At 43.2% G+C, this 70922-nt stretch overlaps 1 long non-coding RNA gene across 1 annotated transcript; it reads right to left on the reverse strand.

The window, feature by feature from the left end:
- Window positions 1-34617: 34617 nt before the first annotated feature.
- On the reverse strand, window positions 34618-49850 carry LOC109318729. Its single transcript, XR_002103307.1, has 3 exons — window positions 49768-49850; window positions 44072-44081; window positions 34618-34629 (listed from the first exon to the last, which is right to left on the reverse strand). It is a non-coding gene; the product is annotated as an uncharacterized LOC109318729 (long non-coding RNA).
- Between the last annotated feature and the right edge of the window lie 21072 nt (window positions 49851-70922).

Below are 70922 nucleotides of genomic sequence, written 5' to 3' on the forward strand. Positions count from 1 at the left end.
GGACAGTAAAGAAATTCTTCCTTATGTCCAGCCTAAAACGGTCTTGCAGGAGTTTGTGACCGTTCGACCTCGCCATCCCTTGGGATTTTTATTTATTTAATAAAATTTAGTAATTCACAATGAATCTCTAGGTCCTTCATCCAGATCACTGAGGGTTTACTGTGCTTACAATGACTTATTTTACCTAATACACTTGCAAAAAATCCTTTTTACAGTGGGGTTAAAAAAACTGAAAAGAGCAGTTTTAAAAAGCAGGATGTGCCTTTCTTGAGATCCATTCCACAGAAAGCAAACATGTTGCTTGGGTGCAAATAATTCTGTAATAATTATTTCAGTTTCAAGTTGGACATCTGATCTTTCACATACAATGCATCCAATGTCCTCTGTAAGCTGATGCTGGTATGGTCTTACTGCAGTCAAATTTCTTTGGGGATATTCTGAGCATGATTTTTTTCTCCACAAACCAAAGCAATTTAAAAATTGCTTTTTACACAGGTGTTTGAAAATTATCACAACCATGTGTGACAGATTCTCTAAGCTTTTATTGTATAGCCTACTACTAGTAGTAATAATACATTTCATTCATATGGCTTCTTTCATCCCAGGAGATCACTAAGGATTTTAAAAACTTAACAAAGTTACATACTCCTTTTATTTAGCAGGATTGTTTCTGCCACCATTCAAATGCAGATATGTCTGGGTGGAGATGGCAGCTGTTGCACGGGACACAAGATTCAGATGAGAAGAATACCATATCCAATTAAAACTGTATGAAGGATTTAGGTAGGCAGAATATAGTTCTTCAAGTTGGAAGATTGCCAGGGTTTTAGGCTTAACTTCCCTACTCTAGTAAAAAAATTCTGGGTAATCTTTAATTACCGCAGATGGTCAGGACTTAAGTTTCATTCCTTATCAGAATAACATAGAAGTAGCTATTTTTTTTGATCATCAAATAACCGCAGGGGATCTATTTGCTACTGTCCTGAGCCAAGTACTTGTAAAGGAACCAGTCAGCACAAATACATCACGGTTCCAACAAAATGGCAGGCCAGATTGTCACCCCAGTTTCCCCCCCTGCAAACTGAGTGCAACTTGTTCCCCTTCTAATTAAGTGGCATTTTATCCACTTTGCTGGGGTCCATGCCAACACAAGGCTCAGGCCCAGGAGTCAGCCCCAGAGCACTGAGTGTTAGTCATGGACCACTGTTGTCTTGTGCCTTATACTGCTGTTTACATCCGGGCAAGCCGGGTGATGCTGCAGCATTTTCACTGGTGTAAATGATGGCATAAGGTGTAGGAGAGTGGAAAGTCTGGTTCATGAAGCACAAATGCACACTCCACAGCAAGGCAGGTGGAGGGGTCAACAGAGGAAGGCCAGGGATCTGGATACTGCTCACCTGAAAGGAGGCTCTCTCTCTACACCCTTTACAATCAGAGGACTGGAAAGGACCTCAAGACCCCTCTGATCCACCCGCCTGCATGAATGCTACTGCAAAGTCATCCCTGTCCAAAAGCTCCTCTTGAAAACCCCTTCTTTAAAGCCCTAGCTAGTCATGGCAATGAGCAGCAGCAACTTTGTTACTGAAGTTCATTCCCCAGGCGAATAATAATAACAGATAATCACCCTGATGTTTGCCTGGTTGGAAATCTGAAGTGATATATAATTTCATTGAACAACTTTAGGTCCATTTCAGTTTTGCAGGGTGTATCCTTTTACCTAGTGCACTGTAAATGCCCTGCAGGACAATCTCTAAATGTATGCATGCACTGTAAATGATTGCACAAATGTTCTTGAAGGTGTATGGGTAAAAGCAGAAAAACCCTTGGCCCTAGAACTTCCTTTATATTCAGGTAATGCCAATTGCTGTGGCTGGGTCACTTGTGAAACATCATTCATGTATTGAGAGAGACCTTAAAGAGAAATGCAGTCATCTTCCTTGAGGTCTGTAAAACAGCCTCTCCCTGATCTGAGTTTCAGCCAGAAATAAATGCAGACGAATGACAGATCCTTGGTAGCTAGGTCCTGCAGAAGAAATGCCAGGAATCCCTCATAACTGGAACTGCAGTGAATCTCACTGGGAAACTCTGGAGGGAGCTATATACATTCAACAGTGGTTGGCTCCTCATCAGATTCACCATGATGCTGGAACCAGGAGGTGGGGACAATAAAGGGAATGAAAAAATAAACATAAACCTGCGGAGAGATTCTTGGGTCTCAGCAATTTCCTAGCAAGGAAAATAAATAGAAGATGCAGGTTCTTTTTCTTTCCCCTATGGTAAAAATGCTTAGCCCAAAGAAAGCACTTTTCATCTCTGAGCAGTCTAGAAAACACTGACTCCTTAATTCTCAGAAGACCCCTGCAGGCAAGCTTTATCTTCTAAACTAGGGCAAAATTACACAATGTGCCCAAGGACAGAGATAGCATCAGTGTCAGACACAGTATCTCTCCCAGCTATAACAGGATTAGGAGCGCTTCTTTTCCCTCATTTCACACTCCAGCATAACACCCCTTTCTCCTGACCCACTGCTATATACTGTGCTTAGGTGACAGACTCCTTCTATCTACCAGTGCCAACGTAACAGTCTCCGTGGTGGCTCTAAGCTGTCCTGACGCCCTGTCACCCAGCCGGGGAGTTTCTCATGGTTTCCTCCTGAGTGGAGACAGACTATTTTGAGCCTGCAGTTTGAAGCTGCAGAGCTCCCTAACTTCTGGTCTTCCTTCATTAACCACCAGAATGATTTTTGAGGATAGATCCATTAAAATACGCATTGCATTGTTAGTGTGCTTAGATCTACTCAGTGAGAGGTAGCCTTGAAAAATACTAACCCGCCGCCATTGCAACACACATAACCAATGCACTTTATAAGATAACAATAGGGAAATGTGAATAGGCCTTTTAGGGTCCTGGCTCAACGTATGTGTTTATATGATAAAAAGCACTAGAGTATTATTTACATGCTTAGCTGGGGTTTATCCTTTTTAGACAAGTCTGGACTGCTACCTGTTATACTTGGCTCGTGATGGTTTAAATAAGAATTTATAGACCCTAAGCCATCTGCAAAATGTCCCAGTTCTTCAAGGCCAATGTAAATGCAATGGGGGGGAACCACACAAAGAAAAGGTTAACACTTCTCTTTTTCCTCTTGGCACATTTTATAATTGACTTTATAGTGTCTGAGAGCAAAGGCTTGAAGCAGATGAAGCTCATAGGCTCTCAGAGATAATTGTTGCAGTTTGCATACACCAGGAGGGACTTTATTTGGTTTCCTTCCATTCTGACGTGTTGAGAATACATGCACTCCAGGGTGCTCCAGAGAGCCAGGCTTCATATCTGCACATGAAAGCAGCTGCCTGTGATTTCTATCGCCATGTTTATCAGGAATGCTCATTAATTCAAGGCTCTTTTTTGGGAGAGGAAGAAAGACTAAGCAATGAGCCAGCTTTGCCTTTCATGCAAGGTGCCTCTACTTTCTAAACTGCAAGGGAATTAGGAACCATGTCATTAGCTTTAACAGCTACTTTGCAAACAACTGGAAGAGCTGTCCCACCATGCGCTGCTAGCAGACACTAGAGTCTGAACCTTCTCCTGCCTCTCGAGCTCTATCAGTGTTAGAGAGAGAAATTTAAAATTAAAATAGATGTTGAAACTCTACCTCATGTTTTCTTATGAATGACAGATTCTTCCTGCCCTCAACTCACCACATTTCTCCAAGTTTGAAAATTGAAGCTTCCTTCTTAGCAGCAAAGAGTGGGAAAGACATTTGTGGTCTGGTGTTTACAGCAGAGGGCTGGTGCTTCAAATCTGGGCCAGGTTTGTCGTGGCCCCTGGGCTCCGCTCTGTCACGCTGGGCACCCTCAGCTCCCACTGACTCTGCTAGACTGAGCCCTTAGGATCACAATCCCTGTGGAGCTCAGTTTCTTTTCCCCTCAATAAACCTGCAGAGATCAAGGCCCTTCCTTGAAAAATAAGGGCTGATTCAGAACTTGAAATAGCTGGCAACTCCAAAGGGATTCTGCCGTGCCAGCTGAATTTCCTTCCTCCAGATGCCCTGAGTTTATTTCCATTCTCATGATGACCCCTGCTGGTGATGGAGGAGCTGAGACATTCATATCCCCTCACCTCTGACACCTCCAAGATCTCTGATTCCTAAAATTTGGAAAGCAGCTCTCATTTTACATCCCTCCAGAGCCTGGATTTTTGAGGTCAGAGACAAACTCCCATTGTCTCCAGTTTCTGTCCACACCCAGCACAGGAAGGAGAATAACAATCTGGAAAGAGGTTGTTTTATTCCAAGGGATAGCCACACCACTAGCTCCCACGGCAGGAGCACACACCAGCTCCAAGTAATATGTTTATCATATAAAGCAGTGTAAATGGAGCTTGCACAACTTTCTAGGACGTTAAACCGGCATCTGGCCTACAGTGTGCAAATATACCTACCATACAGCCAGGCTTGAATATTAATGTTCATCCTCTTCAGAGCTCAGGAACCTGGAGACAGCCGGGTGCCTTAAATACCTTGGACAGATGAATGGATGTAATCAGCTTTCACCCCTTTCCAGTTTACAGTATAAGATTAAGCATCTCCAGTTGCAACACTGTACATAAACATATGTAAGAGGGTACAGCGGGCTGTGGAGGTCCGAGCACAGCTACTGCCCGCCTGCCCAGGGAGAGGAAATAAGAGGGAGCCTGGACCATCAGTAAAAAAAGGTAAAATAACCTTCATGTTTGCTCAATGGTTGTAGTAACCAGAAAACAGCTGTTAAAACAGAGCTGATCATGTGAAAAATCCAAACCTCCCCATGGTCCTGAGTCCACAGCCTTTCTAATCAAGGTTGTTTTCTGCTCATTGGAATGATAGCTTATTTTTTAGATTCAGAAAGAAAAACAACTCAGGGCACATAATATTGTTAAATGAAAAGGCCACCAGCCAAATCTGTGGTACGGTGAGGAAACCACCCTAAATCGCCCAGCAGCCCCCACTCTGTTCTAAAAGCTGTGTTAATATGCACCTGTTTGCCACTCAAGACAGACTCCTTACGTGTTATGGTCCCGTTAAGGATAAGAAGGCCCGTGAGGAGGTCCGGATATATCCATCATTACATATCCATGCGCCAGTTCAGCAATGTGTGCCATCATATGTTTATTTCCATTTTCCTCCAGAAAAGCATTTAAGCATATGCCTACCTTTGATTTAAGACTTATGCATGCAGAGGCCTTAATGCCCAGAACTTTGCTCCATGGGGTCAGTCCATGGTGCTAATAAGTTACCAACAGCGTGGTCTCTCCTCTGCGTCTCAGAGGCAGCAGACCTGGAGGTGACCGAGTCACTGTCTAGTTCTCCTGCTTCCACCAGCTTTTCAGTGCCTGTGAATGCACACTGCCTTCCACTATTCAACCTATCATCATCTTTTCGAAGTTTATGCCAAAAGTGATGAGATGGGGATTATTTCTGAGCATACACAGGGTGATACACTATTTAGATGTACACGCTTCTCAATATACATGAGCAGTTATAATCTTTCTATACATCTGCATAGTTTGTTTTCTTTGTCAGCATTTCTTACGGCCTAATAACAATCTGCAACTGTCCCAAACAGCTGACTTATTACATAAATAAAGGTAAGCGGTCCACAATTTTTTCTAATTGCTAAAAACATGTTCTTCCTGTTCTCAGGGGTTTCTATTAGAGATTGTTAACATCTGGGTTATTGGCACAATAGAGTCTTTGGACTGAAAGGAGCATTGCCCATGTTAACCACTGAATCTAGCCTTGTGTATTGAAAAAAAAAGCTTTATCTGCACTGTATTTACAACCTTAAATTAATAAATCTAATGAAAGCTGAAGTCAGAAGACTCTAATTCATGAGAGAAGGTGCAGAACTAAAAATTAGGAGCTGAAGATCCTTCTGTATATTTGGTGTATCACTCTGGATGAATGGTTCAGCCCCACTGCATATCAGTTTTGCCATGTGTAAAATAGGGATAGTTATATTTATTAGGCTTTGTGAACTTCTGTGAACTCCAATAGGACTCGTGGGGACAACATCTCTAAAATCCTTTTTTTTTCTTGCACTTCATTCGGCTTGGATGATGAAAACCAAATTGTCAGTTTTACTTTTGTTCCTTGTATCACTTTCTCCAAGAGCTTTCATGAGCTAGTTCATTGCCACAGTGTTTGGCTTGTAAGCGCTGAAAGGGAATGTTTAAAACCAACGTGGGGGAAACTGTTTTCACTGGAATTTAAAACACAAATGTGGACACATTTCTACTGATCTTAGATTTTGTAAAAACTTGTTTTTACAAAAACCTAAATTTCACTCCTAAATCAAGCTGAATTTCCCATTAATACTACCGGTACTTTGGAGCCAATACAGTCCATCATATCAATGACAGTTTAGGTATTTCAAAATAAGATTGTGCTATAAATCTCTGCACCATACTGTGCATTTTTAGAAATTTTGCATTCCCAAAACGCCTAGAAAAAAACAGATTCTGCACACAGAAGCCAGTTTTTCACCCTCAGTGTCTCAGCCAGTTTAATTTTATACTGAAAGCAAAAAAGGAACTGTCAACCACAAAAATCAGACTCATAGACAGACAAGAGCGGGTCCTTTCTCTGTGACTGGCCCTCAGATCTGGAGATCATTCTCTGGAGAGATCAAGATGACCACAGACCACAGCTCCTTCAGACTTAAATGCAAAAGCCACGGCTTTGCCCGAGGCTGCCCATAATAACACCACCATCACCCTCAACAGCAGCAAAATCAGAGGCCTGTCCCAGCTTAAAAGTGAAAGAGCAAGAGTCATGTTCCCATTCCTGCCACCGGATCTGCATGGGTGGGCATCTGCACAACCTCCCCTCGGCCAGCAAACAATACTACGGGGGCCTGTTTCAGATGCATTGCTGAGGTGTGCAGATGCATCGGTGCTGGGTGATCTTATGTGTATCTTTTACCTCCTCGTTCGCGTGCCACACCCTGTGCCTATAATATACTGGGAAATAGCTCCCTCTCCCCATTTATCAGTCAATCTCCCTTTTTCCTTCATGTTCTTTTTCCATAAAGATTATCAGCGATGTCCTCGCCTGTTATTGCATCACCAGTGAAGGTGAGTGATTGCATTGGCATCAGCGGGCGCTTAGCTCCACAAAGAAGATACTTACACAGCCTGATACAAGCATCTATGCCAACTGATAGCAGAAGGGTTGGGACCCTGGTGCCGTGCAGAGGTGAATGAGGAATTGCACCAAGACATCAGTTTTCTGAGTAAATGCCAGCCTGAAATTTAGAGCTGCCGGGGGAACCTCTGATCTGCTGAAGACAGAATATGGAATTGATTCTTTGCACTTGGAGGCGTGACTGGTGTTATATTTCCTAAGCCAGACAGGGGTGGTCCAGATGTCCATGACAGATTTTTGGGTTGCCACTTTAAATTCTCTTTTTTTTCTTTGTGTAGGAAAATGCTCTACAAACAGTTGCTGGTATTTGAATCGCTGTCAAGGGAAAAAATATTGAATAAATAGCATCAAACTTCAGAATTCCCTCTTCCTTAGCTGAAAGGATCTCCACTTTCTGGTCAGTCGCATGCTTTAGTCCAACAGAAATTAACTAACAGCTGGGGAGCTACAAATAGTGATAGTTAGAAACTTTTAATGTGCCTTTTAATTCAACTCCTGAATATTACATGAATGTTTTGCTGGGACAGAGTACAAGGCTTAAACAGAACAAGCTTTTGTGTTACCAAAAAAAACACAACAGGTTGGGTCCAATCTTCTCAATTCAGTGCTAGTTTTCCCTGAAGAAGTGATTTAGGAGGCTGAGCCATTTTCCAGTGACTTAGGCACTGGTTGGGAATGCAATTTTTTCAAATTATCTTAAGTGAGCCAGGCACTGAACTCCCCTTGAAAGATAATTGGAGGTAAGCAGCAAACTAATCTCTGTGCTTTTGAAAATCCAGCTATAGGAATTTCAGTGAAAGTCGATGGGACTTATTTTAAGAGGCACCCAAATTACTTGACAAAATAGGACTGGGGCTCCATTGACAACTTGAGTAAGGATTTACAGATTGGGTCCAATATGCGTATTTCAATATTCTGGTACTATTCAATGTTCAGTGGAGCTGTAAGTATTTTCAACTCTTACTACCTCCCACTTGGTAAGGATTCTTCAAAAAGATCCTTTACTGTGAATGGTGGGATGTTCCAGATTTGAGTGCAGATGGGTGTTGCTGAAGGACTGTTTGTTGTAGTTGGATGTTAGCAGTAGATCCCAGTATAGCTGAAGAAAAGCTCTTCCTCTCCCTGTCTTTGATAGTCTTCTGAATCAGTGGCTACAGCATGCTGGGTGAACAAAGAGCATTCAAAATACTCAGCACAAAAGTAGTCTCTGATGTCATTTATCTCTGTTTAGTGGCAGCTTCAATGAGGTTTATAGTTGGCGTGCCACTTGCTGGGGTGATTGCTTTAATACAGCGGGGCCAACCTTTTTCGGCAGGTGTGGTCCAAATTAGCCCCATGCTTTTCCCAAGTGTCACTCCAATCCTCTTCCCCTGCCCGATCTACTGCTTTGCTTTCTTCTCCTTGTCCTATCTGTAGCTGTGCTGCATGCCCCCTTCCCAGTCTGCCGCGTGCCACATACACAGGCTGCTTGTGCTACAGCTTGGCCAGTGGCCACCCCCACTGGAACATTTGTAGCCTTCTCTGGGGAAGAAACAGCTGCCATATCACCCAAACACACAAAACTAGGTTTGAACTGACTACATTAGCAGAAAGGGAAGGACACTACATAAGAACTTTCTGGGACTTATTCTACATCTGTAAGCCCCATTTGGAAGAGCTCTGTTATTTACCTGAATCCCTAGTCTTAGGTGTTTGTGTAGCTCTCACCTGTACACATATGGTGTAGGAAAGAGACACAAGAATTAGGGAATGCCTAATATCAGGGGACAATAACACGGTGTACTCAAAGTAGTGTGCTATACTTTTAAACAAGGCAGAAGTACAACTGCCTGCCTCAAGTCTGTGTGCAAATTTTTATGCATGCCTATGTCAAGTGCACTGTCAAATCTGGTAACGGGGTATTCAAGCCAGGGAGTCAGCTGTGTGCGCATTTTGGACAAGACAGTTTGAAACACTGTTTGGAATCCTGGGATCGAGGAGATGAGAGCTGAAGGGGCCTTGCCCATGTTCAATCTGTCCCCATTCAGACAGATTTGAATGAAATATGAACACAAAACTCAGGATCCAGCCGTGCAACTTTATTGTCCTGATTGTTTCCATGTACAAGCCAGTAATCACGGTGTAGGCAGAACTCCCAGTTCCACATGCAAAGTACTGAAGCATCAGCCTAACAGATGGCATTGATGGGGCCTCACTTGCAGCACAGCTCTCCATTTGTGTAGCAGCAGCCAGCTCTTCAGGGTAGGATAGGACTGCTCTCTCAAGCAGGAGCATCCCTGTCTAAACCACCTCATTCCATTCTCTTAACCTGAGAAGTGAATTAGTTGGACCTAATCATGCCTGAGAAGAGTGTATTTCTTCCTTGCATCTTTACGGGTTGTTTTTTATTAGTCTTCTTTATGAGTGCTCTAAATAAAGGACAATATAATATAATATAATGAGTTTCATACATCCCTTTCTGTCTGCAATAATGAGCTTCATAACATAATGGAAAAAATATGGAAAAGTTTAGCTCTTCTAAGAAACTTCCATCCATGAATTCCCAAGGTCACGCCCACCTGTCAATAATAATGATAATCATTACAATTAATAATGAATGAAGGAAGGCTGTCATATTACTACAAGTGAAACTGAGCTTTACAGTTTTCTTTGTCTCTTATAATTGAATCCAACTCTGTAAGAAGGGGGTGTCAAACATCTGGCCTACAGGCTGGACTGTCCCACAGAGCCATATCATGCAGCCCCCAATGCTGCCCATGGGTCTCAAAGTGATCCACAAGCAACACATGGGGCACACCAGATGTCTCAGGGTGCTGCACAGGGAACCCATTCCAGGTTGTGTCCTGGAGGTTCAAGGCAGCCACTGTAGCTTCAGAGCAACCATGTGCTACTCTAGTCCATGCCCGGATGAGTTTAGGTGCAGACAGAAATTACATTTGTTGTGTGATCGGCCCTTTGAAAGTGCTCTACAGCCATGCCCTAACAGAAGAGCACGCTGCCGAACGCCCCAACCATGAGATAAGTAAGCCCTCATTGTATGAGGGTTCAAATTAAGGCGCTCCAAACCAGAGCACCTTCATTAACTTATGTCTGTTCCAGTGGCTGGGCCGCTGCAGCCCAGTCCTGTTCCCAGAGCTGTCTCAGGATGGAAGGGGAGCAAGCTTAGACTGGGGTTTGCCCAGACTGCACTGGAGTGGGGGCAGATGGACTGGAGTCTCCCCACTTCAGGGAGCTCCAATCCACCCAACCCCACTCCAGCACAGGCTGGGCAAACACAAATCTGGGCTCCTTCTCCCCCGCTCCCTTCCTGAGACAGTACCAGAGATGGGACTAGGGGAAGAGGCTGCTGACATGCAGCCTCTCTTGCTGGATCAGCTCCAAATTGGAGCTTGATCCTCCACCCTCCCAAACCAACAGCAAACATCTGTTGGATTGCGAGGACTGGTCTAACTCATGGCACTTTCTGTGAAGTGCCATAAGTTAGACGAGGGAGCTGCACTTCTGTTCGCACCTTTTGACACCTCTGGTGTAAGAAATGCAGTGAATCCTGGGTCCAAGGAAGGTTCGCCTTTTTGGGATGCTTCCTCTTATTCAGACCTGATCAGAAGCCCACTGAAAGCAGGGTAGAGAACTCCCTTGCTTTACTTAGTCTCATTTGGTCTTGATATTGCTATTGGAATAAAGCACTCATGCGTTTGGTTAATAGCAAAAATTAAGTTGAAACAGCTGTTGAACCACATGTGCATTTCTGAAACATCAAACACCACTTTTCATTCTCTTGTTTCTTGATTAGTCTGTTGAACATCAGTTTTCTGGTCATTCCTCCACTTTAATCAAGGCAAAATTACCTATGAACTGAGTATTTTAACTTTTCTCTGTATTGTTCCAGGAAAGTAAAGGTAATTGCTACTAGGTGAATTAGTCTAAAACAATGAATTTCAATTCATCTCACAGCCAGTGAGAAAATAAAGATAATTGTGTGGCATTTCCTGCTGAATTAGGGAGAAAGGGGGATTTTTTTTCTTCAAATGATATCTTTTCAAAAAAATGTTTTTCACAATTATTAATAGTGTATATTTTTAAATGTCTGTTACCTTCAAACATGCAGCTAAGCTGACTACAGTAATTGTTAGGAAAATATTGCTCTCCCTGTCCCAGTGGTGGCTCAGTGAAAACCATGACTTTGTTTAAGAGGAGATTAAAAAGTAACAAGAAATTGCCATTGGTACAAAGACCAGTGCAGCTTTCTGAAAGCATGAAGCCTAGTAAAAATGTATATTTTCATATTTTCTGTGTGATGTTCATCATGTTATAGTGAATAGATCTATCTGGCGCTCATTGAAGGCAAACAATTAATGCGGGACCAGGATTGGGCATGAATGTAGACTCCAAAATTCCCTTAACAATATGAAGCCAACTACTGAAATGGTACTACCGACTTAGGATGTCTCCATTTTTACATGCCCTTTGGTGCTAATCTTCAGAAATCTTAAGCACCCACTTTGTAAAGTCAAGTCTCAAAGAAATGTCACAAACTGGCATCCAGAAATTGAGAAATCCTGTACAAAAGCAAGTAGATGGGGAAGGATCTCCTGTTTTGCTAATGGTTTAAATACATATGCTTTGGAAACCAGCTCTGCAGTGAAACTGTTTATGTCATCGCTCAGCTTAAATAAATTGTAATACTATAATGTACTTTTAAAAAAGAGGTTTAAACTTTGTAAGTTGTAAGCAAAATGTTTATGGTTTCAAACATGACTTTTCAAGCATTTGACGTATAAATACGTTTTTTCTGCAAGGCATGGATGCAGCTGTGAAGACCATAACACGTCAGGTGACTTTCTCACATCAGGGCAGTCATAGCAGTAACATATTTTTGGAATAAGCAGCACGAATATAAAAGCAAAATGTCTCTATTATATAGTCTTTACATCAACAGGTGAAAAAATGGCAGCCTAATTTAGTTTTCAACAGAAAAAAGTCTTCCTCAGAGCCAAAGAAATTCATTTTTGTTGTTTAATCTGAAATGTTGCCAACATTCAATCTGTAATGGGAATCCAGTGGAAAATATGGGGAAGAAGAATTAAAGATAAATGTCACTTTTAGTTCAGCAACTTTGCCTAAGTAGAGTTTAATAGAAGTTTGAAGAGGTTTTGCCTGAGAAAGGAGGGAAGACCACATCCTTTGTGGTTTGTCTCTAGGATTCACTATAATTAGGTCTCACAACATCTGCTAGAGAAGCAAAGATGATTTTCACAGAATTTTGCTTAGAGCTACCTGATCAGTAAAATGCAGATCGGGTCTAATTAGACCCTCTGTCCAGTTGGTCAAGGGGTCCCCTGGAGGAGATTTTAATGGAAATCGGGTGTCTAAATCTTTCAGGTAGCTTTGCAAAGCTCAAGTTTTAAAATCTGTTTTTTGTTCATTCCTGGTGTGAGAATATAACCTTTGAAATGTTTTCATGGAACAACATTCTGTTGAAATGTCCATACGTGATCAAAAAGGTCACATTTTCAACTAATCTCTGTTTCTGGAAATAACCAGGCATTCACCTTGGACCTCAACTTCCATTGAAAAATATTGGCAAGATCAAGAGGTGTCCATGAAACTTTTGCTGAATACTGATGAAACAGCAAAAAAGAAATAAATCATCAGAAATATTCTGCCCAGTTGCACACACAAGGTCCCTTGGAACTGAATGGCACTGCTCTTGCCCAGACGTAAAGTGTCCATGTCAGAGTTTTCAGGATCAGGACATAGCCTGCATTGGAGTGTAAAAGACAAATCCCTCAACATTCAAAAGATGTCATCATTCATAAGTTTTTAACTTCAGATAAAACTTTTTATTATTATTTAAACCTGCCACAAGGAACCGTAACGCCCTAAAAACCCAACCTTAATGTGTTCCAAGCGGACCATTGGTAAAAGACCCTGGTTCAGAGAGAGAGTTACAAATTTTCTAACCCTTATAAAAATAAAGCAAGCCAGAATGGTCCTTGTTTTCACCCAGTTTTGAATGGCTCCTTGAGAACTGAAGGCTCGTCTTATAAATAACTTCCTCGTTTTATCCTTCAGGATCTGCTATCAACACGTTGCCTTCCCCTGGATCAAAAATTGGTTAAGTAGGACAAATATAATGTTCAACATTTTAACAATAAGGTTATTCCTGTTTAATCAATCTCTCCTTTACTAAACTGTATGAAATTAGTTTAATGGAGTGCCAAGATAAGTAAGAAACTGAAATTAATCTGAAAATTTCAGTTACTGCCTGTTAATGGTGAACTTTCCTGCCTTTTCTGTTTTGAAAACTTTCCAAGGTTGGTCTGAACTTGAGTGAAATATCTTATTAAATGCTGCCTGGGAATAACTTTTGCATTGGATGATTTAAACGCAAAAATATATAAAAGCTATACAGCCCTGTATTTTTGTAAGGGCCTTAAAATATAATAGCAAACATACTCAGGTATGTTGCATAGGTAGATATTTTAACAAGGCAGCTGAATATATACAATCTTTCCACCTTTAGTCTATGACTTGAAAAAAAAAAAAAACAAATTCAGGAAGAAAAAGATGTAAATGGAACTGGTTGGGAAGTTAAATGTGAATATAATAAAAACCATATCTTTCAGATACTTAAATTATACAGTGCCAACTAACAACAGCTCTTTGCTGGAAGGATGACTCCACTGATAAACAAATAATACCTGGATTGCCTCTTAACAGAGCAGATGGGCTTAAATGTATCTTAAAGCTAAATAAAATGTTTAGATGTTCATTTTCTGAGTCAAACATAAGACTGTGGTGTTAGCACAGTAGGAAGAAATGGGGTGGGAGAAGTTAATATGTAAGTTCGCTATTGGTCCCAGGGCCACAAGGTTCAAGTGCTGCCCAGGCGAAACTACCAGCTCATGTTCAAGTTGATCATGGACTGCCGGCCTGCACAAAGTGGGCTTACTGTCTCTTGATCCATTTTAATGGACTGCTGCCCTCATCACAAAGAAACCACCACTGGAAGTGGTACTAGCATACAGGACTGTATGCTAGGTGTCACAAGGTGTCCCCAAGCAGTGACAAAGGCAGGGCTGCTGTAGAAACCTGGATTAGAGCAAGGTAGCTAGCTGTGTTACTCTGAAATCAGGCAGAAAGCAGGGCATGTGGGCACCTCAGAGACCAACTTGTTCAGAGAGGCATAAACTTTGGTCGGCAATATAACCTGGAATAGAAAACCGCCTTGTACTGACTGGATCCCCGTGCTGCTCTCTGCAAGCCCTTTCCACCATGTCCGAGAACCACAGAAATGTAGAGTTAGAACGGATCCCCAGAAGCTATGACACTGTAGCAAGATCAAATATAGTTAGACCATCCTTTCTCCTCGGTGAAAGAGATACCACAGCCTGCACAGGTTTCAGGACTTCATTACCCTAATCATTAGAAAGTGTTTACTATTACCCAACCTAAATCTTCTTTGCTGCAAATTAAGGTGATTTCTTCTTGTACTTCCTCCAATGGAAAAGGGTAACAATTGGTTACCAATTTTTTTACATACTGGAGGACTGTTATCATTCCCACCCACCCCCAGTCTTCTCTTTCCTAGACTAAACAAAACCAGTTCCTCCAACCTTTCTGCATAGGTCATGTTTTCTAAACCTCTTATCTTTCTTAATGCTCTCCCTGGACTCTCTCAAATTTATCTACATCTTTCTTAAACTGTGGGGCAGAAAACTGGACACAGTACTCCTGTGAAGGCCTAACCAGTGCTGAACAAAGCAGAAAATTTGCCTTTCAATTTTGAATGAATTAGCTTGTTTTAAAACAGCATCATATTGTTGACTCATATTGAGTTTGTGATCTCATATATACCACAGATCCATCTCTGTAGTTCTGCTGCCTAGCCATTTATTTTCCATCTTGTATCTGAAGATTTGATCTGTTGTAGTAGAACAACTTGAAAGTTGCTTTGAAATATACAGGCCCACACAAGGTTGAATATCTAACCAAAGGTGGCATCACAGAGTTGAATCCCAGCCACTAACACCCCCCTTCCTTTTTTTTTTGTTCTGTGCAGACAGCAATGGGTGTTCACAAGCCTTACCCAGATGAAGTATCCTGGGTCGTGTGTTCAGTTTTCACAGTCAGAGCATACCGGTGATTCAGTGCAAAGTGGCTGTAGCACATCTATGGGTCTGGCCTGTGTAACAAGCTGGGTCTATTTGGGATATGTTGAGTTATATTTTTCAACCTCTTCACAGACGAAGCAAGCAAAGTAGTAGGATGGGGCTGGCTAAGTTGTGGAAGACCTCTTTTCACCACTCCCACCCATAGGCCCAATACTCTGGAATGCAAAGTAGGTTCCTCCAGAGTACAAGCAAGTATGAACTAACCTTTTATTTTGGTGCATTTCATTATATCCATGCAGGACACACAGAGATGCAAAACAGTGGGGACTGCAAAATTCCCTTTCCCTTCCTAACTGACATTCTCTTTCCCAATGTATCTAGCCACTTCCAGGCGCAAAGTGCAGCCGATGTCCAGACAACACCAGAAAAATCTGTGCAGGAAAATTCAGAGGAAAGCAGGTTGTGTGACTTCACCTGTGGATTTCAGTTTCTAGGATGTGCTTTTTTAATAAACCCAGCTTACTTGAAAAAGTACCTTGACATGCGTGTTGTGCTAATGTCACAGTGACAAACAGCAAGAGATACAGTTGTACTCTACTAATTATCAGCCATTCAGCTCTACCAGGCGGTAGCTCCAAATGGCAGCCTTTGATGCCATAATAATTTGTGGTCAGATCAATGAAATCCACTGACACCCTGGGGTTACTAAGCAAGGGACACCATTGTTAGATGGAGTATAGCGTGAATTAGAACTGTGCTGTAATGTTTCTAGGGCAGGAAGTATGCTGTCTTCATCTTTGACTTTCTTATTTAGAATGTCAGGTCACAGCACATCTTGCCTAAACATTGTTATTACAGCCCCCAGTATGTCTCAGGAGTTGCTACTGCCATTAGCAATTCAGAAGCAACCTCTCACTTGTGATTTTCAGTTTGGTGCCTCAAATCTTTAATTCCATTGCTTAGCCCCAGCTTCTAAGACTCACATATATTGGCAGTGCCAATAATGAGTCTCAGTGGAGTTAATACAATTTGCACATTTTTGCAGGATTGGGATTGACTTGTAGCTGATAACTGAAGTGTCAGCAAACATTTTCCTGGCCTTGATTTCATGTGACTTCCCCCTTTGAATTTGGCTTTTTAAAGGGTCTTCAGCAAATGAAGAAGTGAGGAACAAAGCATTGTACAGCAAATAGCAATGCCTTTCATCAGATGACTTCTAAACAGTTTGTCAGTATAAAATACTAAATACAACCAACACTACCCTTGTACAGTGTGGTAGTTTTACTGTAACCTATGTATGGAAAAAGCTGACCAACTGGCCTGGGACCGAACAGTGAGTCTGTAGGAGTCCTGGCGCACTGCAACCAGTAGCCAGAAAGGACTGGGCTTGAAAGTCACTGTTCACAATATGAGACCAGATCTTAGAATCTGCACCTTCATCCATTTTCCTTCTGGCCAAATGTGGCAGATTCTAAGATTTGGTTTCATATTGTGAACTTATTTAAGCAGAGGCTTTGCAACAGTGACTTTCAAGCCCGGTCCATGTGTCTGTGTGCATGCTCTCACCGTGGCAAAAATGAGGCAGCTTATTCCACTTTCTTTAAGAAATAATCTACTTTGCACTTACTTTGGCATTAGATCATACACCCTATCTTATTTCATAGCAGATTTTTGTGTGCCCCCAATCTGAGTGCAGTAGTCTCGGTTCTAATAAGGGATCTTCTCTCTACCTTTACCCCGACTCTCTGTAGATGCTCATATAGTGGGGATTTTTTTAAATCAGAGAAAACCAGGATCCCCATACATCACACTGGGTATGTCTACACATTCATTAATGTGCAGTAGGGCAGTGTGAAACAACTATGTTTCAGTGCTGATTTGGAGATTTTGATTGGCCAGGGAGAGGCAGGCACAGCCTGGCGGCTGCAGGTTCTGCAGCTGTGCCCGCCTCTGCCCTGGCAGGGGGAGCCACGGAGAACCCCAATGGCTGCCCTGCCCAGCACCATCCCCCGCCCAGCCCCAGCATCCCAGCACTTTAAAAGGAGAGCTGCAGGGCTATATCAGACTCTTCCTGGAGGAAAGAAACATCCAAAACATTTCCAAAACGTTTTGGATGGTTTCGCTTCATTTCAAAGATGTTTTGGAACCTTCTGTTTCCATTTAGCTGAAATGGGCTGAAACACCTCCGAAACAAAACGGCTACCAAAATTTCGGACATCCCTAATGTGCAGTGGTTACTGCACATTTAATTTAGTACTTGTATAACCAAGAAAATGCACAATAACCAGTTATTGCACGGGAGCGCCGGCAAACGCCTTTTTAGTGATGCTGCTGTGCAGTTGCCTAATAACACAACGCAGTAGCAATCAGCATCGTCTGTGCTGTGACATGCTAGCGTGCAGCTTTATTAGGCTACTGCACAGTTAACATCTCATGTAGATGTACTCACTATATACAAAAAACGTAGTTTAAGGGTAAATGCTAATCTGGATGCATGGAACAGCTGATATACCTTGTGAGTTTAGAACATTTATAAGACGTTCTCCCTGAAAAGGAATGATATTCAACTAAACTGGCAGATCTAAATACCCACTAAACTTATTTTTATTCCTACTTTCATTAGAAGGTGAGTGGGCCTAACTGGGTGAAATCATAGCACAGAATACAGCAGAACAACTAATCAGTCACATTTTTAATGCACAGCAGGAATTTTTTATGACATTATATTTGGAGAGAAAATGCAAATGATGGCTTTGCCAGAGCTTATTTGTCCAAGGGTATGAAAGCACTTGCCCAGTCCTCTGCTTCACACTTCTGCAATTCAACACACCCATAAGAGCTGTTGTGCTAGTGCTATTCTGTTAACTCATGTGAGACAGCAAACATATAAAAGCCATTCATGTCCATGGTATGCAAGGGATGCAGCTGCCCCTTGAAGGACTCTTGGAATCAAAGAAAGGTACCCTTGTTTGGTTTGCAAGATTGTGCAATGCACGTATGGGCCAGTTTGGCAATAACTTGAACAGCCTTAGTTGTCAAAAGTCTCTAGTGACTTTGGGTGCCTTTGTCACTAGGAGACCAGGTTAAGGCATTTGAAAGATTTTTAGAGGGAGAGTTCTCAACACATTCTGAGGATCAGCCTCATTCACGATGGCACCCAAAATCTTGGGTCAGTTGTGAAAGTGCAAAATTAAGTGAGGAGTTTTGCAAGCACGCCTGTGTTCCTGCCTTATGCACACAACTCCACTGTACATACAACTTGCGTATGTCCCCTTCCCCAGCCTTTTCACTGTCTTGTCTGCTTGGACTGTAAGATCATCAGGATAGGAGCAGTCTCTTATTCTGTGCTTGTTCAGTATCTAGTACACTGGAGTCCCAGTCTCTGCTAGTGCCTTTTAAAACTTGTAATAAACATGGTAAATAATAAAATACATGTGGAAATAGCCACTCCTGACCACTGACCTGCCTCGTTACCCAATCCGAGTATAAATGCAAATTGGGCAGTCACCTAAGAGCTTAAACTCAATGAAATCGGACCCTGAGCAGAATGGGGAAGGGTAGCCTAGGCAACTTTTGTGCAGAGTCCTTATGCATGCGAGTAGGCTCCACTTTGAGACTATTTGTGTAAGTCAGTGCTCACCAGCATGATAAAGGACTGCATGGATAAGTTATTCTGTTGGTAACAGTTTTCTCTATACCAGGGGTGGGCAAAATGTGGCCTGAGGGCCGAACGCGGCCTGCCAGGACATCCTATCCGGCCTGCGGAGCCCCTAAAAAATTTAGAAAATTAATATTTATCTGCCCCTGGCTGTCTGTCATGCGGCCCTTGATGGCTTGCCAAAACTCAGTAAGCAGCCCTCCACCCAAAATAATTGCCCGCCCCTGCTCTATACAGTCTGTGAGCATGAAGAAAAATATAAAGTTGAGTTGACCAAATCTATTCTTTTCCCAATTAAAAGGAAAAATGCAAAGGCACTTTCTCTCGAGACCATTCATCTTCAGATGATTTTTCATCAGCAGTAGTAGTGGTGGAAGACTTTCAGTTCAAAATGCATCTGCCCTTTGTTCTTCCTGGTCTCACAGCCTGTAGGGACGCAGAGGTAAAAGAGATTACTACAGTTTCCTTTCCGTTGCTTGGCTCAGAAATCCAAGCGGTTCTACACATCAGGCTGCAACTGTTTAAATGTTACAAACACCTCAACTTCTCCAGCAAACGGTGACTTCAAAATCTCTTCCAACTCATGCTCAGATAAAAGACTGGGGTACTTGCACTGCATGTCTCAGTTGTACAATACCTTGTTGGTCACACAGTGGTAGCGTAGAGAGATCTTAAAAAGCTTCCACTCTTATAATTATCACAAATCACAAGACGTTCGATCACCAGTCTTGTTCTGTATTTTATAGAGCAGGTGAATTTAGCACTAATCAGAATAATTTCCCAATTACAAGGCTCATCTACACGTCGCCCTACGGTGACATAATGATGCGCTACTGTGTTGCCATATAGGGCACTATAGCGACATAGCGATCACGTGGGTCTACACATGATCGACAGCTATACTGCTGTAGTGGCACACTCCTCCATTTTAGCACATCACTACAGTGAAATCTACCTGTGCGCCGTGTAGACGCACCCATTATACAGAGCCCAGTGGATTCAGTATCTCTACATGCCAAGGGACTAGAGTAGAGTGGTTGCACTTCTGATCTTTCATTTGAAACCCAACCTCGCACTGTGTGCAGGTAGTTTAAATATAACTGAACGCCTTAGAACTGTACTTTCTCAGCTTCCTGAACTGAAATAAAAATCAGGGATAAATCAGGGAAGACCTCAAACACCAAGAGCTTTCAGTTCCCCGAGTTGACAAAAAGAGTCTCTTGGCTACAGCTGAAAAACATTCCCAGTCTTCACTGACAGTTAAGCACCATAAAAGATTGTAAAGTATTTCCAAGTCATGTCTTTCAAATAAGGTTTAATGGGTTGGTGTCTAGCTAAAATCTTGGCCAGAGGAGAGTTTGCCTGAGGCCCTCTCAAATTACAACCACCCCTAACTGTGAACTGTTCCGATCTAAAAATCAATTCTTCGAGGAAGTGCGCCCGTGTACGCAAGTAAACATCTATCTGGAGCTTGCAAATAAAAACGGATCCTGATCGTGAAATCTTAACCAAAGCAGCTACAGTACTCTTGCATTATCCAATTATAGCAGAATCAATGTTTTGTTTGGAAAGAGGGAAATGCTGACATGATACCAGTTATGTGATGAGTTATGAGGGGCTAACTACAGGGCAGGCTTCTTTATAAAAAACGAGCGTTATATTTAAAAATGATTCATCACAAGTGCAGTTGCTACAGTTTAGTGTCTTGCACTGCCTGCACTTTAGGGTCTCGTGAGTGAAGAGGAAAGCAATCTGAACACATGAACACACCACCAGCAAATGCCGGGGGGGCGGGCCAAGGGAATCCGAGAGCACGCAAGAAAAGGGCAAGTATGTGAACAAAAAGCCAGAGTCCCTGAATTGTGCGAGGAAGCCACTGCCAATTTAAATACGCAAGCAGCAGGAAAGTGCAATAACAATATAGTCTCTTCATTTCCAAGAAGACCCAGCAGACTTCCAACAAAATTCCCTTTACGTGTTAGTTAAACACAAGCCACTGAGAGACCCAGCTGAAGATAAAAGCATAGTTCTTGCAAAGACAATACTCTAGCTACAGTTTTATCCTTTCTGGGAACGACAAAGAACATGTGCACCTCTAGGACAGACCTAGGGGGATTGTTTTACATATATCTCCTGCTTCTGTCATGTGTGATGGAGGTGGGGCTAAGTCACTCCGGGTCACATTTCCTCCAGCGTTCCAAGCGTGGAGTCTAAATTTTTCCAGCACAATCCGAGCGTGCCGTGTTTTACTCATCTAGCTTGAGATGGAGTTCTGACAAAAAAAGAAAAAAGCATGTGCCCTGCAGCTTTAAAATCTGGAAAAGTGCAAATCCACATCTGAGCCCTGGAACTCAAGCCTCTCTACAGCAATTCATACAAGACAATTAAGTGCCTGTCTGCACAGTCAGTGCACGCATCTAGTATGAGCTGAGATCGTAGAAGATTGTGCATGCTGAATTTCCAGGTGCACGTATAAGACCCAAATTCACAATTTGTTGAGTGAATCCTGCAAGCTGGTAAGGACCCTTCACTCCCGTGAAACTCAATGCAAGTTGCAACCTCTGAGCACCATGTAAATGGGGGCTGTTTTTTTTTTTCCCAGAAAATGCAGCCCTCACTGGTTCTGTGTGAAATAAATAGGAAGAGACAATAGAGTACAATGTCCGTGTGTTAGCCTACCAATGTGTGATAAATGTTCTGTAAGTGTCCTACAGCTTTAGCTGCTTGGGCGGAATGGATGGTGCATGGGCTCCATATAATTTATAAGGATCTCTTCCTAGACCAGATGGTTGCAAGACTGTTGCCAGGTGCACACACCTCCCTGGCAGAAGTTCTCTCCACTGCATTTCAATGTATATGTTCTGCATAGCCAGCAATACTGCAGAACATGACACAAGAGAAGGACACCATGTCTGATTTCAGCCAAAGAAATGGGTAACCCAGGAAAATATCACTGTACCAAAGATACGTGGAGAAAATAAATCAGTTTTGTCTAGTTCCAGCTTTCAACTGAACTGGCTTCAAAGATCCTGTTAAAAATGACCCAGTTGGGCACATCCACACGTGCCCCTACGACACTCTTGTTACTGCGCCGTCATTTAGCAATTCCTTTGGGACGTACTAAATGACGATGCAGTAGCAGCCATGACTGCTCCGTGCCGACGGTGCATCGGTATTTTTAGCTGCTATGTCACCGTAGTGATGCGCTATAGCAAGGGAGCGCATCACTATGGCAACGGGCTGTGTCATCACAGTTTACACCTGCTGGTGCTATGAAACCATAGTGTGTTGCTACAGCGATGTAGCATCTGGTATAGACGCGTCCACGGAGACTGAGTCCAGCATTTAGCAACTGAGGCAACTCCTAAATAAAGATCTTTGCTCTCCATAACATACAGCAGGATTCTTTTCGACGTTAACCCATCCTGTTACTAGGCCTTGCAAGAGGGGATGGAGATGGCCCCTGTAATGTAGTGTAGTACAGTTTAAATGGTAAAATAGCATTAGGATGTGGAAGTCATTTGTCCTGAAACTGCAATATTCTCCCTACTGGTCATTTTGTGTCAAAGCTTGAACACACTAAAGTCTATATCAAAAATCCCGTAGACTTCAAAGGGGCCCAAATTTGGCCTTTGATGGGTTTCTATGTTTTGGCAAAGACAAATGCAGTTTTACAGTGAATGATTGAAAAAATGTCTAGAGGAATTCAGTTCTGAAGGGAATGTCCAGCTGTCAGAAATGAAGTACAGAGATGTCTCATGATGAGTAAAACGTTTCCTAATAAAGCTGATTTTTTTTTCAGCCTGCACTTAATTCATTTGCTAGAGATCCAGGAAACATTTGAATCCATTTAGCACCAAATGCTGCAAAAAGCTAAAATGTGGTTATCATCATGTCGTGCACAAGGCGAAGATTTAAACAAAATCCACTCCCTCCAGAATGTTCCCATCAATATTAGGGGTGTGAGATGGAGCCTCAAACCATCTGGCCTTTATTAGCTATGTTTTCAAGCTTGATGTGCATGGGGAAGAGGTTTAAGGCACCCTGTTACAGTCGAAGAGTTACAGCAAATACCCAGTTAGTGGATGAATGATCCCCCAAAACTACCTGATAATGGATTTCACATGCTGAGTTGTGTTGACAGTACTGCCAAACTGAGATGTTCAAATGCAGTTTATGATGATGATCTCCCTGTTTAAATGTCATAAAACAATACGTGCCATCAATTTCAGAGTTATAATAAATCATTTTTTCTAAAGTTTCCAAACAACAACACATCCGCCTGCAAAACCTGCATCTTTCTCTCACTGGAAGATCCACACCTCTAAACCACTGCAAAATTGGTTTTCCTCTAAATGTATCATACTTGGTTCAGTGAAAACAATGAAATGCAATAAGGCATCTCCCCAAGGAGAAGTAGCTATCTTCCCCAGGAGACCCACGTTCCTAAACAGCCTGGCATTGTACACATTGGTTCAACAAGTCAAATGATAAACGGGGTTCCTTGGGGATGCTTCACTTTATGGTCTGTAAACTGGGTCCAAGACGTAATGAGAACCATTTGAGCCTTGATCTTGCAAGCTGCCCTCTCCTGATTTTAATGGGGGTGCCACATATGCAGGGCATGTGAGTCAGGGGCTTTGGTGGATTTTAGCTTGTGCAAGTAGTAAGCGGCATCCCACACTGCAGGCCTTAATTAGAGCTGCGCACATGCTTTTCTAAGTGGTTAGGCAGGATTGTTGAGATTTATGTGGTGTCCTGAGAGGAAAGGCAGTTACTTTATCATAGTTGTTTGCAGGGTTTGTTCTCATCTGTGTTGTGCTCTGCGTGCACTGAGATGTCTAACGAATGCATCAGCACATTCTGTAAAATGCCTTTTCAAACCTGCAAATCGAGAGCAGTATCTGGTACTTCATTAGAAGGTGATAAATGTTGCAGAAGGCACTGGGGCAGTAGGTTTTTCCAGGGCAAAGCCAGTGCCTGGCTATGAAAGGCAGGCGGAAAACAGAATTTCTGTCCTGTGGCAAATTCCAGCATTTTGAAATGCATGATTCCAGACTGGAACATGAAGCCCAAATTAGAACATTTCCAGAAGGATAACAATTCTGTAATACTTCAGACTGGAACAATTAAGCCATTTCATCTCATTACTATCAAATCATGTCATAGTAAATGTTAACTATAATACGTACTATATTAGATAGAATATAAAATATCACACAATGAACATTTAATACGTCAAAATGAAATGATCTAAAAGGAGACTTTTTTTCCAAATGAAATTTCACTTCAGTCGGCACGTTAATGTGAAATGCTTTCGTTTTGGTTAAATTGCCTTTTTAATGGCCATTCTTCTGCTCAATGTTTTGGATCGGTTCTATCCATTGGGTAAAAGCATCTTTTTCTGCTTTTAGAGTCCAATGACACTGAATTTAGTTTACAAAGTCTGATACTGGGAAGATCAGCCTGTTTACTGTTTTTATTCTTTTCATGGTCATATTCTCCAACTGGAAGTTTCCTGTTTAAAGAAGGAAAAATCAGGCAATGTGCGTTTCATTCCCTGAATCGCCATGTGACTTGAACAAGTCGCGGCATTTCAGGTTCCTAGCTGTAAAATGGAAATAACACCTACTTTGCTACTGAGATGTAATTCTCTTTGAGATCCTCAGATGAGAAGTGACCAGTAACATGGTTTTCTTGCTGTGGTTACAGTACAGCGTAGCCAGTCGCGGGGAGGAGTTTATCCACAGGGGTATCTAGAGCAATCTCTTCCCCCAGGTCCCAGCAGACTGAGATGAGACTGGGTATACAGCGTCCTCTTCAAGGGAAGCACAGCTACTGCACGCCAGCACTCACGCCCATGCTGTGAGGAATCTCACCAGCGCCCGGCACAGATGGGTTTCAGGCCTGAGCTGATCAGCAAACTATTTTTTCCAGAGGGCAGTTTCAATATAAACAGGGGAAAAAATAGTTTTCATTGACATTTCCTTCAGAAGATTTTTTTTATTTTTGTCAAAAAAAGCAGGGGAAATACCCCAGTCACAAAACACTATCTGGTTTTCCATTTATTTTTTTTATTTTTTTCATGAAAAGTTGACATTTTCCAACAAAAATAGACACCTTCCCAAAAAAAATAGCTTTTAAGCAAAACTCCAGTATTCCACTGAAAATCCATTTAGACAGAAAATTGTCAAGCAGCCCTAGGACTCTCTGCTCTCTTGGACTTGGTGCTTTCTCTTCCCAGTGGTTACTGTCATTGCCTCCTGTTTACACTGTACATGCGGAAAGAAATAACTTTCTCCTCGGCCGAGAGGTCAAGGGCTGAACGCGATACGACAGCTCAGCTCCTCTCTCAGTTCTAGGGGTGCTCCCAAGAGGTCAGAGCTGAAACACAAAGTAAGGAGACTGCTCTGTGGCAAGCACAGAAGGTTTATCAGGCTGACGTCTTTCTCCGGCACTGAATCGACTCAGATGCGTTGTCCTCCTCCTTGTTTTAATCTAACAGTCACAGAAAGACTTTACAAATTGCCTGTATAGTTGGTTTTGTCTCAGTCACCGGTCTCCTTGTCTTTCTTCCTGCACCAAATGAGCAGCCTAACAGCACCACGCAAGTCAAGAGACGAGACAGAAATGATGCATACCACAGACATCCACTGTGCAGCCGAGATCTGAACTCCGCCAAGGTATTTCCGTCGGCTGCAGAGATGATTGTGGATGCTCCAGATAGATAACTGGGATGACTCGGCACTGTCAGCAAAGGCCTGGAGACTGATGGTAAGAAAGGGCCCAAAAAGGGCCTTACCAGTAATGAGAGGCAAGTCCAGGTTATCTTCAGTGGGCTCAGAAAAATGCAGCACAACTTCGTTCTTCAGAAAAGAACATAACTGGTGGAGGGAACAGAGATAGCAACAACCCTCAGGTACATCCTAAGTGCAGACCATCATACGGCAGGGGAAAGAAGAGGTGCTTCTTCTAATGCAAAGTATCATTTGCCAAAAAAAGACCCTAAAGTAAAAAGCAGGTATTGCCATATGGACCGGCTACTCAGGAGCTGTTGGGGGAATCCACTTGGTTAGTACCTTGTGGACTATGCAGGTGGGCATTTTGTGGACTCTGCTCTTTGCTGCATAGGAAGAGCACGCGCCTTCAGGGCTTCACCCCATGGGAATCGCTGACATCTTCCCTGGTCTCGAGGCTCAAAGCGAGTTGCAAACCCTTAGCCTGTTGTAAACGAGCCACAGAGCAGAAAGTTAGGGAACGCTGGCTTATTAGAAAGTCCAAAAATTCTAGATCAGCCAACTGGGTTTTGACAAACTCATCGTATATGACAACAATAGCCCTGAGTCATCAACCTACCTACCTACTGTAGGGCCAGTGCCACAAAATAACCCTATTCATATGGAAAATTCCCAAAAATTAATCCTAATCATGTTATTGCTAAGTAGGGCCTTCACTTTCTGTCTGTCTAGCAGGCTCCGCAGGGAGCAGGGCTGACTCACTGCTAATATTTCAGCACAGCATTTGGGCTGGGCCGTAACTCCACACTGAGTCACATTAACCCCTTCTGCTTGAAGGCTGGAGAGACGCAGATGAGGGTTTGCAGTTGGTAAGTGCTGCGGTGCCAGTGATTTCGCACAAACGTTTTGCACAAACATCAGGGAGGCCTTTTGGGAACTTCTCATTGTCCTCAGGCTGATCCAAGTCACTTCACCGCAGTGGACATCTCCATCTCCGTGGCATATTCCAATGCCAAAGACAGAAAATAAACAGGAAAGGCTAAAAACAGTGCCTTGGCAGTAGCAAATAAATAGGTAAATGGAAAGTGAGAGCTACTGTCACCCTCTTACATGGTGCTCGAATGTAGAGGTTTCGACAAAGCCCTAGCCACCTTATTGAGGCCCCAGAGGTAGGCATCCCTCTCCCTCTCTCTCTGAAGACAGCAGCTGCTCTGCTGATGCTAGCACAGAAACCACGATGGAGCCAGGCTGTACAGGAGGACCCCAGCAGGCTGCCTGAGCCCACAGCCAAAAATAATATTCAAGTACAATGTGGTGAATTTGTTTTTCACAGGGCTGTCCTAGCTGCGATGGGCTGGGTGCATGATGCAAAATTAATGGAATGCAATAATTAATTTCACTTGTCAAGCCAGCATTACCCTATCTTCAGTGCTGAAAGCACTGTTGCGTCACACTGTGTCTGAGTTCAGGGTAGAAGTCTGAAGTTTAGTAGGAAGAAGACATGCAAAACCCTGGGTTGGTGGCTTGGCTGCTACACAATATATCCAAAAGGCCTGTTTTTACTTCTGGTATTTTTCTGTGACTTAAACTTTTGTCTGCAAAAGTATAATGGAGGGCCACATTTATGCATAAAAACAACATGGCAGCACGGCCTTCCTTGCGCCCAGGGGGAAGAAGCAGTTTGAGGATTTCAGAGGGCGACAAGTTCCCTGAGTTTCTTTTTCCTTCAACCCCATCCTTCGCAAGTCAGTGCCCCCGAGATAAAAGCGCCTCTTCTACTTCCCTCAACTGGGTCTTAGCCAAACCAACCTCTGTGTCATAGGCAGCCTTTAAATTAATCTGGCAGGGCTCCTGGTCCCAGCTGAACAAGGGGTTAATCTTAGATTTTCTCCCTCTTGCTCCTTCCACAAATGCTCAGGAGAAGGACAATAAAATAACAGCTAAAGAGAGAGAAAAGGGGGGAATGCCTGTATGAGACGGTGGAACGGCTAGACACGGCTGGCATCGGGATGGGCTGGAGGCTGGGGAGCTTTCTGCTACTCTGCTGAGCCATCCCACCAACTTCCAATGACGCTTTCTTAGGCAGAACTGAGAGCAGAACCTGCTCAAGCAGTTGCATCAAACACTGCAGAGTGATTGCTGCTAAAATCCCAGTCACTTCACTCTGATGGTATCTGGGGGGCTAAAGATCAGTCAGAGTTAGTCCCTGAACGCAGAGATCTCACAAAAGACATCTGAGGCATTAGAAAGGCACTAATTACTGGACCACTGCGAGTGAACAAGATGACATTTTCCCAAGCCGAGGGCTTAGCTTAGTTTGAAGCCACCAATGCTCAGATCGGAGCTGCCGTCTCTGCAATCACCTGTCTTCTTCAACGCTCCTCAGTGCAAGTCTTCTCTCGGCACCTTGGAAGCATTCTTGCCAGAAATGTATCGCTCTTCTCTACTTGCTTCACTCCTGTCTCTTGGGTACATTTGAACTCTTTTCCTTTTGGCCTATACTGCAACTTACTCCAAGGGACAAAGATTACCTACGTTCCTGACAATTGTGCCCCCTCATTTTTACTGTTGAAAATGGTCAGCATCGGAAGGGAACAGAAGAATTGCAAAGGATGTTTTTACAGAGGGAATGCATTTCACAACATTTTACATTTCCTGCATGAGCGATTTTTTGCACCCCTCATTTGTTGTATATCGTGGTGAACAGTTGGGCCTTTCCATGCCTGAGAGATGGGGATGCGATTAAGGGTCAGTCCAGGCTTTCCTCTGCACTCTGGAACTTGGAATTACTGACGCTTCACTGCAATATCTTTTCTGCTTCCATTTTTTTCTACCATTATATTTTTTATTGTCATTTTTTATTCTCCCTCTATATTGAGTTGGCAGATGCACAGTGAGGTCCCAGTGTTACAGGTCTGGAAGCTCTGTGAAGAACTGTTGATGTTCATTTGTCTTCATGATCACTGGCCGTGAGATCCAAAGGACAGTTCAGTGCAGACTATTTAGCGTTATCCAGGGTGCACCACAAGGAGGAAGTCTACATTGCATGCCCATCGTTACATCGATGAGGATGGACTAGCTCTCTGAACTGTGACTGTAGCGCCCCTTTTCAAACTTCAAATCACATCACTTCTGAATCCCATCGTCTTGATTTACTGGAACGCTATTGGATCTGCACAATACCACACCAGAGGCAATCAGCTGCCTGCAAAATTTGGACATAAAATTGTGAATATGATTCTCATTGTGATCACGACAGAATCATATGCAAAATAAATAAACTCTATATACATATTTGGGAACATCTGTGTTGGATTCAACCCACCAGTATAAATTCCATTACTTAAACTGATTTTTCCCTTGTACTTAATGCTTCTGGACTAAAAATTTATACTGGCAAATTTAGTCTGACCATGCTAAGCTTAAATAAATTTGCAAGGCCAAGTACCACTAAGGTGACATTTAGTTGTATATTTCATGGTGTTTAACTTCCTAAAATGCTGTGATTCAGTCTGGTCTATTTTTCCTGCCAAGGAACTGCTATTTCAATATTTCCAGCAGCTTCTTATTATTTGACTCTGCGTTCCTATGATGAGGCATCTGATTTTTTTCAGGTACCAGACAGTTTATAACTGGAGAAAAAGGTGGACATTTGCTCCCTTTACAGCCTTGGTCTAATCCTGAGCCTAGGCTAAGATCCATGACATTGAAATTCAACACCAAATGTCTGAAAAAAAATCCAGACTCATCAAAACCACTTGATCTCTAGAAACCAGTTTAACTTCTTGAAAGGCTAGTTCACATCGTAGAATCCTATTTATTTTATTAGATGATTTTTTTTCCCAGTGAGATCAGTTAATGGAGCAGCCAGAGTTGCAAAATGGGAAATACCTTTCCAACAATATTCCACAATACCCAGAAAAGATCTCACCTGCCATTTAGTAGTTGTTAATGGGTGTATTTTAATAGCCTCCACTTTTACATATCTCTTGTTTCATGACTCCCTCACCCTACAGCATGTCTTAAATACATATCTGGTTTCCGACTTTCCTACTGAGCACTTCGGGGAGTTAAAAGTCAACTCTGCTTCCTTGAGTTGCTGAAAGATTGCTTTCAGGTGCTGTAGGGGTTCTTCCCATGGTTTACCATAAATCAAGACATCATCCAACTAGGCCACTGCATACCCCAAATGTTTGCATAGCACTAGGCCAGTTACTTGCTAGAAGATTAAGAAGCATCATACATAACCTGATATTGAAACAACCCCATTTGTGCTGAAAAATCTGCAATGGGTTTAAAAGATTTGATTATATTTATCCAACAGCATCTGATAAATGGGGGGGCAAATTCTAAGAGTTTTCTTTTCCCCATGCCTAACATGAGCTAGTGCCCTGTTCATTCACACAGCTTGTTGAAATAATTTGTTAGCACTGGTTTCTACAGCTTGTACAACATTAAATGGTCAACTCCCCAGTGCCTGCTTGGCCGTCTTGCTGAACTCTCCCCCTTGGACTGCACAGTGTTTGATCAGAATCTAGTCCCCACTTTCCTTTGGCACGCTGCTTGCATTTTAAAATCAATCTTTGTACATTATCCATGCCCCATGGGAATGACCACTGTCTTCTGACTCTAGTTCATGTCTGGAGGATGAAACAGATGCTGCTATAATAAAGGGTGTACCTAATCCTGATCCCAAATGTTATTATCTCACTGAAGACAGCTATAGTGTTGCCACTAATATCAATGGCAGCAGGACAGAGACCTTTCACAGGAGAATCTCCTTGAGTTACCAAGGAGGAGAACTTATGGACCCAGGCTTATGGAAGGGCTCTTCATGTTGGGTCCAATTTTGGAATTAGCTATATTGCTTTCGTACACCCAGGACAATCTGCAAAAGGAAAAAAAAAAGACTCTGAGAAGCAATAATAAGTAATAAAATAGGAAAGGTTTGTGAAAGTAATTGGTGTAATATTGGTTACTGGATTCCCCATGTCAGAATCCCAGGTGAAGATAATGTTCTTTTGCCGCTTCAGCTGGTTCAGTTTTTATTACTTTCTTACTTTTTGTTAGTACATGAATTCATTATTTTTCTAACATTTCTTCTTCCTTAATGCCAAATACTGCAAACCTTACACAGTGCTGCTGACGTCCCGAGAACTATTTAAGTATGTACAGGATATTCCAGACAGTGGATATCAACATCTGGTTGTTACTTCAGTGCAATGCCTGATGAAATTTTATATTTATGTTTTACCTTTAAAAAAAAATCACAGGCAGTATTGTTTCATGAGAGCCTGATCCTTGGTAGCATTAATCCCAAGATTTTTTTAAATCTCTAATTGTTTTTCTGTTATTATTTTTATTATTATTATTTTATATTATTATTATTGTATTATTATTACCTAATTGTTTTTCTATTATTATTATTATTATTCTATTAACTGGATTATTTTGAGCTACCTTACTGACCATTTTTTATTAACAATTGATATTAGTGTTATAGTAGTGTCTAAAAGCCCAGAAAAAATGGCTAGACGTTCCAATAGAAACTGTACAAACACAGGGTAAGAAATACTTCCTGACCTGCAGAACTTAAAGCCTGAGTAAACTGGACCAAAAGGGGCTGAAAGGAGAAGAGAGACTGGAAAAAGGATGTGATCCATTCACACAGCAAGTCATTATTTACTTTCTCATGATTTAGAATAACACGAAGTGCCCACACATGGGCTCTGAGCAACCAAGGATGATGATTTAAAATTTCCAAACGAAAAATGCAGCTCCACCAGCTCCCAATTGCCATGAAATGCCAATGGCCTGGTCCAACAGCCGCATAGCAAGGGGCAGCATGGAAGTCCACACTGCTCAGACTCAGCAAGTAAAATGATCCAAAGCCTCAGCACCCCAAGAGTAAGCACCACATAAAACTGTGTAGACTGATATATTATTTTCATTCACTTCATGTTTTTCTCCTGCATGGTACAAGCCAAGCATTGTCAGATACAGAAATAATTGAAAGTCTGGCTCTTGACTCCTCTTACCATTGCACTAAAAAGGCTCTCTTTCCATCCATGGCAGTCTTCCATGAGTCTGAAAAGGTAGGACTCAGACACTGGGTACACTGTATGGGCAAAAGTTTCCTGATGCCTTGAGCAATTCCCTTTAACATTATGTGTAAAAAACCAAAGATTTAACCCTCAGCCAAAAAAACCTCCCCCTTCTAGATTTATAAAGTATCCCCAGCTTTCGTCCACTGCCACCCAGGTGGTAGCTTCACCCTACTACAGAAAAACACCTATAATTTTATCCCTCTGAAAAACATGTGAAGGTTTTGGCTCAAAGACTGGGTGGGAAAAAAAGTACATTTATTCGTGGTTTATTGCCCTTAGGAAAACATACTTCAGTTATGAAGTATTCCCCCCTGAAAACTTACTTGACATTTTGTTGAGAAAATAGTAACATTTGTAAAAGTTGGCCAAGCTTCCTAATACTGTAACTATAAAGCAAATGTTAATATGAGGACAGGATCAGTTACCTGGATTGTCTTTTTCCACCCTTTTAAACATTTCTAGTGACTAAGGGACTCATCACAATATTACACCCGTGGCCAGTATTACTCCAGTAAGGAGAGCAGTGCCCGTGCTTCTCTGCAGCCCTGGGACCATAGCTCAATATTCCTGTCTAGCCAAGTAGCTGTTTGAGAGTCTGCACAAGGTACTGAGAAGGTGTGAGATGAATAAAAAAAAAAAAGCAAGCATAGGCTTGGAATTTGTAGTTAACCTTTTCATAAAGTAGTCCCCAAAAAACTCTGTCAGCTTCTTGGAAGGTCATACATTTACATCCATCTGTACCATCCACTTATGTGAAGAAGCCTATGAGCAGAGTCTAGGCCAATGTCTTCAAAGGTTCAGGAGAACTCAACTTTCCCTCATATCCAAAGCAGTCCAAAAACCCATCCTGGCTGTACTCCTGGTTTCTTGCTATATATCATAAACAGCACTGAGCAAATACTGCCAAAACACCATAATCAGCCTACACCCATATTTTAAAATGAATAAGCTGAGCTTTTCTCAGATGATTTAATTATTCACTGGGAAGGATTTTCTATCTGTCTGTCTGTCTAAAGTTACTTTCATTATCATGGATGAAATCAGAGCTTTACTTGAAGTCACTAGGAGAGTTTTAGTTTCACCCTTTATCTCTCTGTTGCAATCTCACAGATTGGATGAGGGCAAAATAAAAGGCATCTTTGTCTGGATTCACACCATGAAAGATCTGCACTGGAGAGATTTACCTTAATGTACATTCCTATACTTCACCCAGCATCGTGGTGGTGCTATCACACACCTCAAAAGGTTGCATGGTTGCTCTGTTTCTGCAGGAGGACTATGTTAAAATTCTGCATCTGAATAAATCTGAATTTTGGGAAAGCTTAGCCCCACACTGGGATCTGAACTTTGTGGCTCAGCCCTATTTCCAGTTGTGCTGTAAACAATTTCAGAATCTGATATTACGTTTTAGGAAAATTTGTAATAAAGCTGTAATTAGGTATGATGTCATGTGTAATAATAACAAAAATATCTAGCAGCTGCTAAGTAACCCTTTTTTTCCTACGTTTATCCCAGAAGGATGCAGAGAGTCAGCTGCAACTTCATATTTTGAAAGATGGAATATTAAACCTAAGAACTATGATGCAATAATTCTTGTGTACTGTAAATGCTAACAGGAAAGCCAGAAGAGTCCATGTTAAGGAAATCAGAAGATCCACACAAGCAGCTGCTGTGATGTAAACTCCCTGAAGTTAGGCTCATTCTCTTTTATTCAACTGATGATTAATACAGCAGAATCCCAGGTATGACTTTTGAAAGATTCTGCACCATTGAAGATAGAAGGATCTTTGCTATGGCTCTCAAATAACTGAACATTTAGGAGTGTGTTTTATTCACATAGATTTAAGGTGTTTTTCCAAATGCTTATGTGAAGCCAAGTCCCTTTGCCTAAAGTGCCATTCTATCCACAGTTCAGGCCAGTGAGAGAAAAGAAATATAAAATCAACAGGAGTCAAGGATAGAATTTAAAACTGACAGGATGGTGTTATAACTTTAACTTAATGCTGCTTCTAGTTGGAAGACAAGAAAAATCTTTCATGGAAAAATTAGGACAGATAAACCTATGTTAAGTCTTCTCTAACATCCGTTTTAAGGGCACACTGACACTATTCACAAAATGAGCATTTACATCTGCAGATTGGCTCAATCCATTAGATAGGTATTTAAAGAGATACTAAGAAATGTATTAGAATTGGACTCTTTTATTGTTGGACATGACAAGAAAGGATCCACTGTGGGAGATGCAGGAAAATCATCTTTGTACATGATTAGCCTGGCAGTGGCAAACACTTTTCAATAGATTCTCTGTAGGTTGCATTCCCAAGGCAGCGACGTGTTCACCAGATAGTAACATCATGCGTACGAAGGGCATAACTTGCTCTTTCCTGCTCCTATCCTTGCAAACAATGATGCCGATCCTGTTCTCTGTACGCTCTGCTAATCTGTTTCTTCCTTTGGCTTTGCTTTCTATGTACTGGGCCAAGCTGCTACAAGCCTAATATAGTACTTTGTCATCAAAACTATTTTCAATGAGAGTTTCAATCTTGGGCCCTGATTTTGCAAATACTGATGCATTTGCTTAACTTTAAGCTTTGGACCAGCCCCACTGGCAGGGGAGAGGGCCATTCTAAACACCGAAATGCTTGTAGCATTGGCACCAAGAACAGGAGGCAAAGCTGAATACTCCACTTGCACTGGCTATTCCACTGTGTTTATGATCTGCCTTTAACTCGGAAGGTAACACTGTGTGCTCTGAACCAGTGTTTCTCAACCCATGGGTTGGTACCCAAAAGCAGGTCACAAGAATAAATGAAAGTGTCATAAACTTAAAAAATGGATCATCAAACCTTTAAAATGGATTCTCCTTTAAAGGAGAAAAATGTAGGAAACCCTGGCTATTCCCTTGCAGGCTGGCAGAGCTCCAGCCTACAACGGGGCTTCTTGGGGCCCCCCCAACCCACACACACCCCACCATCCCCCACATACCCACCCCCTACCCCACACACTGTGGGGCTGGGGCCTGGGGGTTTCATAGTTTCATAGTAGCTAGAGTCGGAAGGGACCTAGGTAGATCATCTAGTCCGACCCCCTGCCTTGGCAGGAAAGAGCACCGGGGTCAGATGACCCCGGCAAGGTGCTCATCTAACTTCCTTTTAAAAATCCGCAGGCTAGGAGCCTGCACCACTTCCCCTGGAAGCCGGTTCCAGGCCCTAGCCTGGGGTGGGAGGCAGTGGGTTGGGAGTGAGGAGCACAGGGTCAGGACTGGCCATCAATCTTTACAAATGGGTCCTGGTACAAAAAAGGTTGTGAGCCACTGCTCTGGACGACTACAACCAAATCGGAAGTCAATGAAGTCAGTAGAAAGACTCCAATTAATGAGGGCTTTTTTACATGGTAATTTTGGGCAGCTCCTGGAGCTTTTACCACCAGGATTCCCTGGATTCACATTAACGTCTCAAACTAGTTGTATACATTCGTTAGGTGGCTCAAAGTGGCACCACTCCAGGGCAGGATTATCTCTGATCCCTGCTACCTAACTTATGTTACACTACAACTACACCTCAGTGTAGACACCCACCCACCCCGCCTCCCCTGCTGGCCTGGATTGGGCCCACTGCCTCCCCTGCCCTCGCCAGCACCCCAGATACTTGCTCACTGCCTCCCCCCACTTGTGGCTGCCCATGCTGTCTGTCCCAAAGGAGCAGGCAGGGAAGGGTTAACTCTGGAGAAGAGTAGCAGCCCAGCAGTGGGTGCAGGGCAGGCGGGTTAACCCTTTCCTACCTGCTCCCTTGGCACAGGCAGTGCAGACAGCCGCAACAAACCGGGCGGGGGGGCAGGGATGGGGATATAGGGAGGAATCCATAGGGGTAGGGGAGGAGCCCTGGGGTGGAGGTGGGGGGAGCCCTAGGGGGCATGGACAAGGGGGAAGCCCAGACTGGGAGGGAGAGGATTCTTACCTTCCAATCCTGCCGGCCCAAATGTGCGCCTGCTCCAGTCTCCAGCTAGCCTTAAAACTGATGAACAACACCTCAGTGTCACGTATAACAAGGCCTGCATGATTTCATTATGCTTGAAAACAGGCCCAGAAATCAACTGCAAAGCTCGGTTAACAACTGTCAAGAGGCAAGGCTTTTCCACTATCTTTTACTGGAGCAACTGTATAGTTGGGACAGCTGTTGGACAAGCTTTCAGGCATCAAGGGCATTTCTACACGTGCTCTGGGAGGCACGGGGTGGGGGTGCACTTTAATTAGTGACCATGCTAACTAATAGTGTCCAAACATCACATGTATTGGCATCCCCCATGCTGAAAAATGGCAAAGGGGTGCTTTGAACTAAAGCTCATCAAACGACCTTTCATTCAAAGCGCCCCACCACCATTTTTCAGTGCAGGGATGCTGATACACGTGACACAGGAGGCTGCTGGAGAGCGGTCATTTCAATGCTCCAGCAGACTTGATTACTCAATACCGCTCTGACATGCTCAGCGTGTTGGAGCTGGCTCCCTGCACATCTATAGGAGCCACAAGTGCTTTAGTTCAGGTCAGTTATCAAGAAATACATTCAAACAGATGCCTGTTCTCAGTGGTGGGTTTTTTGTTTTGCTTTCTTTTGCAATATTATTCTATTGCATTTGCTATTGAAGTACATTTGTAGGCAGACAGAGTTAGAAAAACATCGTTCTTTCCCCTCAGACCAAATACACTTCTGATCCTAAAACCTTCTTAATTTTCCACTTTTGATGGCATCATTGATTCGGCTTTCGACTTGCCTCCGCTTCAGCCTCTGGCCCTTGAAGGAGAAAGAAATTCTCAGAGAGTTTCGCAATCATTTTTTACTGCAGTCTAAGGAATAAAGTCATCACAACTATCGTGTTACGCTGCCCATTTCATGGAGGGAAAAACAGGCATTAAGTGCATTGATGAACCCAAAAGAGATTAACTTCAAACAAAGAAACCTAGATGTTTTAATGATTAGATTGCTATCAGGCAGGATGGCATTTAAATGTGTATTTTACAATTCTCTGGAGCAATCATAAAAATACCAAAAACCTCAACAAAAAAACCCAGGAGGTTAACAGGTCAGAAATCAGTCACCGAATTTTATGGTCCAAGAATTAGAAACTTTTTATTTTCCATGAGCTATCATAGAAGGCAAGTTGCTCAGAGGTCATGGTCTTTGTAAAACCCTAGAACTTGGTCACTTAACAGAGAAGGTGAAGGACCATTTCAAGAAACTTGGGCTGTCATAGAAAAGAAGAGAACAGTGATGGTAAATGAAGCCATCACCCCATATGGTATTGTCATATTGGTCCTTTGTGAGAGCTCCAGAACCTCATTCATATGAGCCTGATGACACTTTGCTCTTTGACATCTTTACTGAGGACCACAGGCAGACTGCTACCAGCAGCAGAGAGAAATAAATGACTCTCTTCTTGCGTATACCTAGACTTCAGGCAGATTTTACCAAGGGCTGCACCAGAGCACTTACACGCTCCCTGTTGTAGTGGGGAATGTTGTTCTTTTGCGATTGTTGTATTTATTTTACAAGTTGTGCTTGGAAAGCCGCGTGGCCCGCTCTTGGCTGCTCTCGCCTATGATTTACAGTAGTTATAAACATTCCAAAGTACACATGTAAGTTAAATGATACATTAATATCACAAAGTTACAATTCTGGTATAAATGTGTCATCAGTTTGAAAATTCAGTTTTTCCCCTCCACTGGTATGTGATTACGCTGAATGCAATCAACTCACAAAAGCCCCCAGAAATGAACTCAATGCCAGGGCGTGCTGCTCCAAAAGTAGAATACTGTGGAGCAACGAGCAGACAGAATAGAGCTTCCTCGAGGTTTGTGTTTCTTTAATTGTAACTCATTTTTATTACGTTCCTGGAAAAATACAGAGAGGAAAAAAAGCAAGTACTCCATATGTGACACGAGGCCAAACTGTGCTCTGTTACTCCCACACAATCCCGAGAGGCCCAGTTCTTCCCTCCCGTACACCCACGCAACCTGGAGTCCAAGCGTGAAGATCGGTGTGAGTAGCGGAGGACAACAGAATCAGGCCCCAACTCTAAGCCCCCCGAATGGTTTTGTTGTTTCTTCATTCACATATCTCATCTCTCACTGTTCACACTGACAATGAAACCATGCGTCTCACCCCATCCCTCACCCCACTGCTTTGAAAGTACATGGGATCTGGGAATGACCTGGGTTGGCATTCATAAAGCAGCTAAAAGGGTTTAGGTGCTCAGCTCCCATAGACAATCCCTTAGTCCCTAAAAGCTCCAGCTATGATTCTCATGGTTTCCAGAACACATTAAATCAGAAGTTGTGAACTCTCATAGGAGAAAACGCCGGACTGATGTTTCCTAGCTGCGACTTTTCTCACCGACATTATTAAAAAAAAATCACAGCACACATGACAACCTCTCACTCAGAGGCTTTATATACCCTTCACACTTATGAGGGGCTGCCACCTCCAACAGCCTTTCAAAGTTTAATTAGCTAAGCTTCACAAAAGCCAGCAAGAATATTAGTCCCCTTCCATCAGCAGGAAATCTCAGGCTATGTCTACAGCTGAGCACTCTCTCGGTAGCGTTGTGCCAGTCGGCAGCTGTTGTCATTGCAGTTTTGCCGGAAACACAGGCTGCCTCTCCCACTTCCACACGTCCTCACAGCAGGGGGGTGCACTGGCAAAAGGCTGCACCATGAATAGGAATCCCAGTGTCCCCGCACCAACCAGGAGCGCTCCCTTGGAGAACATTTTAGCCATGCACTGCATGAAGCTGGGGTCATCTTCCCACGGTGCCCTCTGTTTCAGCTGTGATCATCTCTTTTCATACCGTTTTTAAAGTTTCCCGATTTCCTCCATTTATAACCCATAACCTTCCCATCATATATATATATCCCATATATCCCATAATGCTGAACAGATCTGTGGGGTTCTCCAAAAGGGCAACTGAGAGTTTTATGCTAGCAGGACTTCAGCAAGGGCCGCAGCAGCCGGCCTTGCAGCAGCAAGACAGAAATCAAATGGCTTAGAATCAGGATCGTCGAATCATCGAAAGTCGGGGCTGGAAGGAACTTCAGGTCATCTAGTCTGACCACCCCCAACTATAACATCCCAGCCAAGGTTTGTCTTTGGCTTGCCAAAGGCAACACAGTGGCACTAGCAAGACTGGAACCTGAAATGCCCCAGCTTCTTTATGAACTCTACACCACTATGTCATGCAGGAAACCAGCATAACTAAATGCAAATTGCAGGTATTCTGTAAGAAATCCTCTTTCCACTAAGCCTGACCTATGGAAACCCTGCTATTGAGAGTAAGCTAGTGCTATTCTCTGCACCCAGAGCCTTTAAACAGCAGTTCCATCTGCACATCAGACTATATTTATGTGGGTTTACTATAGAGAGGAGCTGGCACCAGAACCGATGATTGCAAGCACTCACATTTTGGATGGTTCTGATAAATTGGGCCTGGATTCAAGCCAACCCCGGGGTTTGCTTTTTTAAAACAAGAATGGGGTTGATAAAGTTACTGAAAATCACAGCCTTTGAAGAAAAAACCCAGCCACCAGATCATTTCATCCAAAACCCAGGACTTTCAGATCAGACCATGATTGCCCTGCTTCTTACGGTCTGAACTACAACCAATGAGCTGCACAGACAGAAACAATATTTGAAAATCTATCCTCGTTTTTCTTTAAATTTTGAATGTAAATTTAATTAATTTAGCATATTTGCTACAGGCCGCAGACTAACTTTGTATGAAGAGATCCCATCAAAACCAGTGGAAGTTCATGGTGGCCAGAATTTTGCAGGTTCCAACCGGACGTATGCTCAGGAGAAAGCTACGTCTAGATGCTGAAAGACAGAGAGCCAATATGTTCCGGTTCCCCCCCAGCTATAGTTGTGCCTTAAGACCTCCTAAGGAATAGCTGCTGGCTGAATAAAAATATCTTAAATCTCCTATTTAATAGGACTCTAAGCTGACCCCTGTCTTTGCTTTATTTGTGCTGTTCAAGTTCTGCATCTTTGTGTTATCCCATATGTTTTGAATTGGGAAAAATGCCCGATAGACCTTTGACACATTCAATTCCCACAACTACGCTGAGCAAATGGGTTAAAGAAACTGAAAAAGTGCCCAAGAGAACAGTCTGTATGGTAAACTAAATGAAAGACATGGCACCAGAACGCCTCTCAGCCTGCAGGGCTACTTGCTCCAGCACTCCTTACAGCAACGAGCAGCTCATCCAGGCTGGATCACCTAAAACCTTTGGGACTCCCATTCCCAGGGAGTGCCTTCATGCAGTATCTCCACCAGACAACTTTATACAATGTTCCTTCTCAGCCCCAAATTTATGAGAAATAATGTCAGAATAAAAAATTAGAGTCCTTTGATTCAGTTTCCATTTTTACAACTAAACCCAGTACAGAAAGTTTCGCTGCATCTCAGATCAAATGCAACCACCAAAGAGCAGCTCCAAGTGCTCTCTGCTGCAATATGAAAATGTTTTATAATGCCTCATAACTCATGCATGAGGCACTGATAATGATCATGTCAGACCCCACATTTCACACTGTGTTTAAAAATATGGCTTGTTTATGTACCTCCTGGGCTGCACCCTGTGACCAGATTTACATTTGAAAACATTCAGCACCAGCGTTAAGTTGAAAAACTGTCTTATGAAAAGGACCCTATTAGCATTCATAATAGACCCTCTTTTCATTATGATTCATGTTTGCAAATGTTACCCTTATATGACTTTTTTTTTTTTTAGTTTTGGAGACAAAGTGAATCAAAATTATCCCACTATAACTTCAAGGAATTTATATAAAAAAGTTGATGCTTGTTCTGAATCAAAATTTATCATTTTCCTCTCTAAAAGTTATTCCAAGTAAAACTTCCTATGTGATGGATGGATGGATGGATGGATGGATGGACAGACAGACGGACAGACAGACAGATGGGTGTTTATTTTTATAGCATTGGTGATTCTCTTGATTTCACTGCAAGTCTCGTAATACGTGATGTTTCAAACAAAGCTCCCAGTCTTGAAGATTAGGTAGGAATCTCAGTTTTGATTTAAAAACAAAAGGGATTTTCCAGCTCCCTTGGTTTCAGAGGAAAGCTTTAAAATGTGACCCAGCTGTACCCTAAAGGCAAATAAAAAGAGCCCACGGTGTACTTAAAAAAAAATCTCATAATTTTTAAGCTGATCTCATGATTTGGGGGGGGCCTAACTCATAAAGATTTGAATGCTTAGGGCAGGTAATAATGTTAAGACTTTGACTCCCATCTATGGTTTCTATATTATATTGGTCATATTTTAGCACCTGTTATACAGAAAAATAAAACAATGAATTACAATATTTCTGTCAGCAATACTTCTATGCTTTTCCTTTATGTCCTGTACTGTAGTCATATATTTCAAGCATAACAACTGACAATGGATCCAAGTGCAATATATTTGCTCATCATAAAATCGCCAGCAGTTTCAGCCAAAATGTTGTTCCTTAGCACAGTTATCAACCCAAGAGTTCAGCTCTTGCTTCAAAGTTTTTTGCTCCTTTATAAGATGGGGACAGTGTTTTCTTGCATCATTTATTTAGCAGTTAAGCAATTATACAGTGACGAAGGCAGTAACCATTGCACCAGACAGTGCCACGGACTCAGCTCCAAGAGGTCTGTGTGCCCACGGAGGTTTCAACCAAGGCGATACCTGAAGGTGGTCAATTTTGGGTCCTGGGCACTCGTTACTCCCTTCATTATCAATGATTAGCCTAGTCCTCTACCCTGCCAGCTCTCAGACCTAACCACGCCTGTTCCCCAGAAGCTTTCATCTCCTCCTTAGCCTATGGCACAGCTGTATATGCTGAGGTTTACCATCACGTTCTCTTTAATTTAGTGTGCCACGTTCTTAGCCCTGTCAATCTTTATGACCCAGGATAGTTTCATCATTTTAAAAGGGGGCAATTTGTAGCCTGAGGGTGTGCATCAGCTGATTTGGGATAACCGTTTCATCTGTCTGCTCCTAACTTGCTGTAAGTAAAGTTAAACCACAGTAGCTTACCACCGAATGAAACCAGAGGTAAATTATTGAGGTTTGGGTTCCATTTACTGTGCCAGTGTGCCATTTTCTGCACCGTGTAGTGTGTACCTGGTGCAGACAGATGGAACGGGTATACTGAATTCAGCTGCACTATGGTACGTCTCTCCTATTGTCCCATGAAGTTGACTTACATAAGAATAAGGGATTAATAAGGTATCCAGGTTGTAGCTATATTGGTTCAGAGGAAAAGGCAATTAGGACCCGTAGTAGAGGTGATATCTTTTGTTAGACCAAGATTTTTGCAAAAAAAAATTCTCTAATTGCAAGCACCATTCATCAGGCATTGGAGAAAAGATTGTAAAAGTTCTCCTGGGAAGAAATGAAAGTTCATATTTCATAGGATTTCACAGAGGAGACAATAGATGGCAAACTCCTCTGGGCAGTCAGTTCATAGCTGGTATGAAGCCTCTTGCCTCCTGTGAGGATCTGTGATAGTGCAAATTACCCTGAAATAAAGGCAGGAGCAGGAGCTCAGGTTTCAGGTGGTCTTAATTAATTCCTTAATTAATTTAAGGAATTAATAAGGCATTTATGAGAGTATTTTCTCACCTCCAGGTAGTAAGGTGTCTTGATTTAAACAGTTAAGTGCATTTCAAGAAGAAACAGGTTGGGGTAATGTGATGGAATTATATAAAGAAGCTATGGTTCAATCAACCAGTCCATCAACCTGCATTAAGAGAGTTAGACCCACATTCAGTAAAGCAACAGATCATCTAGTCTACCAAGTAAAAGGCCATGGAGCTAATACAAATGGATATATAGATCCGTCAAGTGCACATGCACATGTGCACATGCACTAAAATTATTGCTACTAATCATGCATTATTCACTATAATGATTAATTGTGTATACAGCTGTTTGACTTGTGAGGTAGAAGCTATAATCCTTATCCAGTAAAGACCCCAGGTTGTGAGGAGCTGCACATAAGCATAAGAAAAGCTTCTGATCTGTTTTCCAAAGGATCAAACCACAGGTGACCAAACCCCTTTGGACAAAGAAATGGGGATTGGACAGATACTCCATCAGGCCCCTTTGAAAATCCCAGCCTTCCTGGATACAATAGAGGTGCAACTGAGGCACTGAGAGATTAAATGATTTACTCAGGGTCATACAACGTTTGCCAGAGAGTCTGTGGCTCTCAGAGTGGCCTTCTTAGCCATCAACAGACTCATTTACAACCCTTTACTTGGTCCATGGGAGCAAGCATCCTCACCCGTGAGGGACTGCCACTACCAACAGTATGTCTGCTGTAGTTATAGGACTTGAATCCAGATTTCCAGAAACTCAGCTGAGCACCTTAATTGCTAGATCATCCTACCCTTCAGTGGAAGCAGAAGAAAGTGGACATCTGCTAAAACTGTTTTATTCCATGCCAGCAATGTATTTGGTAGCTGTGCTGGTCTGAGATGCAAAGAAATGCAAAAATCTAGAACTCTTGGTTCAGAGATGATACCTTCTCTAGACCAACTAAGAAATCACAAAAAATGAAGTTTATGTCCTAACTATGGGGACTTTTTACCATCTTTAATTTTCTCTGAGCCTGATGAAGGGCATGTGAGCCCCAAAGCTTGCAGAAAAAGACAATTGTTTTGTGATTTCTTAGTTGGTCTAATAAAAGGTGTCATCGCTGAACCAAGAGTTCTAGATTTTTGCTATTCCATGTCAAAAACTTCTTGGAATTAATTCTGGAAGATGACTCTCTGCTAATTTGTTTAAAACAACTCCATATCACCAAAAGATCATGCCATGAAAGAAAGTTTTGAGAAACTAATGAAAAAGGTCAAATGAAAATCAGCAATCATGGAAAATGAGTAGACATGCCATAGGCAGAATGAAACCTATGCTAAGTATCACCTCCAAATGGCAAATTTCTTATGTAAGGGACAACTTTCTTGTCTCTCCCAAGATCCCATTATAATTTTCTTTGACAAGTAGTTAAAAGTTAACAGGCAACCATTTTTTGCAGGTCTATTGGGTGGTTGCCTCAGGCAGATTTTATTATGCTGGGATCTATGAAAAACATCAGGACAAAATGAGAGATTTTCTTACTTTGCAATTGTGGTGTGCAAGTCAGAAACAGAGTTGGAATGGAGAGTGTGTTGCATGTGTGAAGTCACAGTTTCAAGCAGCTCTATAATTCTTCTCTCCATACGCACATTTAACTCCTGTTAATGTCAATAGGAGTTATGTGTGTGCCACAGCAGAAGAATAGATCCATAAGTAAAGACCCACTCATGGCTAGGGGCATATGTTTCCAGATATCGTCATGCCACAGGTGCATCATGTGGCACTAGACCAGGGACCAAATACTCCCCCTGTCAGAGAGATCTCACAGGCGCTGCTTTTTTATTTGTCTTCTTAGGCAAAAATGTGTCAGACATTTTCTGACACCAGTGAAGGACCCGTGAAGACTGCAAAATCCTTTCAAGTCCTTTTTAACCCTTGTGGGGTCACTGTATATTCTGCCTTTGTTTGGTCAAATATTTCAGTAGTCCACAGGACTCTGGGTACCTGTCGTCCTACATCTGAGGGTCACAAAGCATCCTAGAAACATAAAGGTGAAATTCATCCGTGGTACAAAGGACCTGCACAAGATGTTTCTTACCACAAGCAAAAAGCGTGGCTGTGCACCCCTTAGCCATCGGGGAAGGGTGCCTAAATCCATCCCCTACACACAGAACATTGTGACACATTAACACTGCTGTCATGTACGTTGGGACTGTACACTGCTGGAAACTACCCCAGGATCTGCAGCAAAGAGATGACCAGCTGGGCACCTATGACAGAAGACACTAATTATACTGCCGCATGATTAGGTGGCAGGAAGCAGGCAGTAGGATGTTTGCACTGAGACAATGATGACACCTGTGAATATATAATACCTACCTCATTGTACCCTATTGTATATTTATTGCTGTTTTCCCAGGGTGATGCTACACTCGATTCAATTAAGTAACACTGGGGTAGGTAGGAAAATAAATTGTGTCCTCTCATCTTCTACAGTAAATATAGGAGTAAGGATAGGTCACACTGGTATAAACATGTCATGTGTCCTGGCTCCAAAACCAGGCACTAAGCCAGAAGGTAGACCCTAGGATCTGTGGGTACCTATACATGTGCTCAGGGGTGGGGGTGGGGTGTTTTAATTACAGCTGTTTCTGGAGAGCCCCTGCATGTTTAAAAATGGCAAAGGGTTGCTTTAACTAAAGCTCATTCAATGCCCCAGTGGCCATGTTTAAACCCACAGGGCACGTCCATACAAGCGCACACATACATCTTGCAGCATCTCAAAGCCCTTTGCCTGATGAGCCTATAGGTTGGATAAGCAACTGTAGCCAGGTGCTGCTCTGTAAACACAGGTGCCTATACACTTCTTCTGAGATGTTTGAATTAGACGTGTTAGAGCATACTGGATTAATTGGAGTGCCCTAGCTTGGCTGCAGCATCATGTGTGTAAGCCCCTGTGGGTGCATCCACACATGCAAACACGTGCGCTTGCAGCAGCTCAGACAGAAGCGGTGCAAATTTGAGCCAGGGCTTTTTGCCTCAGCGCATGTCCCCGGACATGCACTTTGGTGTTGTGCCACTTGGGGCAAAATAACCCTGCCTGGCTCCTCCTAGATCTGTAGCCGGGGGAGCTAGAGCCTGGGGCCAGCACCTGTGCTGTCCCCAGCAGTATAAAAAGCTGCCCTGTTGAGTAGCTCAGGGCTACTAGTCCTCAGGAGCTTCTGGGTCCCAGCCAATTGGTACCTGGGGACATTACCCCTTGTGCCAGCTGGACTGCTGAAGCAGCCCTGAGAGTTCCCTGCACCGCCCCCCCCACAGTGGGCACTGCTGCCTGGCTGTGACCTGCTGCACAGCCAGGCCTGGATGGCGACTGCACAGCCAGTAGAGGCATCTGGGCCAGCTGCCACTGAGCTGTGGCTGCAGAGTTGGCCTCTGTGTGGCACTACTGCCATGTGTGCCCCCTGCCTGGCCATCTGGGCAGCTATCACCCAGAAGATGTTCTGGGTGTGGTGGCCTGCTATGAACTGTCAAAGCGTGTCCTCCTGGCCCCAGCTGGCCAGGATGTCAGCCACCTCCAGCTGGGTCCAAGATGGCAGCTCTGAACAGGCTCCTCTGCCTGGGTCCTGCCACTGGCCTCCCTAGCAGGAATTCTGGTGTTCTGTATTTGAAAAGTGAAAAATCCCTGATAAAAAAATCCAAAAGTCACTCTTTAAAATACCCCGAAATCCATGTTCCTCCACAATTAAAACAAAAAGCCACTATATAGAGAGAGAGAGTAAGAAACAGAGAGACAGTGATCAACTGGGCAATGTTTTATTGATATATCTACAGTGTTAAAGCAATTTGGAAGCCTACCAGTGTCTCCATCATCATAATAAAATAAATTCTAAATACCTATATGTTTTGCTGTTTGCCTTTGGTTTTCCTACCCTAGAGCAATTAGAGCACCCTGTGACCCTCTTCACTAACCAAGATGTGAGGACAGCTGCCCCTGCAACAACAGCTCCTGGCTGCAGGTCTCATCCTGTCTGGCAGCTGGGCATGCAGGGTGTGTGCTGAGGGGATGTGGAGTTTTCAGAAAGGAGATGGGAACAGGGTGGAGGGATGTGGGGGGCCATGGGTTGTGTGGGTATGTGTGGGTATGTGTGGGTGGATTGTGCAGTGGGGCTGCTCTAGCAGGGTGGGTCCCCTTCCCCCCACAGGGCGCAGCCTCCTGCACAGCTCACGGACTGCCCCCCACAGAGCTACAGCCCTCTCACAGGGGCCACAGCCCCCCACAGGGGCTACAGCTCCCTGGCCTCAGCCTCCCAGCACTTACCAAAAAAAAAAAAAAAAAAGCCTCACACTCACCAGCAGTAGCAGGGGCTGTGGGGCCATCTGGCAGAGCCCCCCACACACAGCACAGGACAATGGGGGGAATGGGGCTCCCTGGTCAGCCCCCGACCTTGCCCCATCCTGCCCCACCCCTGATGCCCCCCCACCCAGCCTCAGCAGTCCAGAACTCAAAAAAAAAAAAAAAAAGCCCCACACTCACCAGAAGTAGCAACTGCTGTGGGGCGGGTCACTGGAGCCTTGTGGCAGAGCCTGCCCCACCTGCCCCTGCAGCCTCTGGCCATCTGTGACCCACACTGCCATTGCCCCATTGCGCAGGTGAGGCCAGGGTCAGCAGGGTGCTGTGCAGCTCCATGCGCTGTCACCCAGGTCCCATGCTGCTTGGGGGGCTCCACCACGAGGCCCCACTGACCTCAATGGCAGACGCTACTGCTGCTAAGTGTGGGCTTTTTTTTTAATTGCTAGGATGCTGGGGCCAGGTGGGGCAGCGATCGGGTGGGCTCAGGGGGCAGATGGAAGATGGGGCCAAACAGAGCAGCAATCCGGGGGGCTGAAGGAGTGGGTGGGGCCGATGGGGGTCCTCCCCATGGTCCCCTTCCTCCTTTCCAGCCCACCCCACCCCCCACTTACCAGCAGGAGCCCAGGTCCAGCTCCCTGTGGCTGGCACACTGCCTGCTCTGCATGGGCAGGCAACGTGCTTCAGCACTAGGGCAAGGGCCAGCCATAGAGATGCTCTGGCTAGCTATCGGAGCGTCCTGGAGGACCAAGCCTCCAGTTGCCTCAGGAAGGCAACTGCACCTCTGTGGAGGACTGTGCCCTGCCACACTTTTTTCCCCCACAGCTGTTTTTTTTGACCCCTCCAGGGGTCTAAACTTGCAGTGAGGGGAACGTTAGAGGGCTGTGTTTTACAGAAGTCAGCTTTACTTACTGATCCAAAATCCACTGCAGCTAACAGAAAGGTTCTCGTTGATTTCAGTGGGCTTTGGAGTAGGCCCCAAGTGAATAAAGCTCCAAAGAGTTTAGCGTTACCTAAGCACTGGTAAGGATGCCACAGTGAGTCCACAGACCGCAGTTTATTTGTTACCTCTCAGCAACCAGGAATGCGGCAGGTGCTCAGGTTGGACCAGGTGGGACAGCACAGTTCACATGATTCGAGCTCCTTTGTATATGATATACTTAATATAACTGTTTAAAAGGAATTAATTAAAGGATCATTGGCAGAGCAGGTGGGAGATGTGTTTGCAGAAGGGATCTGGAGGACAGAGAGCGCAGCTGCCTGGTGTGTGGGATCGGTGCTGCCCCAGGTATACAGATTACCTGGAGAAAGGTGCTGTGCTGCTTGTGGAACAGGGGAATATGAAGGGATATGACCTGGAAAATGGAAATTGATTCATCGAGGGAGCACTACGAGAACTGTGCCTGAAGTCTGCACGCGCTGATGAGATTGGCATATGGATTCAATGTCAATAAAGGGAAGGCCACATGTCTGGGGAGGACCAATAAAAAGGCAAAATATACTTTGGATGGAATTTTTCTAGAGGAAGCAGAAGAGGAAACAGACCTTCTGGCAGCAGTAGCTGCAAAACAGGCAAATAGGGTGCTGGAGTGCAAGGCAAGACTCAGTTACAAGCCGAAGGAGATAGCTCTTCCCCTGACCTGGCCACATGAAAAATGCTGTGTGCAGCATGGAGGGCTCAGCACTTTATGTTATAAATGACATTATGGAAAAGGTACAGAAGGAAAGTGAAGGCTCTGTGGGGACTAGGGAAAGAGTATTTTAGGGGAGGCTCAAACAGCAAAGCCTGGCTTTAAATAAAGTAAAAGGCAATCTGGCCACAATGCAGGAAGAAATGTCTAACAGATTTTCACAAGCATCTAAGGAAAGACACGTTCTGACTTCAGGCAGAGTGGTAGTGCATGTGCTCCTGAAGGCCAGCTCTGCGGAAGAAACTTGTGCACCAAAAGAAATGGTGGGATGGTTCTCAAAGAGTTTCAGGAAAGACAAGACTTTATAGAATTGAAGGGAAGTAGGGCTGGAAGGGTCCTCAGGAGGTCATCTAGTCTGTCCCCCTGCTCAGGGCAGGGTCATCCCTGTCTAAACCATCCTAGATAAATATCTGCTCTTGAAAATGGCCATGGGTGGAGATTTCACACCTTCTCTAGGCAGCCAGGTCCAGTGCTTGACCACCCTCATAGTCAGAAAGTTCATTTCAATATCCCACCGAAACTTCCTTGGCCATAATTTGCAATCATTGCTTCTCATCCTCCTATCCTGCTTATAATTGCTTTTCAGGTATTTGATGAGTTATCAAATCCCCCTCTGTATTCTCTTTTCCAGGCTGTCTAACCCTAGTCTTTTAGCCTGTCCTTGTAAGTCAGGTTTTCCAGATCTCTAATCATGTTTTATACCCTCCATTGAATTCTTTCTATTTTTCCATGTCTGGATTGAAGTGCAGTGTCCCAAACTGTACTTGACACAGCATTTGAAGTGTGGCCTTGCTAGTGTTGAATAAAGCAGAAGGATCAGCTCCCTTGACTTACAGGTCTTACTGCTATGAAACACCCCAGTATGCTACTGCCTTTTTTTTTTTTTTAGCAGCAGCACACTGTTGACACATATTCAGCCTATGGTCTACCATAACCCCAGGCCCTTTCATGCAGATGCAACCTAACCAATTCTTCCCAGTCTATATTTGTGCGTGTGATTACTCCATCCCAAGCACAGGGCTTTGTATTGCCATATTGCATTTTCTCTTGCCCTTATTGACTGTCATCCCAAAATACAAGAGACCCTTGCCATTCACGAGGGATATATTCTCACATAACCGCAAATGGCGAAATCCACGAATAAGGCACCGTGTTCATGAACGCCATCTGCATTCCTGAACGCAGTGCCCCCGGCGGTGGCAAGGGTGGGAGCGCCATGCCGGCAGTGGCAGCCAATGGTGGTGGTGGGAGCCTGGCGGCAACAAGCATGAAGCTCCCGAGGAGCTCCTTTAAGTGTATTACAATGCGGGTTCGGCATTCGCGAATATCTGAAACCATGAATGCCGAACCCACGAATAGCGAGGGTTTCCTGTAATCATTTTTCTTCACCTCTAACAAGAAGCAGATTTTATTTGCAAAGGGATGAGGGTGGCTGTGTGTTCATGAATCTACCTGCAAAGTCATGTGCTGCCTGGCTGGCAGTTTTCATTTTCCCAGCAGCCCTACATACAAGGTGAGAAAGTTTAGTGGTGGGACACGGGGGAGTGAGCAGGGACTGTATGTTTCCTACATTGATGTTCACTCAGGTGCCTGCAAGCACATTGATATACTTTGGGTGAGTGTGAATTTATGCAGGCTAACAAATCTTCCTCCTGCCCTTGGCAGGTCTGTCATATGGCTCACATCTGGTGTTTTTAGGGATCAGAGTTTAACCAAGAACCATCTTTTGCTTTATTCTCGCATCAGCAATGAATGGGGTCATGGAAAGGAAGTGCCAAAAGCAATCTTTCACTCACTTGTTTTCTTAATATGAAAAATGGATTACAGTTGTAAAAAAAAAAAGGGGGACAAAGAAAAATGACTTTGTCTGGAAAAAAAAGACCAAAAAACCATCTTTATGGCGTGAACTTAGAGCGACTTGGAAAAATATGTCTATTGACTTTAAAATGTAATACTTTCCTTGGATGGTATGAATGACACCAAGTGTGGGGATTCTTCTAAGAAAAGCCTTGTATCTCAGAAAGCTATTTACATTATCTTAACCTCGCTTCACCTTTTTTCTCCCCAGTATTTATTTTCTCTGCAGAATGTCCTTCTCCCAGTTAGCTCCTCTGATAAAATTTCACAAAAGAATTTGCAAGAGAGGCAAGAGGGCAGATTTTATTGTTCGCAGTTTTGCTTTAGCCTCTTTTTTTTCTTATTCCTTACTTTGAACTCTCTCTAACCTCCTGGATATCTCTTGTTCTTTCCTTGTTTCTTTCTTTCTTTCCTTACTTGATTCCTGGATTCCACTGATCTTTTAAAACTTGTCTCCCATTTGGCTTCAGTACATAAAACCTACCATATTTGCAGCAGCATATGTGCTACCAGATTTTTTCAGGCTAATTTTGAAGTCTTTCAGGTTTTCCTCACCTAGCTCCTGATGCATTGGTAATGGAGATTGAACAGAAAGGATTATATACAGGAACATTTTAAATGATGACTTTACAATCTGGCCTGTGCTGCTCTTTTGGTAACTACTTTAGGACAGCCACTAATTCTCATGGAAGAGGAAGGGCTCCTCATTTTTTAGGATTTTTTTTTTAATGAAGATATATTAAAATAGAAGACTTGATAATATTGAAAAGACTTGGAAGGAAGAACTGTCGCCTATCACTAATGGAGATAATTGAAAAGTGCTTGTGGTGGGGACACAGTGGGTGTTGAAATCTTTAAAAACAAAGGGACAAAGCACTGAAAGAAACCTCCTGCCCTCACAACAACCACAGCATACATCCCATTCACAAATGTGCTAGCTAAAGATGCAGCTCATCAGTATTCAATCCTCTTGAAATGAAGATGCCCATCTTGGGAGTAAGGCCTGTGAAAGACTCAATGAAAAAAAAAGAGATGACTGCAGAAGATATCATTTCTTCGGTTTAAGCAGGGAAACGACCAGTTTCACTTACCTCCTGAGAACTGCCCATTTCCCTTTGTTCAATAGCAATAGGCATCAAACTACTTCATAGGAAGCAGCTGGCATGACCCTGAATCATTTATCCATGCAATGAATGCGATGCACTAGCATGCGTTTCTTAACAGGCAAAGTCGCAATATCCACACCAAAATGTGGAGTGCCATTACTTACTTCCTCAGGCTCAGTGACCCACCTCCGGGGTCAGATTTTTCCTGCACTCCTCATGCACAGTTACCATGCTTGCAAGTGTACCTCTTTCAGCTTGCAGCTTCTCAGATGCTTTCCCACTTACTAAATAAAAGCAGATGCACATATTAGGCATGAATGTTGGAAAGGTAGATTTTTTGGGGGTGAAAACTACCTTTTTATTAAATTTATCTCAGCTTCAACGTGGACTTTATAATCAAGGAGACAGCCAGTGTTCTTCTCAGGCTGGGCAGGCTTCTTTCTCAGACCTGAGGAAAGGTACTTTATGCCCAAAAGCTTGTCTAAAGCTCTCCCAAATATGCAGTTGGTCCAATTAAAGATCTCATTCACAAAAATCTTTGCTTTTCACATATTTCCTGGACTATCATAGCTACAGTGTCACTCCAGTACTACCTCGGCATGTCCCTGGCACTGCTGCAGGCTCCAACATTGTTAAATTCCTGATGCAGAGAAACCGTTCATGGTCATGTTCAATGTTAAGCCCCACTGTTAGTATCTAACAGATAACAAATGATAGCTTGTTATTGCTTAATAACAGTGAGGACTAAAAGTTCAGGTCAGATGTATTTTAACCTAACTCATCTCAATTCATATTCCTCTATAGTATAGTACAGATGGCTCCTATAGGGGAAAAGAGAATACTGGATTGCAAATGTGCATTCTTTCTCCTAAAAACGTGAGGAACACGTTCACTAGAGCACACCAGGCTTCATACAAATGGAATATAAACCAGTTAAGAAAATAAATATGTAGACCAGTTGTGACTTACAGCCTTTCTTTCCATTACTAAGTATTTGACACAGCTGGTAAAGAATCCCATCATCACAAGAGTATACAAATACAAATGCTGATACCTTGGAAGACGCCCAGTAGAAACGAGTTAAGACACACAACCTTTCCCATCCGTTTCGCTGGGTAACTTGTGTAGTTGCATGTGTCAAAGTATGTTGGATGCCTTCTTGTGCCTCAAAGAATGGATGGAAGAGAGATGAACAGAGCAAGGTGAGGCAGGAAATCTGGCTCTTTTTAAAGGTGCTTTGATAATCTTCTGCAAAAAAAATTGAAAGCCTTCTGGTTTCTCACATTGTAACCCAGAGCCTGCACGGCATGAGGCCTACATTTATAGCTCAGTTACTAGGAGTGAAATTCTTTACACGGCTCAGGGGAAATGTGAAAGCAGAGCTGCCCCCAGCGTACTACTAGAAGCCATGCCAGCAGTTCAAATAAAATTTTTCCATGGTTTTATGATCTGATGCTTGGATTGCATTTGTTTTGCTGGAGAGGTGTGAGGTCTGAATGATTTGCAAAAGGAAAGAATTGTTTGAGCAGCGTACATGTGTGTGTTTGGTTTTTAGCTTTGACCATAACATGGTGGAAATCTTGGGGAAAGGAGGATGAAATCACAGGAAGTCGCAAACGGGAGTGAAAGTACCAGAGCAAAAGAGACACAAAGGAACTGCACTGCAGCTGGGATGCTACTGTCCTTGACTCAGTGGTAACAGGTGGCATTTCTATAGCTCCATCTGTCCAGGAGACTCCAGCAGTCTGTGTCTGATTCTGTCATTCTTATTCGGATCGGGCTAGATCCTCGACTCCATCAAATTTATCTTTGGTGCAGCTGAGGGGAGCAGGGAGGAGAAATGGCTTGGAGCCACCTTTCCATTTTCCAAATTCTGGTCTGGCTATAGCTACTCTACAGGTAAGTTTACTGCAGGCTGCAAGGGTGTGTAAAGATAGCCAAAGAAGCTTTAAACATGCCAGCTCAGAAATGAGAAGCATTGATCTCCACGTTCTCATGACTAAATTGCTGCTCACACCAGAGCTAGCTCAAGCATCTCTGTATTACATTGCAGTGTACAATGTAGACATACCTGTAAATCATGTCACGCCAGCTGAGGAATGGCAAAAGTGCACTGAGCTCTCCCTTCCCCAGTCACTCCTGATGTATCTTTCCCTATGCTCTGACAGCCTAGGACACCCCTGTAGAATGGAGAAAGCATGTGGCATAAAGTCCCCGGAGCAAGGAAGAGCCCCCCAGCTGAAACACATTTTAAGCTAGCATAGCGAAGGATGCAAGCCACTGAATAGTGATTTGTTCTGCAGTTGGTCCCATTGAAATCAGTTTGGGCTTCTTGAAGAGTAAGGGCCTACTCAATACATTTGGAAAATCTGGCTCTTTGCCATGATGGGTAAAAGTAGATTCATTTCATAGCACTCGTGTGTGGCACGGCATCCTCCATTTTTGTACATGGTGAAACAGGTTTCATGTACGAAGTCAGCTGTAGCACTGGAAAGAGAACGGAGGAAGGGTCAATGTCCACAGCTCTCTTCCCTGTTAAGCAACATTCCTGTAGACATTCTGCATAAATTACTGAGGAATAAAGTTTTACAGGCTATTAAGCACCTTTATATAATACACAGCAACAGACTGGCTTGTTAACATGGCATATGGGTCAAGGTAAACACCTACTGCAGAGGATATGAACCTATGCCTTGAAATGCTGAGTACCCTGCCAATATGTTAATCTATATAATATTTCCTTAAAAACAATGCAATATGCAGTATGCTGTAAAACAGCAGTATTTCTTTATCTAAATATATAGTACAGATACTAGTCATGTTATTAAAACATCTGGATATCCAACAGATAACTCCTTCACGTGGCCAAACCTTCTTGAGCTTTCTAATTTGGATGAAAAGTTTTGTGGGAAGTTTAATCAGCTTTGTGCATGCCACAGCCTTCTTGAGGTTAAAATGAAGACAGTAGTACTGCAAGGAAGGCATGAGAGTGGGAGACTGCCCACAGACATATATTGAAATAGCTGAGATGCCTACGTGGTCCTGGCACATTTCTCCATTCATTCGAGAGGATCACAATGAAAATAAAAGTCCACATGATTGGCCAAGGAGACTTACCAAAGTCATTAGGACTTGTTTTCCCTTGATTCTCTTGCTCCCTAGAGTAAAGTCCCCACTTACAAACAGGTTATGTGTATTAGCAACTGTTATTCATTATTATTTATATTTCAGAAGCACCGAGAGCCCTAAACCAAGACAAAGACCCCTTCCCTTGGTGGTGGTGCTATAAATACACGTGGTGAAGGACTGCCCCTGCCTTGAAGAGCATGCAGCTTAAATAACTGAATTGAAAATGATCGTCCCAGTTTGACACATGGACACAGAGCCCCTGCTTAAGAGATCTAGCAATTTCCCCCCGTCAGACATGGAGGGTATGGCAAAGCTGTAACTTGAACTTTGGATTCCCAGTGCAGTCACTTAACCACAAAAGAGGAATCAGAGACCCAGTCTACTACAGAGTTATGGGAGGAAACCAGCTTTATTTTAATATGCCATTTTATTAAATTGTTTTATGCCATTAATTCTTTTATATTTCAGGTTTCAGACCTCCCAACCAAGTCTCTATGGTTCTCTGGGGGCACTTTCATCATAAACCATAGTACTTCCTATGACCCTTAACAGACATTAGCTCTCACCACACCCCCATGTGGTAGGTGAATAAACCCATTTTGCATAGGGATGTGAAGGCAGAGAAGTTATGTGACATATCCAAGGCCACATAAAGTGATTAAAAGCCCATGGAAGTCGGTGGAAGGACTCTCGTGTGCTTAGCAGGGTTTTGGATCACACTCCAAAGTGGACCATGTTCAAAGCAGAGATAAGTTCCTGGCTCCTGATTCCATTTTGCACTCACACTCCTAGGCCGGGCCTGACCTTCTGCTTTCATTTATATTTAGAGCGTTTCTCATTCACAATTCATCGAAGACTGAACTTCTCAGCTTCACTTCCTGTGTCAGGATACAGGACGTTTAATAAGGGGGTAGGGGGCCATATTAACTTTATAACTTATTCTTTTCTAGAAGCTCATGTTCACTTTTGGGATATTTATCAACCAGTAAACATAAAACAAAATCTGGACGCACCCAGTGCTTTATATTGCTCTGCTGTTACAAGTGTGCTCTGTGCACAGAACTTGGTATTTGTTTCATTTATAGAGCTATGCTGGGGCCCGATCTGAACACTGGATCCAGCCAAAGAGCTAGGAACTCAGCATCTGTAAGACTATCAACCCTGTTCTCTATATGCCTTTTAATTGCACTGTGCGCCAATAATGCATTTTTTTACCATAAGGAATTCCTCCCATTCACAGAACCTTCCAGAAGCACCAAGACCTTTTTTTTTTTTAAATCTGAAAAACAACATAACATGTAATCACAAAGCACATGCAAGATACAAGGCTTCATGATGGATTAAGTGGGCTGCATGCTGGATAAATAAGTCTTCAGTTAAAAAAACAAATGTGAAAAATATGTCCTTGGTGAACTCAAGATTTCCACCCTACCTCTAATCCTGCTCACAGAGCTTGTGCCTCTGAGTTTACTGAATATAGTTACAAGCACACATCGTTTCTCTACTGAAACCTGTTTAAAGGGCATACTGTCTCCTATAGCCTGGCTTCCCCAGAAAGGATGGAAAAAGCTCAACATTTTACATAAGAGGCAAGTCAATACCTAGATCAGTCTGTCTGTGGGGGACAACCGTTGCATGTTATGTCATGACAGCAGCAAAGATGGGGAACCGAGTAGTTCATAGAATTTCTATCATGTTAGAAAGTGTTTCCCTTCTATATCGTTGACTACAAATCATTGCCAGCTAAAAGAAGGGAAGGGCTAAAGCAAATGAGGTTAGTGGATTTAGGTTGAACCCACTTAGCTGAGGAAGCAGATGCTTGTTCTGAAACACGCTGGTTCTGGCCTCACAAACAGCCCATTGGATCAGGTTGGGTTTGGGACTCCTTTGGAAATAGAGGGCGTTTATAGTTGTGCTCGGGGGGGAGGGGTGCATTTTAATTATCGAGCTGCGCTAATTAAAGCACTTGAGCATTACGTGTATCAGCATCCCCGCACTGAAAAACGGCAGCAGGGCGCTTTGAACTAAAACTCATTGAGCAATCGTTTTTCAGCGCAGGGACACTGATACACGTGAGGCTGCTGGAACACGATAATTTCCACGCTCCGCCAGACCTGATTAATCGAGTCTGCTCTGACACATGGGATTCACAGCACGTCGGAGCAGCCTTGCTGCATGTCTATAGGAACCAAGAGAGTCTAAGACTTTGAGTGAGTATGACTTTTGTAGCAGCAGACAATCCATACGAGTCACTTTTGGCTGCCTTGGCTAAAATCAGCTCCCCTTAGCCCATCCGTTTTTTTGGTGTTTGGTTCTCTCAAGGAGAATGTCTCTTTTGGTGGAATGGAAGAACGCAGACATTTTCTGAGCAGAGTGTATTAGTCAGAAGCAGTCTCAGCTGGGGTACTTTCATATCATGAGAGCTAAAAGAGTGACAGAACCACTTAATTTCTTTAAATGGGTGTGAGAATGTTGCCAAGTTTCATGAGCAATTAAATTTAATGCAAGATAAGATGGCAGGGAAGAAGCATAATTATGTGCTTTTGAAAGCGACGCTCTTTTAAAATGAAAAAGCCTTAGGGAGTATTTCAGTGAAGTTAGGGTTCAGTCTTTAGTTCCAACAAAGCCAATTGCCAATAGTTACATTTCAATGGGCAAGCGCAAGATGAGCAAACAGCTAAGCAACTGCTGGCAGCTGAATGGAAAGTTACCACCTTACCTGACAAACTGCTAGGTTTTTCTTTTGCAGTTTTATTACGCTTTCTCTAATATCCCGACATTCTCACATGCCTATGTTTTAAGAGAAGATGTGTCCTCGTGTATTATGTTTAACCTGTAAATCCAGTGAGTGATTACTGCATTTATGACAAGACATAGGGAGGGATCTTTCTGCCCCATTGCTAGCAGAAAAAAAAATAATTCTGGAAGGCTTAGAGATGAGTAAAAGCTGAAAAGCACAATGTCCATTGTATAAAAAAGAGACAAAATAATCTTTAAGACTTGGGCACATCCTTGAGTCATTTTCTTTGAAAGTTATTTGTGGGTTCATATCAGTATTAGTTGGTCGGTAGCCAAATGACTATTGATGCATTTATGTCATGAACTTTTGGCCACAAGATCCTTTGGGACTATTTATTTAAGCAGTCAAGCCAGAAAACAGGGTAGTCTCAATTTTTTTGTTCATTACTCCCCTGTTTGAACAGTTTAGTTCAGCCAGTCAAAGATCAGAAATGATACAATGTGACGTAAGTGAAAATAACTTCTGAAAGATCAAATAGTCAAACACAACACATTTTTGAACAGCCCTCACTGCTAAAATTTGTTTTGGAAATGATTGTGAGAAAGCTCATAGAAAACGAAAAGATCGTAAGAATGGAGGAGTCACAAACATAAAACAGAGTAAAATTCTTTGGATTATTTGTAACTGGCACTCTGTCTAGTTTGGGGAGCTATGGGGAGTTTTCATATAGCATGGTCTGTTCTTCAATGCTATCAGTATTTTGGGACAAATGGACCTCTGTAACTCAGAGAAATGGAGCGAGCTTGCTTGCTATCAGCTTTCACATTTGTATAGGTTACCAAGAATAAGGGCAGACCAGGCAACAATCAGCTTGTTCCAATAGAAGCAGGATACATTACTAAACAACATGATGAAAAGTGATTTACATTTTTCCTATTTGTATTTTTAATTAAATAAATCTACCCTATGACATTCAAGCAATTTTCTCTGTCTGGAAAACATACTTTACCTGCAACTAAGTACAAACATATTTCTTCAGCGCATTCCATAGCTGCAAGTATGATGATCGTTAAGACGTTTTTTTCCTTTTAAAGTGTAATTATTTTTATTTTTAGTCACAGTGCTATGCATATTCTTAGGAGTCTGCTGGATCCTGAAGATGCCTGTGCATGCTGGTGGATATATGGTACAGTCAACAGCTTTGAAATGAAGTTTACAAAAGTTCTAATGTTTTTGCTTTTGGCTAGGAGCTGCAGAGGCCATTTTCCCAACAGAGCTCACAGATTTCAGGGTCCGACAAGCTCCAAAATTAATTCTGTATTTCAACTTTGTAAATAAAGAAGGGGAATTTTGCCTCTTTATGGAACCCCCTTCACTGGTTTATTAAAAAAAGTAGTAATCTCCAGAAGCAGGGTTTCACTGGATACCTACATTTTTTCCACTGGTGATTCCCTGGCATTGCCTGAAGGCATAACAAGTATAGATTTAGCATAGTCACTGCCAACATGATATTGCTATGCAACCATTACCTATGATTTCATCTGCTCATATAAGCAGGTTCAGGCTGAGTCAATGCTTACATAGTAGATCTCCAAAGCAAAATGAGACTGCCACAGGAAGCTCTTCTGGTGGTTTAGTAGAGTCGGTACTTCTCTCCCAAAAAGTGAGCATGGAATTAGACCCTGAACTACTGGGAGTCCTTATAGGTAGTTAAAATTATGGCATGCTTTGCTGGATTATAGCACCAATGCCTAGGATCATGTCAGGGAGGCAGTACTAAGGTTCCAGCTGCATATTATCACCACTGAGATGCCAGGGAGTTCCTTTGTAAGAGAGACGAGATTAGCCCACAAAATCAAAGTTAGATGGCTGCAATCTGCTACCTTGACATTCCCTCTGCAGTTTCAACTTGGGGTGCTTTGTGACCCACATTAGAGTGGTGAGGTGAGACATTGCAAACAGCTGCTGCTTCCTACCCTAGAGGTGGTCACATCCCATTAGCTGATGTGTACTTAAGCATGCAAAGCAGAGGCAGGCAATTATTTTGGGTAGAGGGCTGCTTACTGCGTTTCAGTAAGCCATTGAGGGCAGCATGACAGGCAGCCCAGGGCAGATTAATATTAATTTTCTACATTTTTTAGGGGCCCCATTGGCCAGATAGAATGGCTTGGCAGGCCGCATCCAGCCCCCAGGCCGCATTTTGCCCACCCCGATGTAAAGAATAAGGTCTTAGTGGAGCATTCAGGAAGGCCCATGCTCAGTAAATGTGAGATCCAATGAGACATAAATCAATCCTATTTGTTTACTGTGGTTATAGGCAACAATAACAGCTGTAATGCTTTTTAAATGGACAAAATGTGGCAGAGTTAGATAGAGCACAAAGTAGAATATCCGAGTGGAAGTTTTACTGGATAAACTGATTTGGAAAGAGCCAAGTTTTCCAGCCAAGTTCTTTGCAAGTGAGAGTCCATCGGTATTTAGCATGCAATAAGTGCGTTGTAAATGTGATTGAAGAAGCGCTGCATGGTTGCCTATTCTTTCTGATCCACATGTTTTCAATCCGTTTTACAACAAGGGCTGCAGCAACACGCTCATGGCTTAACATTTCACAGAAATCTTGTACTTTTCAGGATAGCCCCAGCTTTTTATTCCGTGCAATTTCATTGCTGTAGGTCACATGGAGCTCTCTTTTATACCTGCTGAAGTCAATCGAGCTATTTGCGTTCTCTTCAAGGGCCTTTAAAAACAAATACATTTTTTCATGAAAGAAAATGGATTCACAACAAGCAGTGTAGTAGTGCATAATGGCTTCCTAATGGATCCCTGTCTCTGTTGTAACAAGCCCAGAGACTGCTCTCATTCCAGTCTTGGTAGAAACCTGACAGGTGCAGTTAGCAATGGGGTCAAGGCTGATAAAAGCCATAGTTTCAATACTTTAGAAAAATGTCTGCAGGAACGCATGCTGGCCTCAGATGCTTAGCTCACTGATGTCGCTGTTTGAAGAGTGCCATAAAAGGCCTTGTCTTAGAAGGCTTATGTGTCCTGAGCTGTAGAAAATGACAAAAGTTCAGAGTGCAAAAGGAATTCAGGTTCCCCTTTACGCTGACGTAAATCAGGAGGTGCTCATGACATCCATGGAGCTACAGCGAAGTAAGAGCAGTGCAACCCACATTGAAAAAGGACCCACTGGGACCTTGACCTCAAACAGAGTTAGTTATTCCTGATTGATGCCAGAGTGAGGTTGGACTTAGGCCCATCTTGTAATTCCTTTAGTTTCCAGAAGTTCTTTGCAAAAACAATGGTCTTGATGGACATTTCGGGAAGGCAGTCTTCTCCAGTAAAGTATAGACCCAGAAAACCTCTGCTTAGTGGTTTTCATTTTCCACGTAGTTCTCTTCCTTTCTATCAGTTTCACAGCTGATTTGAATCAGATTCTCAAATGCAATCATTGTTATTGCCCAGGTGATTTTGTTCCCAGGACCCCAGCTCCCTGAGTAATTTCTGCCCATATCCTAGATTTTGGGGGGATTTTTTTAGGAAAGCAGGGACAAAAATATAATAATATTAATAAGAAGAACAAGATTTTCTTATTTCATACCATCCCCTTTATGGATAAGTGTGAGGGAATGAAGGCAGGACGACGGGTTGAGCCTAGGGCTACAAAGGAAGAGGAAGACAAGCCCCAGGTCCAGCTTCAGTAGTGCTGTGTTGCTTCTAAACCTGAGCTCCCTCTGGACCGGGGGAAGGAGCCCGCAGCCAGCTACTTCAGGAGTTCATTTATTGAAAGGACAATTTCATCTTCTACCTCTCTATAGCAGCGTTTTATAAGGCTGTCCAGCACCATAGCATCTTAATGTCTTTCAAATGAAATAAAACAATAATGGTGAAGTCATCAGAAGGCTTCAGAGTCTCTGATTCTTCATCGTTTGGGGTGTAGTCTAGTGTTAGGGTGATTGGCTGATTTGCTTGCTTTTGGTTGGCAGGGGGAGGTGGGGAAGAAGTCAAATACAAAGGGTGTTGGACCTGTGAGTTCAATTCATGCTGTGAATTGGCTTCTTGTGTCTGTCCAAGACAGAGGTATTTAAAGCCACAAATCCTTCCAGTAACTGTGCACCTCCTGCAAGCTGCTAGGTACCCTCAGCTCCCGTTCTAGTCTTTATCCCTGGTGATCGTGCTTATGATCTCTAATGGTTCCCACAACTTATTACAGCCCCGAAGTGTCAGGCTGCAGCCTTAAAACCTAGGACCTCAGTCTCACCAACACAGCCACTTATCTTGGCCTGCCACTTTATGGCTGATTACCCAGGCTGATCCAGGGTAGTTTGAATCCTTCAACAAGGCCTAACCCCCCACCTGTCTCCCAAGTGATTAGCGGAGGTCAATTAACCCTTCAATTCCCCCCATAAAGCCCGGAGTAGGAACAGGAAGTGCCTGGGCAATGAGGTTTGACTTAATTGAACTCAACTCAAGACTGTTTTTCTGTCCCCTCTGGCTTATTCCTTGACTTGGTTCTCTGCTTGATCTCACTTTTAGACCCTCCTCTCAGACTGACCTTCTGGCTTCCTGACCTGGTTTGTCTCTAGATTCTTCTCACCCATCCTGACCCTGGTCAGCACCTTGATTCCCAAGTGGCCGCAGACCCAACCATCCATGTCCTCAACCCAACACAAAAGCCTCTCCACATTGGACAACTCTGGAATTGAGCAAATGCTAGTGCCCACACCCAGCAGAGGCAGTTTGAGTTTATCAGATGTAGAGTTCACATTACACAACCCAAATGGATTTTATGGCTTATATAAAGGGAAAGAATAGGAGTGTCCAGTATATTACTTTTGAGCTGACAACCTGATAAGCATTCTAGCATGAGTGACTGGTGCCTCCTGAATCGGGGGGGCACTCGCAGAAGCTGCCGATGGTGGCAGCCCTGTCTGAGGGGGCACCAGCCCTACCGACAGCATCAGTGTCAGGGTACCGACCCTGTCAGGGAGGCACGTGCACCCCTGTGCACCCCCTACCAGTCACCTATGCATTCTAGGTGGATACGTAGGATCTATAGAACAATGGAAACATGTTAGTAAGAAACCGTACAAGTTACAAGGCTAAGATTTATATACCATGGGGTAAATAAATATTCAGTTCCCATTAATGTTAATGGGAGTTAAGTGGCTAATTCCCCACACATTATGCTGAAGATTTACCTCTTTGAGTTTTACAGAATAAATGAATTTATAGCCTTCCTGGAGGTTAGGCCTGAGAAAAACAAAGAGCCCAGAGTTTATTCCATTTTTATGAGGTTGTGGGATTTTTGTTTTAAGAGGTTTATTCCCTGAACAGAAGGAAAGGTTAGAAGAGCACAAAGTTAACGCAATCCACCCACCACAGGATGCCAGTAAAACTTGTGACAAGCATTTAGTCCAAACTCTCAGACTTTGAGACATACAAAGATCCACATAAAAATGTCTTAATAACAGAAGCCGGAAATTTGTAACGATAATAAAGGCTGACATTTATACAGCACCTTTCATCCACACATCAACAGGCTGAATTCTGCCATCAGAGGTGCTCAAAACACTCCCTTTAAAGCCACTGGCAATTTCACACTTATCCCAGAGGGCAAAATGTGGTTCTACATGAACTGGACTGACTTCACCTTACTGAAATGCAGCTGTCTCTAGAGGGAAAAAAAAAAAAAAATTACCAGACCTCAGTTTAGTAAGATTTTTAAGCATGTGTCTATTTTTAGGCATAAATGTATGCCTTTAGTGGGACTATTCATGTCCTTAACATTAGCTGTATGCCTTTAGTGGGACTAAAGCCATCCTATACAAATCATAATTTAAACTCTCCGTGTAAGACCTTGATGAAGCCATACCTGAAAATGTACATCGGCACTTATGTGATAGTTCAGGACACCACTATGCCAAAGTCATATCAAATTTAGACCATTTAGTGGTTTTGTGAGCCATTCTATGACATTTAAATACATTTTAAATATATCCCCTCTAAAGAACTTTAGGATAGTTACAGAAGTGATATAATTCTCTATCAAATTATGTAAGTTTAGAAAGTAATTTCTAAAGCAGCCTATTAAAATCCTATTAAGCCCTGTTGGTTTCAACCCAGTTTCATAGAACATTTCTGAAAGGGCAGAAAATGAAAAATACAGTGTGAAAGTGATACATGCACAGGGCCTGCAGTCAGCCAAACCCAGTTCAGCTCCAATATCAAAGAGTTGTGCCCACAGTGGCCCCCAAGCCCATCTGTCCAGTTAAAGTTGAAGTCTAATGAACAGCCAACTGGATTAAGTAGAGGAAGTTCCTCCTTCCTCTCCAGACTGATCATACCCGCATTGGACGTTTTTGGAATCCATTAAGTTGAACAAATTTCCCTTTCCGCTCAGTGTCACGGCGCGGGGCCCTAAGAGCGGCCGTGATCTCTCCTGGCACCCCTACCATGCCAAGTTAGCATCCAAGCATCCTCGTTCTCGCCCGCCACGTCTTTGATGGTGTCTATTTTTATAATGGAGGCTGCCTTTTTGTCCCCTTGGACACGGTGCTCTTGTTTATCCTAACCCCTGTTCTGTTTGGATTGACTTGGTGCAACCCAGCCTTGTGGGCTATGCGTGGCTCCTACCACCCCCTATACCACGCCCCAAACCTCTCAGATCTACCGGATGTTGTTGAGTCAAAAATACTATTGATGCCCATGTCCTCGCGGACGCCCCCTGGGCTTGTCTCACACTTAAGGCCCCACCAGGCCCTACTCTGTCTCCTCACCCTCCTGGGGGCTTCTCTCAACACGCTCGCCCTCCCGGGGGCTTCTCTCAACGCACTCGCACCCACCCCCGCACTGGGGCCTTGCTTGCGCTCATGCAATCGGGGCTCAGGCGGCCTCGGCCTTACCTGGTCCCAGACTCCCTTCTCTGGGTCTTGCGCCCCACTGGGGCCTTTCACCTGTGCCCACACTGGGCTCCTCCCGATATTGCCCACCCTGGGGCCGGGGTCAGGACACCCCAAAAACTCAATGCCACTCTCCGGTGCCAAACTGCTGTGCCTTCTCTGGCACCAGACTGCGGTGCCCTTCGCTGGCACCTGGAACCCCCACGCTACTGGGGAGTTCCTATGAGGCCTCCTCCAACCCCTACAGCCTCACCTGGTCCTCCGGTCTAATGACAAAGCAAAACCATAAGCCAATCGGCTGCAACACAAAAATAAGCCTCCTGGCTATAACGCAAACTCTAGCCCTCTGTCTAAACCTCCCTCAAACCCCTGCCAGGGATTTCTCCTCACCCGGGAGCTGTTTCCGGCCCTCGGACTTCTCTCACTGCCTGCTCCAACAGAGCTCCTACCTCCTCAGCTGCCAGAGGGGAACTGCCTGGATCACCTTTACATAGGTCAGGCCCTGCCCCCTTCTGGTCAGCTGACCAACTGCAGTTGCCCCGGCAACCAACACCTGTCCTCCTATAGGAGCAGGGCACCAGAGTGCCCTTGCGACACTCAGATTAACAATCTGTGACGGTTACGGTGAAAGACACTTATCCAAACAGAATGAGTTTGAAGAAGCAAAAAGGCAGGTATGGATCTCAGATATTTTTTCCTGCTTCTGGTGAATTACAACAGGGCATTGTAACTGTTTTAATTTTTAACATATTTGTACTGTAGTTGCACTTACAAGGTGTTGGCATATACCAAGCTCCACCACACCTGGAGTTGTACAAATGCAGAACAAAAATGCAGTCCATTTCCCCCAAAGAACTTACAATCTACAGATAAGAAAAGAGGCAACAGGTGGATGACAACAATCATGAATTCAGTTCTTTTCACCCTTCGTCCTCTGCTGAAAATACTGACTGGCAGAGAAAGACGCATCAAGAAGGGTCCTAACGGGGTAGCAGTGAGCAGCGGAGGTCCAGTAGGTGCCTAGCTGGTTGAGTTTGCTCTGGTCTTCCCAACAGTAAAATGGGTCCCAGAGGACAGGAAGGAAGCAGAAAGACAGTAGGACTGGAATGCAAGTCTGCTGCAGATTTGAAACCTTATTTATTATCCATCAAGTCCATTTTATAGCAACCTTGTACTTTATTTTCAAGCACGTTCATTGACATACACTGTATCAGTCATTCTCTGATTACGGAAGCTTTCAGAATTGCTTCCGGGCGCCAGTAGGAAGCTGCCAAGGAGGTCGCAGTGAGACAGTTTTGAACTTTACTGCTCATTTTCACAGTGAGGCTTAAGAATAAGAAACAAAAAGAAGAACATATTCTAATGACTGAAGTTAACACAAGGCCACTAAGGTGATAAGCCCCCGGCCATGAACCTCTTTGAGGTTGTGCAGTGCAGATAACCTGTCCACTAGGATCTGCCAGCAGATCTGTGGTCTCCAAAGCCTCTAGGGTTTTTTTTTTAATTTATTCCTGCAGAGAACCAGTAAATAACTGTCACGTTATTACCAAAAAGATACCAACAAGATACAGAGAAATATTAATTGTATCTAAAGCAGCCTAGCCAGATGGTATCTAAGCATCCTAGGGAGATGATGGACAGGTAAAGAAAGGAACTTCTCCATTTAAAAGAGATAGCTGTCTGAACCAGTTTGTTTTTGCTGGCCACATGTGAATGGGATCACGCCTGCACAGATTACTTTTACATTCTCTGCTTCTCCTTGGGGAGAATACCTAGTCTTTTTAAGTCATTTAGTTGTGTTGATAATTTTTATTCTTTACACTAGGCCGATAGCCAAGGCAAATGTTTGTGTTGTTTTAAAAACTTAAAGTATATCACTGTGGGAAACTTAAAATATACAGATTACTTCAGAAAGCATTTTTGAAAAAATTGTGATAATACCCAATGTTATTTCACTTTTCTCTTATTAGTTTTACATGTCACTGTGCTCAGGAGCCTTTACAGGTTTTTGTTGGTTTTATTTTTTTGCCAGTTCCAAGTGTCTGAATATAGCGATATAATATTAATTGAATCTTGCTGCCGACATTGCCTTCCACCGACTGCGACTTTTAGAGAAAAAAGAAGGGAAGAAACTAAAACCAAGCAGCGTTTTTATCTCCAAATGAATGTCTGAAATCTGCAGCAAAAATAAGGAAATCACTTTGAAGTGAGTAAATATTAAATATTAGTACTAAACAGGACTCCGAGCAGTCAGGGAAGGACAGGCAAAGTTTAATTGAAAATGACAAAATTAAATAAGACACAGCCTTTGAGTTCACATAGGGACCATTTGTCTAAGTCAAATGCTACTACTGCTGCATACCAATGATGTACCGTATGCTGCTGAGCTCCAGCAACTGAAATCAAAAAGATTAGAAGTTTGGCTTGTGACGCCTGCCTCAGACTGTAAGTCAAACAGAGAGAGACAGCTGAAAGCATTCAAGGACCACTAGACACCAGACAAATCCTCGCCAGGGTGGAGATGGAGGGGCCAGGCACCCAGATCTGCAGAGGCTTCCTGTTTTCAGAGAGCCACCCCTGATCTAATAGCCTGCCAAGCAACAGCAATGGAAGCCGACAGTATTTCCACCAGAGGGGAAGGGCGCATTCACAGATCCCACCAGGACTCACCCGTGTTGGCCAAAATGATCTCTCTCCTTGTAATGAGAAAATTGAACTCCTCATCCAAATCTGCTTAGGATATAAGAGCATTTGCAGGTAGCCCCGCCAAGTAACTCAAGAATACAACAGCTACCAGTTTGCCACTGTAGCCCATGCTGCTTTCATAGTATTTATGGCAATGGCATTGTTACGGGTGAATGGGGCTTAGGCAACATGATGGAAGCCAGATGCTGTCTGGCGCACAACCAACTAGTGCTTTGAATAACCTACACACGTTTATCTATTAATCAGATGGCCACTCAACTCTCCGTGGTGACTCTGAATTAATTCTAGTCCTGGCATATCCTGCAAGGACCCAGATCCATACACCAGCCTGCTCTCATGAGTCATCATAACCTCAAACCTGCCTTCCCTTTCCAAGACACACACACATAGGCACAAGTCCCCACAGGTTTGTTGTTTTAGGAGCAGATGACATTAAAGCAGCTCGGGTTGTGTAATGTAGCTTTAATAAGCATGTGCTTTCTATTTGTCACTGCTCAAACTGTACTTTTCCACACACAAGCCAGAAGGCTTGCTGAAATCTGCAAAACATTAACTGCAGAAAAGATGAAGGGAGTTCATACACTCCACAGGCTGAGTTGCTCGCCTGGCTGGGAGAGTGGGTTAGGGAGAAGTCATTTTGATGGAATTAAAGGAAATGGTAATCAGGGTTGTAGTGAGAACTCTCTTCCTCTAGTTAATGTATTTTCTTAAACAAAGAGCAGGAAGCTCTAACAGAAAGCTCTTGTGTGCTCGTGGGTCCATGGCTAATGTGGTCTTTAGCTAAGCAGCGTGAAACAAACTGGTTTTGTCACTGGAGGCTCAGGCACACAGGACTAAGGCAGGAGGCATCCACTGACTTCAGTGAACTTGCTCCAAATAAACACGGAGGTGGCTCAACTCAGTTTGGCCCAGAGGATTGGAATACAGGCAGTCCTCAGACTTACAACACAATTGGTTCCTGAAAACCGCGTCTTAAGTCGAAATGTCGTAACTCAGAACTGATTTTCCCATAGGAAACAATGTTATAAATGGGGGATTGGTTCCTGAACCAAGGCCCGATACCCTAATTTCACCAGAAATACCCCAGAGTCTTATAATCAATTATAGATGAGTAATATAGCTACATTAATGTATTTATATTGTAAATAGCAATGGATTTGGAAGGACTTCTTTGAGGTGAGTTTGGAAGGGCTCTTGCCTGGAGTCTTCTCAGCAGTCTTGGCCGCAAACTTTTCTGGAGTCTTGTCTGCTTTCTTAAAAAAGTGTCCACGGAAATTTGGACAGATGTTCTCCAGGGAGATGGGTAATGCAGTGAACTTGTTCGCTGGCGTGGCATAGCATCGGATCAAGTGTTGTAAAGTTGAAACTGCCATCATAATGTTGAAATAGGGTGTCAATTTATAAAGGTTGTAAGTGCAAAAAGTTGTAACTCGAAACGTTGTAAGTCAAGGACTGCCTGTATACTCTGTTCCATTGGCCTATTCCTGGCCAGGTGGGGGTCGGCGGTAAAGCGGTTAAAGTTTCTTGCTCTGGTTGTAGACACGTGAGTCAAAACCTTGATCCCCTCCGTCGGCCCTGTGGTATATAGGACCTGGTCAGTTGGGTTGGTGGTGCAAAAGAGACTAGTTGTGATGCTAACCATAATCACCCTTGTGTGCTCTTGACTGCAGAAATCAGTGTGCCTTGACTGCACTAGTGCAGTGGTCTGCCAGTGCAGGTGATGTTTTTGACCTTTCTGAACCACATCCCTTAACCTCGCTGGATTTTTCCCCGTCTTTACTACAACAACATGAGAAGCTAGCTGTAGCTCTATAACGAAGCACGTTGGTGTCAGCTGCACCAGGATTAATATGTATGACTGAGCACTGGTTTACACTTTTGGAAAGAAGTGAAAAGGGTCTGTGTCATTCTAAACTTTTTGCAACTGGTTTGAGGGTTTTTCATCAATGAAACCTGGAATCTGCAGGAATCCATTAATAGGAAAAAGTACCAAGAAGGCAACAACAGTCTCCTAAAGATGAATTGCCCAGATGTACAGTTCAGAATGAATCATTTGGGAAGAGCTAATTAATTAAGCACTAATGATATGAAACTACAGCAGCAACAAATGAACTTATCCATTCACAAACTGTCACAGATAATGCAAAGGCCACATTTTCTGCTTGCTTTACAATACTGTCTAGTTTTGCATACAGCTGACTGCAGCCCAAACTTGGGAACGTATCCATTTTCTGCAGGTAACAGGGTTGTCAGACCAAATAACTCAGCCCTGCCATGACCAAGGATAACCCATGGACAGAAGCTGGTCGCTTAGAAACTGCAAAATGATTCCTGGATCTACTGGCGATGAAGGGGTTATCCAAAGTAGTATCTGATCCAGGTTGGCAGCAGCCATATTTAAACATTCATGTTGTCAGCAAGGTTTTAGTTAAGGCTGTGTAAGTCGGGTAAATATTAAAAACCAAATCTCTTTTAGGACAAATTACAGATGAAGTATGGAGTTGAACTCATCTCTCATTTTGGTCACAGTGAGTAGTCTGTCCAGATCTGACCCTTGCGCAGATCCTCCATGCGGTGGAGATGGAGTTTGGAGCATTTGAGGAGAGCAGTTGCCAAAGTGACAAGTGAGAAATTCCTGATAAAATATTGCTATCCTCTGCCTGGTGGTTTCATCTGCTCAGGTTTGACCTAGGTTAGTTCTCAGAAACAGGCTCTGCCCACAGTGGTCTGGAAAGTTTTGCTTGAAGCTTAACCTTGGTAGCAGTTGTAGATAGCGTGGCCCTGTTCTCAGTGCTCGGTGTGGAAGGAGGATTCTGTTCGAACATCTGCAAAGAGCCACATTAACTTCTTGCCTGTCAGAGGTATGTCTTTCTAAAACCATAAAACTCCAGACATGTTAATATTCTCCCCTGATTTCTCGTCCTGGTGTCTTACTGCTGGGGGTGCACTTTGGGTGTCTTGCTGCAGCTGTCCTAGGTCAAGCCCTGCTCTGGACCTGTGCTAAAGGCTGCCCCGGTGAGCTCAGTGGATACCTGACGGTTCAGGCTGGGGAGTCAAAGGCATCAGGATGTGATACTTGTCACACTGCTCCCTTGTGTGCTATTAGCTATACGAGGTGAAGTGCTTTAACCATGCCGGTCCCAGGAGCTGTTTGGCATAGGCAGAACTTGTATCTTAATGACATTTTTAAAAATCCAGAAAAATGTATGTAACACCTTTACTTGAACGAGTTCTTCCCTGCACTTAGCTAGCTTCATGGCAAAAGCTCTTTTGGGGATCTGTTGTTTGGCAATAACCATTCACTAACCTAGGTCACACGCACTGTTTAAGTGCCAGCAACCAGAAATGTTAAAGAAAGTGTTACTGAAATAACTGTCCAAATATCTTTTTTTTCACAATACTCTGCTTGCTGTCTTTCACATGTTTGCTAATAGCTTCAACCTCCTGTGGAAATTCATTGGTTTCTAACTTTAAAACTTTCCAGCATTCCAGAAAAGTCATTTGGAGGGGGGAGCATTTTTTGTTTAGGGTTTTTTTTTCCACTGGTGATTTTTTGTTTTTGTTACTGCAGTTGCAGCTTTTACAAATGTTGTGCCTGTCAAAACAAGTCAGGAAGAGAAATGAGAAAACTCATCTTTTTTGGCATGTGCCTGCAAAGTCAAGTACTTACTGGCTTTTTTTTTTTAAATGATTAATGCAACTCAAATGAGAGTCCACATAAAAAATTAGTAGATTCATTGCTAATTATATTTCAAAGTGTATTGTGGCTTAAAAACATCTAATGTGTAACTTGAAGCAATACAGGATTTTCTGATGCCAAAAGCTGGAGGCTTTTCTTGCTTAGTTATTGCTTGTGTACTCACTTCAGCTACATTTCATCCAGGCAACTCATTGATAGATAAGTAAGACACAGCAACACCTAATGTGGAGAGTGTGCCATTGGGGCCTGATCCTGCAGCAATTATAGTTTCATAGTTTCATAGTTTGTAGGGTCGGAAGGGACCTGAGCAGATCATCAAG

The sequence above is a fragment of the Crocodylus porosus genome, unplaced genomic scaffold, assembly GCF_001723895.1.
Source record: "Crocodylus porosus isolate Cpor-Errol unplaced genomic scaffold, CroPor_comp1, whole genome shotgun sequence".
NCBI lineage: Eukaryota > Metazoa > Chordata > Crocodylia > Crocodylidae > Crocodylus > Crocodylus porosus.